At 40.4% G+C, this 72,089-nt stretch overlaps 2 protein-coding genes across 3 annotated transcripts; one reads left to right on the forward strand and one right to left on the reverse strand.

Moving 5' to 3' along the window:
* Window positions 1-7,078: 7,078 nt before the first annotated feature.
* Window positions 7,079-11,488, reverse strand: klhl31 (kelch-like family member 31). Of its 2 annotated transcripts, none has more exons than XM_084709782.1 (3): window positions 11,336-11,488; window positions 9,065-10,267; window positions 7,079-8,859 (listed from the first exon to the last, which is right to left on the reverse strand). In XM_084709782.1, exons 2-3 carry the CDS (start codon window positions 10,237-10,239, stop codon window positions 8,127-8,129), a joined length of 1,908 nt encoding a protein of 635 aa, XP_084565908.1. In that variant the 5' UTR covers window positions 10,240-10,267; window positions 11,336-11,488; the 3' UTR covers window positions 7,079-8,126. The 2 variants fall into 2 exon arrangements, with proteins under 2 accessions (XP_084565908.1, XP_084565907.1); XM_084709781.1 differs by having other exon boundaries at window positions 9,065-10,270; window positions 11,336-11,485.
* Window positions 11,489-11,658: 170 nt separating this feature from the next.
* Window positions 11,659-51,407, forward strand: eloal (elongin A, like). The gene is made up of 11 exons (XM_084709780.1): window positions 11,659-11,779; window positions 12,912-12,968; window positions 13,083-13,195; window positions 17,623-18,658; window positions 18,792-18,891; window positions 18,968-19,138; window positions 19,227-19,324; window positions 19,813-19,993; window positions 43,779-43,902; window positions 45,361-45,464; window positions 51,175-51,407. The coding sequence occupies exons 1-11, from the start codon at window positions 11,705-11,707 to the stop codon at window positions 51,231-51,233; spliced, it is 2,118 nt and encodes a 705-aa protein (XP_084565906.1). The 5' UTR covers window positions 11,659-11,704; the 3' UTR covers window positions 51,234-51,407.
* Window positions 51,408-72,089: the final 20,682 nt, after the last annotated feature.

The raw sequence follows: 72,089 nt of genomic DNA on the forward strand, positions 1-72,089 counted from the left end.
CACAGCCCCACTCAACCCCATCACCCTGTGTGACTCCCCAGTCAACACTGTGGAGTCTTTCCGCTTCCTGGGAACTATCCTCTCCAAGGACCTCAAGTGGAACTGAACATCAGCTTCCTCACCAAGAAAGCACAACAGAGGATGTACTTCCTGCAGCAGCTGAAGAGATTCAACCTGCCAAAGACAATGATGGTGCACTTCTACACAGCCATCATTGAGTCCATCCTCACCTCCTCCATCACCATCTGGCACGCTGCTGCCACTGCCCAGGACAAGAGCAGGTTGCAGCGTATCATCTGCACTGCGGGGGTGGTGATTGGCTGCAATCTGCCTTCCCTCGAGGACCTGCACACCTCGAGGACCCTGAGCCGATCGAAGAAGATTGTGGCCGACTCCTCCCACCCTGGACACTCCCTGTTTCAGTCACTCCCCTCCGGCAGAAGGCTGCGGTGCATCAGGACTAAAACCTCACGCCACAAAAACAATTTCTTCCCTTCCGCTGTTGGCCTCCTCAACAAGGCAAAGAGTTCACACTGACTTTAATGACTTAATGTCTTAAAACAATTTGCATTTTGCACTACATAACAATACTGTATCTGTACCTTTGTATCTCCTGTAATATTTGTATTTTATATTGTAAATTACAGCAATTTATATTTTATTTTATTGTATATTTAGGGTTCCTCCCTAAAGGAGGACCCTATTGTAATTGTTGGTATTCTTCTTCTTATTATTATTATTCTTGTAATTTATCTCATGAACACATTGGTAAAAAGTTTGGAAATTTGGCATATTGATAGAACATGCCACAACTACGGCCCAAACACAGACTGGCCCATATCAGACCATAGGGGGCACCACAGGTGACGCCCAAAAGTCCACTTTTCAGAGTGGTTGAATTTCCACCCCATTGCTCCAATTCTTCTGAAATTTGGTGTGCATGCCTAATTTGTCATGAGGAACAAAAAAGCTTCAAGGAGCCATAAGGTCCACCGTGATGGATTTTCCTGTACAGTGATAATTTGGGAAAACATTCAAAATTCCTCTTCTCTTGAACCAAAGGTGTAATTGACTTGATTGATTTGGTACATATATGTATCATTGACGTATTTAAAAATGTTACATAAGGCAATTGAATCAAGCACAAAATGGCTGAAAGGGGTGTATTTATGTAAATGTCCACATTTACTCAATATGTTTGTGTCACTAAATCAAATGTCATTTTTGAATGATGGTTTTTCAAACCTAATAGGCTTTAAGGTGACATCACTCTGACGTACCGTACACAATTTCACCTTGGTATGTCAAAATATGGTTGAATTAGAGCTGAACATTTGCTTACCACAGGAGAAACAGCTTACTTTATTTATACAGTAACTGAACATGAATATGTTCGACACTGAGATAAGGTCACTTGGCTGGGACGGCGACTTGCAAAGTATAAGGTTGTAGGTTTGATTCCAGCCACAGTCATTTAGCCCGTCTTAAATATGAATATGTGTTTAGTTAAACAGGATGACATTGTTCTGAAGTACCATGCGCAATTTCACCTTGATATGTCAAAAGATCATTGAATTACAGCTGTTTAAACTTTGGCCGAATCGAGCAATCCATGCGGCAGGAGAAACGGCTTTCTTTTTTTATACAAAAACTGACCAGAATTTCTAAGCCTTGAGGGTAGCTCAATGGGTTGAAACGTTGTCCTGCAAAGTGCAAAGTCACAGTTACGAAACCAGGCACAGTATTTTGGCCTGTCATAATTTTGATTACTCGTTTAGTTAAACAGGCAGACATCCTTCTGAAATACCATGCGCAATTTCATGCAATTTCACCTTGAAATGTCAACCTTTTCTTAACCTTTGTCCCAAAGCTGACCAAAAATGAATACTCATATCATGCAGTCGGAACACAGCAAGATAATCAGCGTCAGCACCCTTGAGTACCCAGCATGCAGTGCGGCATGTCAAAAAACGCAAAGACTTGTGGAAAATAGTTTGATTACAAAAGCTGTGCGAGGGATTTCAATTGTTGTGTTCGTTTAGTTAGATGTTTGTAATGTTATTGTTGGTTAGTTAATATAATCGTGTTGGTCACCCTTATTGTGTATGTTGTGTAGTTTAATGGCATGAGAGAATCGGCTACATGAGCCCTGGCTTGGCCCGGTTGTCCACATGACTTGTCAGTTGTGCATTGACTGAGAGTATGGAAGGAGATCAACTTAAGAATTTTGATATCCTATTAAAAGTTGATACTTAGCCCTTGGTAATTATATCATAGTCTCAGCAGTTAGTGTATAGTAGAAAGACTGACTTGTTACCTTATGCTCATGAGTTCAAATCCCCGTTCAGCCTATTGTTGTTGGCCAAACATGAAGTCGTTTTGCTCTCTTGTTGTCCAAATCTCGATCTTCTACAGTGTACATGTTTATAATATTTTGCCATTTTGCGGCGGAACCCGCATCGCTGCTTGCAGCTATATTTTATTTTAATTCTATTCCACTTAGTATTGCTAGTTTATGCACCTTTAGTGTAGTTAGACCACATTTAAATGTAAGATTCCTATATGTTTATTGTATGCACTTTCCTGCCAAAGCAAATTCCTTGTCTGTGCAAACTTTCATGGCAGATAAATCCCTTTCTGATTCTGATTAGGTTAGTATAGGTTTTTAAGGATAGTATAGGTTATTATGTGTATTATGTATATTTAGAGGTTTAGTATAGTGTATTGAATATTGCATATTGTTGTATATTAGGAGGTTTACTATATTTCATCTTATTATAGATCATTTTACGATTTAGATTACGTTTAGAAATACTACCTCGTTTAAACATTAAATTAATACATATTTTTGTTGTATCCCTTTTCGCTGTTGTAGTTTGTAGACGGTCTCTAAGCGCTCGTCTTACTGCCGGCTGCTCGTAGAGACCAATGTTATTTCTTCAGGTTTCCGAACGGCTCGTTTTGATGAAAATGATTTTGTAGCTCGTTGTTTACCTTACTACTGTACGAAATATGCGTTATTTGTGATTTAATAAAATTTTGCTATAGAGTAATTGATCCCGGAAGTTTGAACCTGTGAATGTCATGCCAACTTTAACGAACTAGTTTCCCACGATCAGCTCAAGAACAAGGCCCTCTGCAAAATTCATATTCTGCATGTGTCCTCTCTATAATCCACCAGAGTGGAGTGCCGCGATTGACTTTGTAAGGATAAGCATTTTGACACAAAATAATGAAACTAAAAAAAGTTCCTTCAAATTTGGCTTGCTTTCTTTGAGGTTCAGCCCCAATGTGATTGGTCCTCTGGTCTGCGGGTTCCTTCGAATATCTCGAGAACCGGGCACTCTGCAAATGTATATATTTTGCAGGTGTCCATTTTATAATCCAACGGAGTGCAGTACCGTGATTGAACTAATGCGATTAACACAGCCACTAAATATAGAAAGGAAAATAGGGAAGTTCTGTTTTGTTATTTAGAAGTGAATTCGCTTTTACAACCAATATTCAGCTGCTTTCAAATGGGTCAAAGCTGCTTTTGAATGCAGGCTACCACGGCATTGGAAATTTGACTATAGATGTGGATGTTGAACAAGTAGCCTTCTTCAGAGATGACAGACAATTTCAGAAATGTAGGTACCAAAGGACTGTGAAGAACTTTCATCGCCAGCTCGATCACGGGCACTGCACAATCTATATAATTCCATAAAGCTGCTGTGTGCAGGGCCGGCATTTGCTACAGGCGAACTAGGCAGCCTATAGGGCGCCATGAAGAGGGGGGCGCCAAATACAGAAGTCCCGCACCACCAGCAGAGGGCGCCGTCAACATTGGAGTTTTTTTTTTTGGGGGGGGGGGATTGTCGATGCTGCTTGCTGATAAGACAATAAATGCCTCCGTCCATGTAGCCTACTGGGACTTAAACGCTTAATGCGAGCGCGCGAGCGATTTTTTTGTGGCTGATTTGAGCGAAAAGGTTTTTGAGGCTTTATGTAAAACAAACAAACATAGCCGCCTTTTCAATTGGTAAAACATTGTCCAGTGAAGGTAATTACGTTTTTTTCTTGGCCTGGTTTTCCATCTTTATATGGTCTCTACTAGCTAGCTTTCTATATGTCAGTGTCACTGTTGTGTGCATAGACGCTCATTTGGAATAGACCAACTGTCCTGGGGGGAAAGGGGGCACCATGTTGTGTCGCTCAATCTTCTGCCGAAATTGTTATTAGTAGTAAAACAATTTATTATATGTCAACGACGGTACGAGCGTTCTGATTGGATAATGGGTAGTCATGCCAGCCGCGTATTGCCCTCGTCGCCGGTGTTGTATCACCCGATGCATGACTCTGTGGATTGGCACCCCCTCGCGGGAGCGCGCGCGATTCAAAGAGTGAAGGATTTCGTCTTGATATCGCATCCAAAAGAAGGGGAGACAGAAGTCACACATTATAGCGTCTTTGTTGTTGAATTCAAGAGAAGGATGTCTGTTATCTGTGTAAATATCAGATGCTATTTTCAACACAAAATCCTTAAAATTCGTCATTCAAACGGTATAGTAACGAACGCGAACCAACATTCTTGCTCCACGACATCGCATTTAGAGGAAATATACGTCAGTATGATCATGATTATTCAAAGTATTTCACATGGCATGGCTCTTCATACTAATGTATAGGTTCAAAGGCATGCGATTTTAATGCAGTTAGCCTGTGTGTAGTTTGTTACTCAGACAGGTCGAAAACAACAGTCTTCTGATCCAGAATAGGCTATCAGCTGTCCTGAAAAGGGATCAAAGGTTCACATGCCTAGCCTACAAAAGACAAGTACTAAAAACAATGTATCAACCATGTATCAACATCAAAAGAACCATCAAATCCTTTTTTAAGATTGGAAATATTATTCTTATTGTTTAAGTCAATAAAATAAATGAAAAAATGAAACATAATAATCCCTCAGCTACCATGGACTATTCTGTTTTCAGACCTGTCCACCCTAAACATGCACATGTATTGGTATTCAATTTATGCTATTAAATGTACATAATGCTGGCGTAGAAGGATAGAAACGTATGCGGGGGGTCGAGCATTTCATGGCAGGTTTTCCATTAGATGTAAGTGCAATGCACCCCCTGTTAACCCTGACTAGGACAGTGTGACATGCCTGAAACTTACTGTGGTTACTCATACTAGTGCCCTCAGTGTACAGTAAGAATCATTTGATGCTGGGATATACAGAACAGACAATAGAGGGGTGGTGCATCTCACGACAGGCTTGATGCACCCCCTGCTAACCCTGACTAGGAAAGTGTTACATGCCTGAAACTTACTGTGCTTACTCATACTAGTGCCCTCAGTGTACATTAAGAATCATTGGATGCTGGGATATACAGAACAGACAATAGAGGGAGGCTCCACAGATTTAGTTGCAGTACTGTCAGTAAAGGTGGGATGCAAATGTTCATATAGGAATTTTTGTGGGTTAGTAGTGTGCTGGTCCAGCTACACATGAGCACCCAGCCGTTTCTATTTCACCTGACGATAAAACTAAAACCCAGGACCGGTGATCTTTGAGGCTCTGACTAGGCTCTATGTCTGCTTTAAGGTAAATAAGGTTGTGTCCCACCTCCTTTATTAAAACGCGACCAACTTTATTGCTGTGGAGGTACCTAGCTACTGATGAGACTCAGAGCTTTTCAGGTTATTTATCGCTTCACCGTCCGAAGCAACAGAGTTAATAAAGTAGCTCAATTATATGCTATTGTACATTATTTGAGGCCAGGCCTTTTTCAGGCCTCCCATCCCTCGATAGTAGAAGGCAGAGGTATGATCAAACTGTCCAGATTCTGGTGTAACAGGCTGTGTTCCCACATGTTTAATTTCGCATCAGAATTAGCTTACCGCAATGACTGTTTATGAGCGTTACCATGACAATCGCCGGCTGCGGAAGTCGCGCCCATAATTCAGGAAATGGATCATGGGAGCTAGGAATAAGGTGGATAAGGCAAGCGAATTATAAGGCAACCAGAAGTGAATTCTCCAGGTGCTCCCAATGGCCAGTCCGCTACTGTGTAGCCTACTGTTAATTTGCAGTTATATATTTTTTTTGCCGCAACACCACCTGAGACTTTTGCCTTTCTACAAGTGATTCTGTATCAAAAATCAACCATGTCTTTTTCAAATTCTCCCGCCTACCTCCGGAGATATCAACAGCACAACTGGGTTGTAGGTTGCGGCAGAGAATGTAGTTAATATAGACGGACTCTGGTTGCGGTTACAAATGGGTTGAAAATTGTATGATAGCCTATGTAGTATGTGAGTAGGATGCGTTTCATACAAGATCTAGCAACTGGACAACATGGAAATAATATATTGATGTGAAAATTTATAAAATGAGGTTTGGCCATACAAATTACGGGAGTTTCACGGGAGAAATGACAAAACGGGAGGGGGGCGGGAGATGGGTGTGAAATACGGGAGACTCTCGGGGAAAACTGGAGTGTTGACAGGTATGGGGGGCGTCTCTCCGATTTCCGTTCCTGGGGGGAGGGGGGGGGGGTGCTGTTGAAACATCTTGCCTAGGGCGGCGAAGGTACTCTCGCCGGCCCTGTCTGTGTGTGTCACCGATATCATCACGGGCACTGTGCCCTGGAATTGCCTGTAGGGAACCTGTGTGTGCCACCAATTGTATCACAGGCACTATGCACTATCTATAGTTTCACTGACATCTAAATCACTGACTGCATCACAGGCACTGTACACTAGTTTGATTTGAGAGCCATGCTACCCACTATCTTTGCAACTATGCTAATATCAATACCACTTTAGGTACAGTAAGTTGCCTAAATTAATGCAAAATAAGACGAAATGTTGCAAAGCAAGCTTTGTTTACGCAAAGCATCTATTTATGCAACTATTTCACTGCAGGAGAACAAATATTCAACAAAATCTAAGTATTTTCTTTTATTATTAGTGTGTAAGAAACTATTATGACACTAACTGAATAATCTTCACTCATAAGTTAGTACATAATCGTGTTAATTAGAACCACCAACAAGTTTGATAAATAATTTCAGTTCCATCTCATAGACACACATCAAATTATTTAATTTAAAAACAAGTGCATTCAAATACATGAGCTGTCAAGGAATGCAAGAGGCTAAGTCCTCACTCCAATTAAAGCCCAGGCTATTAACGTATCCATGTGCTCTCTGTTTCATTATTTTTAACAAAACAAATGTTACCAAATTCACTCAATCCTCTTGACTACAACCTTCCCCCAGTTGTGTTTGTCTATTTAGTTTGTTGTTGAATGTTAATGAAAAATAACTTACAGCATCTACTCCTGGTAGGTGTTCTAGATATTGAGTGAGATCCTACAGATAAGGGTTAAGACTAAGGATTTAATAATTCCTTTGAATTCCAATTCATTGATCGCTGAAATTTGCAGGTTGTAATATTTGTATCCAAAAACAGATCGCTAAACAGCAGTTTCTTTTGAAATATTAAACAAATACATTTTCTTCACAATCACAGTTTATATTATTTTGACAATGTCCTGTAAAATGTAAGGCTTTGTGTCTCTGAAACACAAAGGTAAGCCTAACATTTCAACATTTGCATAATTAACTGAATCAGTGTAAAATAACATATTTTTACTGGCTATGGAGAGTAGGGCTGAAGAAAACTATTATGACAGAATTGGCCCCAAAAGTAAATGAATCAAGGCTAAATGTCCGTGTTTATTAAACATCTGGAGATTATTCACATTCATAAAAATGCCTAGAACCATTCTCTGTCAAATCCTAATCAAACACAACAAAGTCAGTTCTGAGCAAGTGCTCTTGACTATCAATGTTCTCTTTGTCAACTAAACTTGAATTTGTCTCTCTAACTTCCATAATGTATCTCTTTCTTATCCACTGAAATGTATTTTTCAAAATGGCAATAAATGAAATTATTAAATCAAATCTGTCCAGATTATGCATACCCTTTTATATGTCATCAGTTTTTCTATTTAATTGACAATGGATTTGGTCAATACAAGCACAGATTTGACTTTCAAAGATGGGATGACATTAAAGTCTTTGGGGGTTCTTTGGTATACCAACTGGCTTGAGGAACAACAACTTAAACTTCTATATGCTGACAGGTGCCGATGAGACTGAGCTTGCCCTAGACTCTCGCGTTTTGCGTGTAGGTATAGTAATAGCACAGCATGAGATGCCAACTGTAGCCTCTGGCAACTCGTCATCCTCAGTCCATTCATTGAGATCTGGGTTGTACACCTGGATGCACTTCTTGTACTTCTTCTCAATTTCGTTCCATCCTCCCATGAGGTAGATCTTGTTCTCCAGGATGATGGCACCAGCTGTGCTAACCCCCGTATGCAGGGGGGCAGAGTAGCTCCACTGCCCGCTCTGAGGGTTGTAACATTCGACTGCTAAGACATCCACCCTCTCACCACGCCCACCCAGCTGGCTGCCACCAATGACATAGGCTCTGTCTCCTATTGTAACTGAAGAGTGCCAGCCTCTCGGGGTGCTCAAGCTGTTCTTATCCTGCCAGCTGTCAGTGGAAGGGTCATAACAACACACAGCCCTTGAATAGGCATTGTTGATGTAACCACCAGTTACCAAGATTTTGCCATCGACGACAGAGCTGGCATGACAGCACCTAGGGATCTCCATGGGTGCTTTCATCTGCCATTGGTTGGATGATGGCACATAGCATTCCACAGAGGCCTGGCAGCCGTCGGAGTTGCGGCCTCCAACAGCAAACAGGAGGCCATTGAAAGTGTTGAGACTGAAGTGGGTGCGCTTTTGGATCATGTTGTTCAAATGGATCCAAGTGTTGAATCGTGGATCATACCTTTATGAGACAAGGATATGTTTCAAAGATCTATATTGCATTGCATGTATTTCAAAACATAATAATGGCTGTTGAGTTTTATGTTGTGTAAAGATGTAATGAGTGTGCATTTGTGTCCGTGTAAGAGGGAGTGAATGAAAGAGAGAACATCAAGTTAATTTGGTAGAGAAGGAGTGGGAGTGAATGGATGAGTGCAAACCCTCACCTGCAGAAGTTGCTGACAGCATGTTTAGCCTGGTTCCTTGCATCATTCTGGTCTTCTCCTCCAGCCACATAGAGGAAGCCATCCAAGACTGCCACACACTGATTAAAGCTCTTAGCTGGCATGTCTGTCAATTTATTCCACACATTGTCTTCATCTCTGTAGAGCACCTCTTTGCTAAGAGACTTCTCTGTCAAGGCAGGCCGTCCACCTACTGTCACCAGCACCCGGAGACCTCCACGCACCTTTGTCCTGCGAGACTGGAGGATATTCTGCTGGAATGGCAACAGGTGGTAATTCATGGCATCAACCAGCAGACGATGGCATTCAGGGTCTTGCATCATCCTGGGAACACTCTGGACGTGGTTAACCAGGTCCTGGGCCGAGATGGTACCAAAGCGGATGTGAGTCAAGAGATCTGCAGCATACTTCAGCCTCTTCTCATCAAAGTCTAGCCACTTCATGGCAATCTGGAAGGCAGTGATCTCAGAGGGCAGCTGCAAGGAGTCGTCTGTGAGGAAGTCACTAATCTGATCGTAGGTCAGCTTCAGGAACTGCTCCATCTCTGAAAACTCGATGAAGTTCTCGCGCATGTACTTCTGAGCGGCAATCTTAGTTTCTTTGAGGTTGTAGGTGTCAGCAATGTTGGCCACATACATGCAGTTCTCCACGCTCAGCTCCTGCATGAGGAAGTCGCTGCACATCTTCACCAGGGTGTTGATCTGTAACAACAGAGCTGCCGCAATTGTGCTGCCAATACCATACAAAGACAGGGTCATCTGACCCGAGTAGGCATATGTGATGACTGTGGCAAGGCCTACAGGTGAAAGATCGTTGAGATCTATCGTTGTGAGGGATGAATCCTTCTTCAACATGTTGTGAATGTACTCGCTGCAAGAGGCCATGACCACCTTGTGGACATCGAAGGACTTTGACTTAGTAGCTACGGTAAGATCACAAAGGAAGCTGTCCTGTCGCATATTGCTCAAACCCTGTAAGAGGTTAGGAGCATACACAGGATCGGTAACTTCCGTAGAGATGCAGCTGAAGCCATTTCCTCCCTCCAGAAGGGCATTCAGTCCATTCATCTTGTTGATCGGGCTGTCCTCCACCATAATTGTCATTTCAGTTAAATCTCCTTTATTTTTTTTTGTGGACTTGTTCTTTTTGGGTGCCATGGCTGCAGCAATGGGACACAGCCCAGACCTACTGAACATACAAATAAAAACAGGTCAGAGAGAAAGAGAGCACAATATAATACAATTATGCTACAGTATATTATGCCCAAACCTAACGTAACAAAAAGGTTATAGAATCTTACATGTATCTTACATTTAAATGTAATATTTAATCAAAAAAGTGTGGTTAAATTAGTTATAGGTATATTCTTGCTGAACCTATGTATTTTTTCTGTCCTAACCTTCCATGGAATAATTAAGTTAATTGTTATTTATTAATCATAATAATTAACACTATCAGAAAAGACGAACACAAAGGCAAGACCAAAGTAACAGTGAATTTCAGAATACATATATTGAGAGACAATCTTAAACTGAGTTCAACAAGCTGCAGCTTTAATGCCTTACACTTATAAACCGTATGCTCCATATTTTAATGGCACGTTAAAACATTGTATCACGACAATGTATCACGCCTTATTGTGAACGTTTACAGAGTAGATCCACACAGTTTATTCATAACAGGTTAATTCGATATGGAAATAGCGTTGCTGGGACCCATAAATGTGGTGATGCTGGAGCAAGTCAGCGCGTCAACATTCCTTTCTCTGCATCTGTCACAATTTATCAGTAGCAGGTCCAGGAATAGCAGCTCAGGATAGCTCACCAATTGCGTTCCTTTTATAGACGTTTGACAGCAGGACTCGGCCTTGTGTCCTCTGGCTAATATCGTTGAATGTGAATACTATTTTAATAAAGTATTCGCCTCAGAAAAATAATTGCAAAATTCACATTCTCACAGAAAATATTTTTGAATAGGTACAATAACGTTTTACAATCAACATTTAAGGATCGGAGGCCTCACGGAGACCTTCTACACCATTTGGCTGAAAATGCAAATAGAATGAATGACTATTTTGAAAAGCCGATGGTACTCCTTCTTCTGTACACCAATAAAGTAAAGCCCTTTTACACAGTATAGGCTTATTTGGCTCGAGGAACACGATTCGCCTTATTGATATTAGGTTTCTGAACGTACACATAAATTGTTGCATATGTAAACACATAAACATACACATTGAGTAAGTTTACTCACCAGACAGATGATGAAGTTGGGGAGTAAATGACGTGCACCTCAAGACAGTGTGCGGGGGAGAGAGAGCGATAGTAGTCAACAGTACCAAAAGGCAGAGCAATTAACTCCTCCTCTGGGGTGCGCAAGGGATCCTATTGCGCAACACAACACAACTTTCCGGGGTGTGAGTGAGTCTATGCATGTAACAATGGCCCATTTAACATGAGAGCATGTGGATTTGTAGCAGCTATATCGTCTAATACCGTTTCCAATCATCTGGGGCGATGGCCCTTTAAACAACTAATAGACACGCCCATTATAAATTGACCCATTGTTGTTAACTTGCGCGTTTGGATATGCCAGGTGGCTAGATACACGTGAACAGCTGTAATGGCCACCTCTGATGTGTCGAAGAAAGTGTTGCGGTTGAAACTTAAGCTCACAGAATCGAAAGAATCGAAGACGGTATTTTCATGCAGATACTTAAGTTGTTCCCACAGTAATTAGGCAATTGTACAAGTACAAGGCTTAGTTAATTGGTTAATAAGTGACAGTAGCTTGTAACGATCATAAAAGCAGAAATAGGAATAGGTGTCAGTGAATGATGGAACAAACTTGTTTTTTTGCAATTGCTAAAGTTAGCAGCTGCTAGTGCATTTACCCAACAGCTATCTCTTTGAGAGTTAGAGTAAGCTAAATGCTACTCTACAGTGGTGTTTATTCCTGTTGGGTGCTAAGTGTCCACCATACTGTTTCCTATACCTGTTTTGGTACATCTGTTCAGTCAAATTTGGTCGAAGATAATGTAGAAAGAAGCCAATAGATTGCCAGTACTAATTGTATTTGTCTACAGGACCGACACTTAACATTACTCATTTTAAAGTAGAATTGTGACCATATATACTCCCACTCCAGAGTTGCATTGCATGGCTGTAGTGCATGCAAAATGGCAGCATGAAAGGTGTCAGAATGAATACTTGCATCTAGAAATGTGCTCTGCTACTGCCTAGCTCCAGTCTAGAGGGGGGCAGAGTTAAGAGGTGGGTGCTTGTGCTAAAATTAAACACTCAGTTGTTAAACTTCTGGCTGCTGTCCATCAAGGCAACCATGAGAATTGTTGAGTTTTGACATGTAAAGGTTTCTGGTCAGGGTAAGTTTGTGTAGAGATTATTAGGCATTATTGCAAAATGGTTAAAGCTCTGTTGAGCTGTTTTCTGTTTTCATGGCAAGCATAGGAAAAACCTGCTTCACACTGACTTCTCTTCCATCTTCTGAGAGCAGCTTGTACCACTGTGAAACCAGAATTGGCGCTGCCCATTTATAGTTCATAGTAAATGGAGCTGTCTCGATGGGTGGGGGTACTCATATACATAGCTTCTACTCTGTGCACAATCAGCAATTCTGGCTTTCTAGTCACATAAGCATTGCCATATTTGGCATGTCAATTCATATGACCACAGGCCATTTTACATTCAATGTTATTTAAATGTAATGTGAATTCATCAATGTTTATGTCAAAATTTGAGAAAAAACCCAAGCTATGTAGATTTACAAATATATCGCCAATGGTCCTAATTCACTGTACCCTTGTTAACAGGTCCTGGAAACTTTAAACAAACTACAGGAACTAGATATCACCATAGATGTTCTTGCAGTAAGTTTACCCATGTGTTTTTGTTTTGTTTTTGATTTTTGTTAATAAGTTGTATCAGTGAGTTATCTGCAAGTTGTCAACTGATTTGTACGTGTTCATCTTCTTCCTGGTTAGGAAACTGGCATTGGCAAAGCTGTGAACTCTTTTCGTAAGCATGGAGATGCTGGCGAGGTTGCCAAGTCACTCGTTAGGCACTGGAAGAAACTAGTCCCCAAAGAATCCCAGAGGTATGTCTGACTAGATACTCCCTTTGAATTATTTTGATCTATTCATTTTGTGATTGAGTGGGTTGTTCTGGGGTTTTTTAGGGTTCCTCCGGTAGGAAACAATAGGTGGCGCTACAGGCCACGGCCCAATATGTCAATTTTCAAAGTGATGCCATTTTCAGGCCATAAATCCCCAAATTTGATACTCTGATTAACTACCAAGTTTATATGAGGACTCTTGACAATGTTTAGTACACAAATTTGAGAAATTGTTGAATGTAATAATGAAAAGTAGATTCATTGTGAATATTTGAAATATGTATTCTTGGCTAATTGCCAGGGTTCCTTCATATGACTGCCAAATTCTCACTGATACATGCATGCCCCTGTCACACACCCAAGCTTGGTGCGACATACACACATCCCAAGCCTTCTTGCTGCCCTGACCAAGCCCCACCCCCCACTCCAGAGACAGTTGGTGACAGAGAGGTGCAGACCATAAGTTAAACATAGTCATGCTTTAAGAGTAGAGTAAAAAATAGACTAAATGTGTAAATGGATGTTGAAACTCAGTGCTCTGAGTTGTTGCATGTAAGTTTAGGCCTTTTAAACCTTGAGATAAAAATAAAATAAAAAACCTGATTTGATTGGAACTCTCTCTTTTATACATTTATAGTTAGATTTGACATTTAACAGACATTTAAATCTTTTAGCAAGTTCTTAACTCAAACAACCATAACACAGTACATATGGTGTACAAAACTGCAGTCAGATTAGGCGAGATTGCTAGCTTGGATGTTATCTTACATTGTCAGCTAGATAATCATATTGTAGCGTCAGTGCCCTTGGGTACCCAGCATGCAGTGCGGCATGCCAAAAAAGGGAAAGTTCTGGAAAATGGTTCGGTTGGAAAAGCGGTGCAGGGAATTTTAGTTGTTATCTTCGTTCAAATGTGTTTAATGCTATTGTTTGATAGTTAAGTTAATCCTGTTGGTCACCCTGATTGTGCATGTTGCGTAGTTTACAGTTTTTCTCCATTGCTTTGGCTCAATTCTTGAAACAGAAATTAAATTTTCAATGCAACATGTGCATTTAGCAAAATGGCCTATATGGTTCAGCAAAACTACATAGGTCACCTTCAAAAGGTCATATCTCACCCAAAAAAGTTAACTCATGCTTCAAAACCAAATCATTTTCTAAATAAAGTCAGTGCCCCCAAAATGAAAAGTTCCTTCTCGATTGCTTTGGCTCATCTCTCGAGAAAAAGAGGACATTCTCAAACCTTTAAATACATTTGCCAAAATAACCTAGATGGTTCAGCAAAACACCATGGCACACCTGCAAAGGGTAATCTCTCTCCAAAAAAAGACAACTCATAAGTCAAAACTAAATCCTTTTCGCATACAAATAATCAGTGCCCCCAAAGTGAAAAGTCCCTTTGGCATTGTGTAAACACTGCAGGTCAAAATGTTTAGATGTTTTGTCAGTATGGCAGTGGACCTTAGAAATATCCCTCATGTGCACTGTGCTACAGGTACTGTAGTAGATGTTTACTTTCCAGAATACAATGTGTCTCAATCTACATTTACATGTATTCATTAAGCAGATGCTTTTATCCAAAGCAACTTCCAAAAGAGCTTTACAAGAGTGCATAGGTCACTGATCATAACAACGCAATAGCCATAAACATTGCGGGTAGCCAAAACATGAAGCATACATTGTGAAAAATCCAAATGAGTGCCAAAGGGAAGAACCATAAGAGCATGTAGCTAAACAAGTTACAACTAAACAACATGAACCTCAAAAGTGCAAGAGTGTACCTGTAGAAAAGCAAGCAACAATACTGTGATGTATGCTTCATGTTTTGGCTAACCACAATGTTTTTTGGGCTATCTCGTTGTTTAGGATCATTGACCTATGCACTTTTGTAAAGCTCTCTCTTGGAAGTCGCTTTGGATAAAAGCATCTGCTAAATGAATGTGTAAATGTGTATCAAACTGAAAAAAGTAAGTTATTCAAGAGTAGCCTACAAGGTTTCACATCACATATTGCACTTACACTGCCATGTAAATTGTTACTGTAATTGCCATACATCATGGTTACTGTAACAAGAAATGTGTACAGCACAATATACTGTCATACAATAAGCACATCAAAACTAACATTATGAAAAACCTACACTAGTTGTATGAGTAACCACATTAAGTTTCAGGCAAGTGACACTTTCCTAGTCAGAGTTAGCAGGGGGTGCATTACAGTAAGCCTGGCATGAAATGCACCCCCTCTTGTCTGTTCTATATATCCCAGCATTAAATGACTCTTACTGTATTGTACACTGAGGGGACTAGTATATGTGACCATGGTAATTATCAGGCATGTGACCCTTTCCTAGTCAAGAGTTGCAGAGGGTGCATTTCATGGCAAGAAGGAAACACTAATTGTCGTCCTCACTCTCCTGTTCATCCTCGCGCTCCTGTCTGTCCGGCCACAGATTTAATCAACATCATATCTGACGTTCTCCCTTGCGATTCGACAGGGAAATAATTGATGTGCATGCCGCAACCATCCCCTACACTGATCTGCTGTGACATCATCACAAGCAGCATCGATTGTCTGGAGCAGGGAGCTCTGGTTTTGAGCCCAATACTCATAAACCCTCCACCTCCATGCAGAAAAAGACTCTGTGATACGATTGAGGAATGGGGAGTCAGGTGATAAGAGTACCATCAGCTTTCTTGGATGGGCAGTGAACCCTGATGAGTGGGCCACAATGGAAGCTTACATTGTCCCACACAATGACAAATGTAGGAAAGTGAGGCCTTACCAAACCCTTCTCATGTAGAGGGATAAGATCGGAGTGCAGGCAGTCCAAGAACACCAGGAGCTTCTGGGTATTGTATGGGCCAAGACTGGAAACGTGGGTGACAAGCCTACACCATTCTCTGAAATGGCAGCACATATAGTGATGTTGCCCTCGAGCTGGCCTGGAACAAGCTCTATATATTTGATGTAAGCATTTATACTCCCGGATAGCTCCTGTCAGCAAACTAAACTTACTGTGTGATTGGTGATGGGAAGTGTCCCCTTGTTTAGTAAAGTTCTAGTTGCACCTGACAATGACTGTAAGCAGATGATCCAAGAGATCCATATTACAGTATATACCGTAATGTTTTTCATGGTATTATGTGCCTGAAAGATTTTGACAGTGAAGTGAACTATTGTGCAGGTGATGATGTACACAAGGAAATTATGCCAATATGTTTCGCAGAGAACAACCACTTGACTGAGAAGCAACAGTCAGTTTAGACCAGCAAGACATTTTCAATTGGTAATTGGCCTAATTGAAGGCAATTATACCTAACCATTTCAAAGATGTGCTAAATCATTTGAAATGTGTGCAAACTGTAGGCAATTGCTAGCCTGACGTTGTCATACTCATAATTCTAGTCAGAATATGAGTCTGAAAACTCTCCGTTGGGCTGTGACTATGGGGCGTGTTTCAACTGAACTTGTAAAACAAATGCCTCTATGCTCAATTGGATAGACCTACAACCAATCAGAGCAACGTAGTATGTTGTTTGTTGAAAACAAATTCAACCCAAGGGCTCTTGTGACGTTGTTGATTACGTTACTGTTGATCATCTGTCCGTCATTGTATAAAGCCCGCCCTGGCAATTTCATTGGTCCGCCCAGATCCTGGTTTTATGTAGTTGTTCCCAATACGAGACCCTCTAGACCCAACTTCCCGACCCAATTTTTTTTGTGGGCGGGGAGAAGTTGGGCTGGCAGCCAGGCTAGGCAATTGCACTTGTCATTTATAATACAATTGCAATTTGATTAAAGGAATGAAAAATTCCAGTCTGTTGTGAACAACTGCCCAGCGGTATGGAGGTTTGCACGTGTTGTTTTGAGAATGTAATTTCTGTTACGTGAAATGAGCCAAAGCAATGGAGAAAAACTGTAATCGGACCAGAGAGTCTAATGATAATTTCCTTTTTTTTTTTTTTGTCTGCTGTACTCTCACCAGTTACACTCGCAAACAGCTGAACATGCACTCTGTCCTAGCCCAGTTGATAACATGACTCTTGTCACTTGTGTATTGCCCGAGTTTCTGCAATGTGATCATCTCAGGCGGGGTTTTTGTGTCCGCCGTTTTCTAGCCAAATAGAGCTACTTTAGTCTTTCTAAAGTGTCGAGGGTGGCAGGTTTGGGCTACTTCTAAACCTCATGCACCCATAATGTCGGCAGCAAGGATTTTTCTCTACACTGACAATTTGTGAAGAATTTCAAAAAATAACTCAAAAAAATAACTGCTCCAATTGTCATGAAATGTTGTGTACATGACACTTGTCTGTATCATGTCAATTTTGAAATAGTTTACAATGTTGAGGAGGAACCCACCATTGCTGCCTGCAATTATATTTCATATTGTTTCTGTGTTTCTCCAGCCACACAGAGGATGGTGCAACTTCACAGACCAAACATTTCAAAACTGCAAAGAGCCAAAGCAATTCAGCGGAGGGATGTGTAAAAACTGAGGACCACAATGAACTAGATTTAAAGCAGAAATGTTCAGAAATGGATGACAAAGATTACGCAACTTCTACAGAGGACCAGTTAAAACCAGAGGAGAAAAAGAAAGACCTTTTGGCGAGAGATGAACCACAACAAATAGACAGAAAGGTAGAGGCAGACGAAGAATCAGAGGCAGAGAAAAATGGTAAAGAGATAGAGAGAAATAAGAAAAAGGAAGAGAGGGAAAAGGGGGAAGAGAGAAAGAGGGAGAGAGAGGAAATGAAGGCAGAGGTAGAGAAAATGGATGTTAGTCAAGAAAATGAAAGAAAGTCACCTGAATTAAAGAAGCATTTTAAATTTGAACGTGAAAGAAGGGAGAATCTGAATAAAAAAGTAGAGAGACGAGAGAAAAAGGGATACGTCCCTTTGAAGATGCATCATAACCATGGTATGGATTCTGAGAATGATGAAGACTTTCTACAATCTAAGTATAACCACAAGAAAAGCAGGGCTGTGTCCAATGAAGGTCCTAAAACAAATTCAGATATATGCAAAGGGAATGGGACAAAGAGAGTCTCTGGTAAGAAACTTCAGTCATGTCCAACATCCTCTTCTAGAGAAACTAAATCAGAATGTGATAGCAGCCGAACACTGTTCAATATTGATAGTCTCCAAGTTAACAAAAAAGCTGAGAATGAAACAGATTTGTTTGCAAGCGTTCATAAGAGGGGGCCATGTGAAGGGAAGCAAAAATGCATTAAAACCAAAGATCAGGCAGCACACAAGAAAAACTCTAAGAATCTAAAAAGTACGAAAGTGACCAATGAGGACCTTGAACTGCCATCTATGTCTTTCGAGTCCTGTCTGAGTTATGACTTCAGAGCACCCAAGAGGAAAAAAAGATCTGGGCACAGTGAGAAGCCAGCAAAAAAACTTAATACCTGTGAGAAAGAAGAGGGACCTGTTAAGGTACCGATCACTAAGTTATGTAATGTGTTTGAGTGAAAAAACTGTACACGTACTTAAAAAACACTAACAGATGTTCTGTTTCTGTTTTTTTCCACCTTGTTTCGACTGATTCATAATATTATATTTTTTTAAGGGTAAGAAGGGGTCTGTGATGGACTTACTCAATGTTCCTCTGCCAGCATTTCTACCAGAGTGTGATGAGCTCTCAAATTTCCAGTATATAACAGTGAAAGGTTAGTATGGATTAATACCATTTTCTTTGTCTTTTGTGTGGTCTTTCTTGGCATGACTGTGAAGATCTCATTCCAGAGGAGGAGAGAACATCCAGAGCCTCTGATGTCCCACATGAGGCTCCTATATTTACGGGCCAAAGGCTGAATAAGAAGATGCAGGTCTACTCTGGAGTCAAGACCACATTCCTCCCATCCATGATGACCCTGTACCAACAATGCATCCGTGCACTACAGAACAACATTGACTGTGAGTGGGCTATGGGAAAATACCTTCTCATTCAAGGTTGAGATTGCTAACAGAACTAAGTAGACCCTGTGTGGTGTTGTCTTCTCAGTGCTCTATGAGATAGGAGGGGTCCCATTTGAAATTCTTCAGCCAGTGTTGGAGCGATGCACACCCTACCAGCTGCAACGTATTGAGGAATGCAACCCAGTAAGAACCCAGCCCAGATACATATAACATTTTCTAGTGGATCACTATATTCTAGGTGATGGCTATAACTTAGGGGCAGAGAATAGGGACATATCCTTACCAATGTGAAGAGCCAATTGAAATGTAATAATAACCAATAATTGGCGGCAGAGCAGGTCAAGTGTTGGCATTTTGGGTGTTAAAACAACTTTGTCCCCACCTGGGACGTAGCCACAGGTAGGCACAGGCACCCAAATTTATTCAAAGGCCTACTGAAAATATCTCCAAAAATTATGCACCGGGTGCACATCACAAAGTAAATAAGTAAAACAACCTGAAAAGATGCCTATACATATTTTTCTAGGCCTACCCAAAAAGATTATTCTGGCTATGCCCCTGGTCCCCACCAATGTTCAAAACAAACCTATCATCTTGGTCATAGCTAATGTTTATTGATGGGTTTGGAAAGCCCCCAGGCTATAACTAATTGGTGGTTCTGCTGTTCCCAGGTCTATGTTGGACTGACTGAACTCCTATGGGAGAGGCACTGTCGGAGGGACTTCAGGAACGCCCAGCTAGAGGAGTACGAGTCCTGGAGAGAAATGCACCTTAGACTGTCTGAGGAGAGAGAGAGGAAACTGCAGCAACTAACCAAGACCATAGTCTCTGCCCATTCTGGGAAACCAAAAGGTGTGTTTCGTACTAGGGCTGAAACAATTTGTCGACGTTATCGACAAATCAACAATAAAAAAATGACTACAAATATTTCTGTTGTCGACAAGTCGTTTAATCTAATATGACCTATTTTAAGGGCCTGCAATAACGCGATTTGATCAGTGTGGCACTGTAGTGCTAGACTGTTACGCCTGGGACACACTGGCTGCGAAGCGCCCTGAAGCACCTCAAAGTGCCGCGAAGCACCACGATTGACAACGAATGGCGCGAGGCTGTTCACATTAGACGCGCATTTCTCCTCGCCGGTCACCAAGCCTTTTACTTCCTCTGAGTTTTCCTTTTTCACGTGTAAAGCTGACATGGTACATAAACATAGGCTATATTTAGGCAACTTGTTGCTGCAACAGCCGTCGCAACTACATCCCAACATAAAGTGGCAACATTTGGCTTTTTGTTGCCGTAGTCTTTGTAAAATATGTGCTGTGGGTCATACAACTCTATACAGGCCTTGGCTACTTCTCAACTTCAATGATTAACTTTGTGTCGTCAATCTTCCCAAAAATCTCAGTTGTTTTGTGATGTAGCCACTCCTCTGCTTGAGTGTATGCCAGCTTGTCTATCTTGATCTTAAACAACTGATTAACTGATTAATATGTTGGCTTGACAGGCAACGCATCATCAATAAGGGGTTTTTATTTTAAAATTACTTTAGTTAATTTAGTTATTGGGGTAAATGCATGGTTGGCCGCAGTACCGGTTCTAGCACATTTGGCGCCCTAGACAAGATTTATCACCAGCACCACCCCCCCCCCCCCTCCCAGATCACAAATCAGGGTGCCGCCTGACTCCCACGCCCCGGGAGCGCAAATTGGGGTGCCGCCCCCCAACCACAACGGACATATGACGTGGAGTGGTTGGCCCCTCTGCTGTTATTGCGGGAGGGTTAATTAATGGATGCACTTGGGAAAGTGCCGCCCCCCTCATCATCCCACCCTAGGTGGCTGCCTATGTCGCCTATAGGAGGACGACGGGAGGCCGTTTGACGCCCTGTTTCAATTTTTATTTTTGCTCGTGTTGAAAGCTCTGTAGCACATTAAGACTAGGGATGTCACGAGAACTGATTGTTACGATACCTTTCGATGCTAAAATAACAAAAAAACGACGATGCCCATTTTTTTGAAGCACCCTGAGCGCCGATGCCAGATGTTAGCATCGGTGCTGCGCCTCTTCTGGAACTGATGGGGGCAGTAGTCAGGAGTGTTCCAGGCGACGTTTACATTCATAAAACCAAGATGGCAACTGCAGCTGCAGCGATTGTCCTATCTCGACTTGTTTACAACATAGGCACAAAAAGTTGTGGTTGGAAATAGCCTACTTTGCGTTTGAGGCAGATGACCGTGGCATTATAATTAATCCGCAGAAGCCACTATGCAGAAGATGCTACCGTGTTCTTCAGATCAAGGGAGGTTATACTTCCAATTTAGCTAAGCAACTGAAAGATCGTCATCCCGATTTGTTTAAAGAATTCAAAGTGAGCCGTTCCAGAAGGGGCGCAGCACGGAAGAGGCGCACCACCGATTCTAACAACTGGCATTATACCAAATAAATCAATGTTCGTTGTGGTCGCGGCAAAGTTCTGAATACATTCAAAGAATGCACTCTCTGTTTTTTAACCTGTCATACACGTTACACGATGTTTGAGATGGTGGGCACTACAGTCACAATGGCTTATGTAATGTAGCCTACATAGTTTAGGTTAGCTATGCTGTAGTTTTAACTTGGCGTATAGCCTACCTTGGTTAGAAGGTAAACTCATGTTCCTCTTGTTAGCTGAATGGCTTAATTGCACTGTATTATGTTGTGCTATGCTCTGTTGCACATGCTTTGTATGTCTAATGACATTTTGCTATTTTTCCAAATATGTTTATAAATAAGTTCATGTTTCAAGTTCAAGTACATGGAATATCCTTTTTTTTTACCATGGTATCGAAGTTGGCATCGAGAATCGTGTTATTTTACTGGTATCGGCACCAACTACTGAATTATTGGTATTGTGACACCCCAAATTAAGACATAGCAATGTGGTTAGTGTACATGACGTAAAATAAGTGAATTTGACGGATTTAGTGCGGAGAGAGCGTCCGATGCTACGCGACGTGTACGCTTGCATAGGACACAGTGTTACGGTGCATTTACACTGCAGCGACGCAAATCGCTTGCCATCGTTCGCCTTCCCACAGTCCACCACGCTCGGGGGGTGTCAGACAGATTAATGCAGAGTTGTAGTTCTTTAAAGTCACTGTTGTTGTTCGCATAATGTCATAGGTGCAGATTTGGGTTTACATACCCGCAATATCGAGTTTGCTTGAATTAATATAAATCAATATTCATAACATTTTTTACATGGTTTTCCAATTGTTTTTTTTTTTATCCACTCAATCCTCTTAAACTTCTTCAACTTTCAAATCCTTCTTCCTCAATCTTTCAGCTACAGCCACTATTTAAACTTTAAAATATTGACAAAACCCTAAAAAAAAAATATCAGCTTTTTGGTATGTATTCAACTTTTTTTTATATCACTGATTATGTTTCATGAGTTTTTCAAACCGTTTCTGAGATTTACATGGGTGTGTATGTGAGAGCATAGAGTGCTGACTGAAATGCTAAAGTGGAGGGGAGCTTCGAAATCAGTTTCAAAAAGTATATTTAGTTTGCCAGCATTGCCACAATTTCACTCTTCATGCTTAATTTTTGGATCAATAGATAGCTAATTTTGTGCTGGTCGTAGACAGTTGTCTGTGGAATCCAACAGACTTACACATTTGTTCAGAGCCCCACAAAAGTGAGACAAAGTCCAACTCTCGCCCCATAGAGACCAATGCAAATCTGGTGACACATTTCTCAGAGAAAGCAGAAGTTACAAGTTTTTGAAACAGTTGTTAGTCGTATTTTTTACCGCACAGACAAATAAAAGATATCTCTGGTTTCCGCACAGTCTTAGGTCCCGGAAAATATCCGTATTTTTAGGATTGGACGTATAGTTTTGCATCTAGGTTAACTTGTTTGAGGTGTGGATTTTAGCTACATTTCTGTTCTGCCCTCAGCGCGTTAGCAATCATAGCTGCACCATCATCGTGGCAACCAAACAGGTGATTGGTATTAGCTTATTAGTGGAGACACAAGACAAGGCTATTCAGTCAACTCGTCTCATTAAAAGACTAAGAGCACCACAACACAAATACTACCACTACTGAAACTGCTATATCTTATGGCACTACTACAACTACTAATTCTGCAGATGCTGATAATATCTCTTTTACTAACTACTATGCTAATGCTACTGTTTTGTTCTACAACGCCACTGACTGCGTTCACTTGACCATGAGAAACCCGATAGCAATTGTTGGTTTATGCTAATAATAATTTTACTCAGTTTACATGTGTATTTAGTTATGCAATTACTCAATAAACGCGTCTACATGATTCTTTTTAATAATCGTTGTATGCTCCACGGACAAAACTTGCACCATCATCCTTCTGCAACAAAGTGTCGCCGTGTCTTCCTGTATCGGCCCTACTGCTGTATGTTTCATTCAATCAACACATTGAATCCTACTAAGACAGCCGAGTAAACGCACCCAATGATAGGCTACTATATCTGCTACTGCTATTACTATCCCAACTATAATTTCAGCTGTTAAAACTTTAATATTCTTGTTACGAATAGCTAGCCTACTTCTTTTGTTTAACAGTTCAGCTTTCAGATTCTCCCGCATTGTAGGCTATTTAAGCTCCTAGCTTTGTTAGATGAAGTTCAGTTTCAACACTGCCTCCTGAAATTCAACAATTTCTTCGATTGCTTCACAACGTTCAAACTTATTCTCCCGCATTGTATTTAATATGGTGTGAAATTAGTGCCAGGAGAGCAAGCTCTGTAAAAACGATTTGTAACTTGCAAAAAAGGTTTTGTGTCTCCGTAGAAGAAGGCAAGATTTGTGTAATTGCAAAAAGATTTGTAACTTGCAAAAAAGATTTGTGTACTTGTAAAAAAAGTTGTGTCTCCGTAGAAGAAAACGATTTGTGTACTTACAAAAAACAAAAAACTTACAAGTACACAAATCTTTTTTGCAATTTTACGCTGCCTCGGAACCTTATACCAGAGCCTGTTTAAAGGTCACATGAAATGCTGTTTTTGGATGTTTTTATATAGGCCTTAGTGGTCCCCTAATACTGTATCTGAAGTCTCTTTCCCAAAATTCAGCCTTGGTGCAGAATTATAGCCACTACGAGTAGTCCCACAATGAGCTTTCCTCAGAACGCGCTGTTTCTGTGTCTGTAGCTTTAAATGGTAACTGAGGAAGAGAGAGGCGGTGTTTACAGTGGATGTATCACAATGGCTCGTAGGCTGTTTGGCTGTAAGATGCCTCGGAATTGCCCATTCTCATCTGATAACCCTGGTTTGCAGAGCTGCACACTCAGTCATTTCAATGTGGGGAAAGGCGGATATCGCGCGCGCCATAACACCAACAGCAGAACGTTATCCACATAACAACGAAGCGTACAACTCTGCGTTACAGAATGTGTATTCACACACATACTTGATGCTATCTACTTTTTACATTAGCGACTGTACCTCAGCTGATAGCTGCAGAGCTAATGTTACAGCCAGATTCTAAGGGTAGCAAGCTAGGTAACCATATAGTAAGCAACAAAATGATATGGCGTTAGTTGAATGACTTGTCCGAGGTTTGTAGCTGGACCAAGGAGTACTGATCCAGAATTTAATGTCAGATGGTCAGCAAGGCCAACTTTGTATTGGCTCAACTTAAAGAAACAGTGCTGGTTGAAATGTTTGGCGCAGACATGCAAAACTTTGAGAGATTGTGTTGGCGCATTTCCAGCTAAAATAAAATTAATATAGGCAACTGGTTGTGCAAAGGCTCCTTGTGACGTCACAAGGAGCAGATTTTCAAACAGAACGTTTGAGCCTTCATTTTCTCAAAGGCGGAGAAGAACACCCAGGGCTTGGTTTACACCTATCGAAAATTCTAGCCACTGGGGGACCAAAGGCAGGCTAGGAGAACTCATATTAATGTTAAATAGCTTCCTAAAGTGAAGTTTTCATGTCATGTGACCTTTAAGGACAGCCTTGCCACTCCCTTTTAAGCTCCATTGTACCGAATTTAGCTGCAGTTCCACCAGAGTTCCACTGGGGGTGATCGCGAGCGAGTGCATGTTAAATGGGAGTCTATGGAGCTAAACGGCTAAATTTGTCTCTTTCGTCTGATTGTCGTTGAAATCTCCGATGATTGTAGTTTTTGCATGTTCAACATGGATTATAGGTCGAAAGTTGAATGAACGAGTACCTATGTCCTTTTGATTTCTTACAGGTTGAGTCATTGTTGCCAATAACACGCTAGCATTCTGCTAATGAATGTTGATTGGTTAGTGAAGGACTAATACGACCAGAGCTCCCGCTTGATGGCATCCAAGCGGAATCAGAATGTCAGAGCATTAGCAACATTAGCAACAACATAAGCAAGCCAAAACTCTTTCTAGCATGTGTATTGACAGGGAGAGCCTAACCTGTCAGCTGTGTTGTCGATGCCTTGAGAAAAAAAAGGAAGTGATCAGTAGTGTTGCTTTCGTCAACGAAAATAATGACTAAATATCGTCGTCAACGAATCTTTATCAAGTGACAAAAACTAGACGAGACGCAACGGTGATGTGACGATGACTATAATTAAGTTTATAATGCAATATCGTTGACAAATAAAAACAAGACAATGTAGTTTACAAAATAAAAACGAGACAATGTTATAACGTTATTTTGTCTTGTTTAGTCGCTTTGTTATTATCAGCTAACTCATGAGGCTGTGCTTCATGTGTCTCATTTTAACGTTAGCTTTAGACGTTAGCTTTAAACGTTTTAGCCACTGTAGCTGAAACCGACTGAGTCTAGGGGGTTGCCAACCGTCCCGATTTGTCTGGGACATCCCGATTTATGGGTGATTTTGATTTGTCCCGTTTTCCAATCACAGCCTAGCCAGCCGGTATTCATATTCAGTGAACTGCGAACAGGTGCGCGTGTCAGAAGGGAGCGCGAGTGCATGGAAATATTAACGCGAAGGGCCTTGCATCACCAGTGCAGACGACCATCAGAAGCTGCCTCTGCCTCTGCGATTTACCTGACTGAATTTGGTGAATGATGGTTTCAATCATTTGTATATTTTCTGGTATATCTAAGTTAAGTTACCCAGGAGCTCTGTTGACAGACTTAGCTAACGTTAGCTACAGCTTGATGAATTGAGTCATTGAACACAGGAGGAGAGAACGCAATGTTAGCCAGCTAGCTAAAGCTCCAGTGGAAAATTTCAAATGAACGTATAGAGGGTTTTCACGACGCGTCATCGGACCAGAAGTTGCCATCTTGGAGGCACTCCGCATCACAACAAAGCACTGGCACTGAAGTATATTCCGAACGTTGTCAAGGAAAATTTTGAATTATTGCCGTGTTTCAGGTTGTACCAATAGGACAGATCGAGAAAAACATTTGGTATAGCATCGACTTCCAAAAGTAATTAAAAACCAGGAAGAGGAATGCCAGAGATTATCTGAGTAAAGGAGTCGCTTGTGGTTGGCAAAGTTCAACCAAGATCTACTAGGGAAAAATCTGGACAACATCCGTATTTCTTCGGCACATTTCTTGTCAGGTATTGTGAAATGTTTTTCAGCGGCTCATAACAAATGTTATATTGTAATGATAATATTTTTTATAGTAAATAGTAAAAACAATTACAGATTTTATTGTTTGTACTGTGTTTATTTTACTGTAAAGCTGACATTGACATAATATAGTTCATATCAAACTACTGCATGTGTATTGGTTTGGCGAGGAAAGGTAGTTAACAATATCGGGATATCCAACTGAAGGCAGAATCACCGGGTCGTCACGAATCCAAGTGGAGCTAGGTTAACTGGTAGGGATCTGCACCGCCAATAAATCCAAATTTCTCAAAATATTGACCCTTTTCTTGTGGTCCAAGTCCTTCCCTATATGCCTTTGGATCTTGGACGCGTTTTGATGACCATTTCGGTCGTTTAGACATGGCTACAGTTGTACCAAAGAGTATAGAATATACGTTCTTTGGTTGTACTCCGTTCAGTTGTTTACACCAAGTGCCTCCAATATGGCCGCGCATCAGGGTTACCGCCCAGAACGTGACGTCGGTGAAAACCCTCTATGCAGCCCTTAGTGCCGCTTACACACAACAGTGACACTGACAGATCGAAAGCTAATTTGTGACAATATAAAGATGGAAAACCAGGATAGTAAACGTAATTACCTTCACTAGACAACGTTTAGACAAACCAATTGGACAAACGGCTATGTTTGTTTGTTTCAAGCTCCAAAAACAATTTTTTGCTGAAATCAGCCTAAAAAATGTGTTCGCAGTAACCATGGCAGTCCCTAACTAGCATCACATGAGGCACAGAATTTGCATACATTAGCAGGGGGGGGGGGGGTTAGTGCATGACATGTGCACCAACGGATACTATTTCAAAACAAATTCCTGCATTAAAATAATGCATCATGAGTTTGTATGATTTGGTCATGTATTATCACACTAGCATTTAATTATCACGTCAAACAATTACACTGCACTAAACTGCAAGTGTAAATGTAAAGTGAAAATAACAAAACCAGTCAGTATGACGAGTTGAGCGAATATCATTCACGTCTTACTAAAACAGCGGCCACGCGAAAGGGAATAAGGAAACTGTTTCCTCTACTAAAAAATACAATGCGGGTCATGTGAAAAAAGGATCCAAAGACTCGTAGAAAGACCGAGTCGGGAAATGAACGAATTGTTTGTTTCCTCTAGCTACAGAGCCTATGCAGGTCACGTGAAAAATGATCCAAAGACTCGTAAAAAGACCGAGTCGGGAAATGAACGAATCACTCGTCCACGAGGACACATCACATAGTAGTGATGTGTCGTTCGTGAACAATTCGTTCAAAATGAACGAATTGTTCACGAACGACACATCACTACTATGTGAGTCTGAGACGAAGGTGCGTGAGTAGCGTGTGTGTTTGTGACAGTGTAAAGTAGGTTACCATGTGTGACAAGTGTGTGTAACTACTGTGTGTGTGTGTGTGTGTGTGTGTGTGTGTGTGTGTGTGTGTGTGTGTGTATTTGTTTTTATGAGAGAGTCTAAAGTGGGTTCTTCCTACCTGACTGACTGCATGTGTACTAAGCATCCCTTGTTGGCCAAATACTGTAGCTAGTTTTGTCATTCACATAGCAATCACAGTGAACTGAATTTGGCATCAACGACATGACTTTGAATACCTTATTCTAGACCTAATAGGCCTACTGTAAACAAATGGTTTTGGCATTGACATGCTTCTCGAGACTACTGCTTAGACTACTTCTGTTTTGATTAAAAAGAGACTAAAATACAATTTTCATTGACTTAAACTAGACTAAATGTTAACAGTTTTCTTTCGACTAAAACTAGTCAAAAATTGTAATGGATAAGTGTGACTAAAATAAGACTAAAAAACTCAGACTTTTAGTCGACTGAAACTTGACTAGACTAAAAAGAGTATGAACGTGACTAAAACTAATAAAAACTAAAATGACAGCTTGACACAAAGACTAGACTAAAATTAAAACAAGCCGCCAAAAACAACACTAATGACCAGAGCTTGCCGTAAAGCAGTAGCTCAGGTCGTACAATGTGTATGACGTCAATGACATTTTCAGAGGCTTTTTAGAACAGAAAGGAGACTTTAAAAGTATATAACAGCCAGCAGTGTGTATTTGTTTTGCCTCCCCTGTCAAATTCAGAATTCAAATTACTAGACAAAAAACTATATCCTGAGGGGTATAGCTCCATCGACCTTCATTCATTCTGCACTCGCTCATTAGCGCCCCCACATGGAACTGCTACCAGTTCAGAACCCGGAAGTTTCCCGAGAGTGGCAGTTCTCCCTATATTACACATTCTCTGCTTACACTGAGGATGTCCTCCAAAGATTGTGTCATGTGACTAAAAGTGGGCGTGGCAGGAAGCATAAATGTGTTTTGGCTAATAACAGTTTAAGTTTTAACCTTAATAAAGTCATCTCTTTGTTTCTTTATGTATTGTGAGATCCCAAGCCTGACCATCGATAATATTTCATAACAACCGAAATTACACGGCCGCCATTTCATGTAAAAGTGTAAAAACCTTTTGCACGCCCCACATTTAGTCCAATGTTAACCAAATTTGGCACAGATGATATTCAGATCCAGCTTCACAATAGGTATCAGATGGATTTTCAAAAAAAAAATCAGTAGAGACGATCAAAGGCAGCGGCAAAGCCGCCAAACGAGACTCAAGAGCATATCTCGGCAACCATTTGTCCGAATGTCACCAAACATTTCTGTGCCTAGTCTTCTGCCCAATCAAAAAGGTAGTGTCAAATTTAGGTTACCTTATAGCCTAAGCATACAATGTTTATTTAAATTAAGTAAAGGCTGAATTGTGTATTGTATCATATATTCAGTGTTGCCTGTCCAATCCTTACATGTTCACCTTATAGATCCATAAGGGGCAGGAGCAGGGAGAACAAACTCCCATAAAACAACTACTTCTCAAATTACTTGTGCCTTGGTTTTTAACTCTTCTTGGTACTACACTTTCCATAGGCAAATATATATATATATATATATATATATATATATATATATATATATATATATATATATATATATATATATATATATATATAGTCCTATATTTACTATGTGATACCATATGCATGGTATCACACATGGCATGTCCCAGCTAGCAGCCTAAATAATTCAATGTACAAATACGAGCATCTCAATCCAACATATTTACTGTCTTATTTTCTAGTTCTGACTATAATCTTGCATAGGCCAACCGCTTTCCAAGAACATGTATGCAATCTCATAATTCTCACGTATTGACCACAAATGACAGTGACAAATGACAAACACATCAGTAATGAATACCCCATATCTTCAACATGGAATCATTGTTTCTTACGTTAATAATTATGGAGCTAGAAAGCTGACAAAAGTATCTGAATTTGAAAGATCTGAAATATTTGTGTGTCGAATTTCATAAAACTGAAATATTTTGCTGTTGAATATATAATATCTTAATTATTTGTATGCCAAATTTAATAAAACTGAATTATTGTGATCCAAAAATACACATTTCTAAAATTCAGATTGCAGTAATTCAAATTCAGATTGCTGAAATTCAAATTGTGGAAATTCAGATTGCGGAAATTCAGATTCAGATTTTGTCTGAACTAGGCCAAAGGTGAAACAGCTTGCTTTCACAGGAAAAAGTAGACGATTTCAGAACGACCGAACTTTACCTCAGAACAAACTGAGTTGCTAGTTGGAGGAATACCCAGATCACACAAGTATCTGGGATAGCACACATACATCCCGATGTGTAGAAGATACCTCGGCAAGATCTAGTATGGAGATCGTTGGCATTTGATCTAAACTGACTTCCAGACGACGTGTGGACAATGAATCCAATCACACCCGGCCGCACTACAGATATATCCTGTTAAGCATAGATAACTCCTTATATCTATGCTGTTAAATACTATGTCCGATCTCTCACACAGCAAATATTTCACTATCCATAACCGATCTGAAATGTCACTTAGGAAATGAACATAGCCTATAGGCTGAACATTGACTTTGATAGGCATAAGGAGACAATGAAAAATATGCTTGACCATCCAAAATTGGCTATTAGTAATACAGTAGCTAACGTGACTTGATTCAACCTGGATTTTCTGTGTGGGTATTATAATTAAGAGACACAATTGAAGTTCATGACTTTATATCAGGCTGGATGTTGATGCCATCAAGCTCTTAAAAGAACTGTTCCGCGTCTTCCATCGGTCTCCGCCGCCCTTTGACTATCTCAACTCACTTGGTAACAGTAACTGCCAATTTTGGCAGAGGAGAAGACACAAGTTTTTACAAGTTTCATAAGCACTTGCTCCATACTCTTCCTCCAACGAGCAACTCTTAGCTTTTGTTCTGGGGTAAAATTCGGTCAGAGAATGTCTATATTCGGTCGTTCTGAAATCGTCTCCTTTTCCCTGTGAAGGCAAGCTGTTTCGCCTTTGGCCTAGTTCAGACAAAATCTGAATCTGAATTTCCGCAATCTGAATTTCCGCAATCTGAATTTCAAGAATCTGAATTCCTGCAATATGAATTTTAGAAATTTGTATTTTTGGATCAAAATAATTCAGTTTTATTAAATTCGGCATACAAATAATTCAGATATTATATATTCAACAGCAAAATATTTCAGTTTTATGAAATTCGACACGCAAATATTTCAGATGTTTCATATTCAAATTTAGATACTTTTGTCAGCTTTCTAGCTCCATAAATAATCAACTACTTTAATTGATGGTTGATCAATTATACTCATGAGTGTAAGATATGTCAGATGATATCATGATGCTCCTGAACCACATAAAAGCAGACCTGCAGAGGCTAACAAGGAGGTCCTTTGCACTGACCCCTGCAACCCAACTACTGGAAGTGTTAAGGTTCTATGCCACTGGCAGTTTTCTGAAGGTTATTGGAGATGGACATGGGCTCTCAAGGCCTCAGTTTCAAGATCTGTACAGGCTGTTACAACTGCATTACTTTGCCACATCCCAGACCACATCCAATCCCCCACAACCAGAGGGGACAAGTCTGCGGTGCAGGACTTTGTAGCGTGGTTTGCTCGTTTAAGATTAGTAATACTTAATTTCTAATAAAGTATAGTAGTTCTTGGGGCACCACCTCTGATTCGTGAAAGGGACAGAGGAAACCTTGTTTAATAGTATCGAATAATAGCACTCGTAATAATCAGTCTAATCTTAAGTAGTAAATTCTATGAAAGTAGAGCAGATCACATAACGTGAGAGATAAGCGAGTATTATACACAATGATTTATTTAAGAGAATGTAATTATAGTGAACACATACCAGACAAGTTATGGGTTAGTTGGGCTAAAGCAGTACAGTAGGCCTAAATTCTAATGAGAGCGCGCTACACAATGGTTGCGTAGAGCGCGTGTGGAGGGGAGGGGAGAAGTTGAGGAAGAGGTAGAGATAGGAAGAGGCTTTTATAGTAACAATGGACGATCAATGGAAACTGACCTAACGATGATTAAGTCAAATCATTTGTAGAATACAATCAAACATCAACAATTCAATCACAACATGCCAATATGTCACAAGTAAGAAATATTGCAAATCGCAGTTACTTTTGTCGGTTTGAAGAACGGAGTCAAATGGTTCGTTATGTCCAACGAACAGAATCGGAATCTCTCGTCAAAGTTCCGGGCGCTCAGTGAAGGTGCAGGTTAAGAGGAATAGGTTAGAGAGTGACGCGTTCACCCACAAGTTTATCCTACGAATAAGCGGGGGTGATTGTACGTTTGGGGGTTAAATACCCCAAAGAACAGGGGGTCATCCCTGTGAAGGTGACCTCTCTCATTGGTCAGTTACTTCCACCTGGGCGTTGTCCTGGGACCTGCCCAGAGGTGTGAAGTGGCTGATAGTTTTGAGTTCCATTATCTCAAATGTCCATGGAATGCTCAAACTTCAGAATATAACAATACAACGTTCATAACTGGTTTTGTTAGTATGATACAATTATTTTGATACCAAGATTGACTGATTTAACTATACCTGAAGGGAAGTTATAATCAAACATCAATTAACAACGTTCTAGGTAAATGAGACAAACACATTCTAACACATCGACTACTGTCCTTGAATTAGTGTCCATGAGCCATGTAGTCCCTTAGAAAATGTTTGTAAGTCCACACAAGTAAGTTCCTTCAAGTAATTCCTTTTGTTCTGACAATGTGAGACCATGGTCTCTGTTCCTGACCCCATGCTGGGTCAGGAATTTGAAGCTCCTACTCTGGGAGATAAGGACAAAAGGGGAAGGACCCTTCCCTTGTCGGGGGTAGGGGAAGGTGTGGATGGTACCATGCTTTGTCTGTGGACTCTCTGCTACAACTTATACTACCTTCAATGGCTTTTATGATTTTTGTATTTGTAGTAGTTTTCACTCCCTCCTGGCCCCTTCACCCTGTGTGACTTCCCAGCCAACCCTGTGGAGTCTTTCCATTTCCTGGGCGCCACCATCTCCCAACATCAGGCTCGGCTCTGCCACCAGCCTCTTCATCCACTGGGCTTGGCGTGCTACCAGCCCTATAATTCTAATAAACATCTTCAATGTTCAATTGTTGTTGTGTTATTGTACTGGTAAAAGCGTTACGTTAATGCATTTCTAGTTACTATTCCACATTAAAACAGCCATATTTCAAATTTATAGTATTTTGAATAAGACTGACATCGTTTTTTAAATACCTTCCTTGCATGCAACCCAACAAATCAGATTATTTTGTGTAACCTAAATTTACTTGACAATAAACCGGATTCAGATATGTTTTCGGAACTTAAACTTGTATGGCTTAACAAATATCCCAGTTCCATCATAACTGTTGTAAAAAGAGAACCAAAATAATCTTATTTTCCATCGGAAGTAACTTTCAGCATGAGTTTAATGTAGTGGTTTTAATGGTCAGCTTACGCGTGTCTCCACTGAGTCTCTGTGCTACGATGCACTTAGCGATTTACGACTGGTCTGGAGCTCTCGTTAATCTACGACGATTTTCAAGTGCCTCTTTAGCTACGATGGTTTCGGGAAACGGCCCGTACAACTAAGATCCATCGTACGATGGACTTTACGAACAACTTAGGCTTACGATGCTTTCGGGAAACGCAGCCCAGTACTTTTGAACGCAAACAGATGTTTCAAACAAACTTGGTGTGTTGCATGAGTGCAACAGTTTGTTGTGACTTGATTGATGAACAATTGATATAGAGGCCATGTCCTGCTCTGGACTGCTTGGCCCCTCCATTGCTGCTTGCAGCTATATTTAGGATTCTTCCGTAAGGAGGAAACCTATTGTTATTGTTAGTTTTATTATAATTTTTATTAGGATTCCTCCGTAAGGAGGAAACCTATTATTATTATTAGGGTTCCTCCGGAAGGAGGGAACCTATTGTTGTTGTTGGTATTCTTATTAATATTATTATTATTTTTCTTCTCCTTGCGCCCCAATATCTCAAAGTCCCCGGTCATAAATTTTCTAATTTGGCACATTGATACTACATCCAAGCAGGGGCGGATCTACCGGCGTGCCATGGGGTGGCAACTGCCACCCTAAAAATAGCCTTGCCACCCCAGGTGCCGCCCCAGTTGGCAGCTTTGAAAACAAAAAAAAAAGTTGTGGCTCATCTGACATTTGCGAGAGCAAATTTCTAATATCCGACTGCAAGCGAATGCAGCATGAGACGATTCCACCCCCCCTCCCCACTCCGCCGAGTTGGACATTTGCCACAGTGAATTTCTAATATCCCACTGCAAGTGAATGCAGCACTACACAACTCAACCCCCCCTACCCACTCGTACATTTGGAGAGCGAATTTCTATACAAGCCCCCAAAAATATGCTGATTATATTACATGTTCTGCATGTTACATGTTATTCAGACTAAAAAACTGCGGAATTACGATAGCCTTCCTGTTCTTTTGTCGGAGAGACCGAAGATGTTCCACAAAAGTTTGACGAGGAATAGGATATGGTCGAGTGAATGTTGACAGACTTAACAGAAAAGTATTTATCCATCCGCATAAAGATCACCTGAACACTCACTGCCCCTGTCTATTCCTGTTATTTTGATTGATAAGTGTTTCCGTGTCAATTCTTCAGGGCTGAATCTGAGCATTTTTGACTAACGTTTTAATATTGGCTATAGTCTAACGTAAACGTTAGCTACTTTATCAGTTTTAGGGTTGACAGACTTCATTTTATTGCTATCACAGACCTAGGCTACTACCTACACTGGTGGAAATGGTCTCTGTTTACAGGTTAAACATTTAAAAAAGAATACAGACATAATGAGTTGACAAGCTTATGTAAATTTTGCCTCAGACCAAAGCATTCTATTTGAAATTCCACGGGTTTTCGTAAAATGTAATTCGCTCGCGAATTTTGGGCTTGCTAATATCCCACTGCAAGTGAATGCAGCACTAGACGACTCCAACCACCCTCCCCACTGCGCCGACTGAGACCGAGGTGAAATCAGTTTTATATTTGAGATTCAACAGAAATTCATATTTGTACCTCTGTTCAGGCCATAGAGCCAATATAACTAGAGTAAGCTACTTTTGTCTTCCAAGATTGCGTCCCCATTCATTTCTATGAAAAGTCCTCAGTGGCGCATTGAGGCAAGCGAGGGCGCGAGACTGGACGAGGCCATCTTCCCACTTCCGTGTCTTCCGGTCTAGCTTTAAACAGTGGCTCTTTTTTTCCCTAGCTCCGAGACCTCGTGCACCTTTGCAACTAGCTGTACACGTCATACTTTGCGACTACCAGTCGCGAGCATAGATTTATATGGTTACGAGCGTGTGGGCATTGCAGTTGCAGAATCTATGGGCAGGATGGGGTACAAGTCCGATAAGAATCAGATACATGATGCAAACTTAACGGAAATGTATTCTGTCATTGTATAGTATTCCTTTCACTAGTTTTTTAGGCTATAGGGCTAAATATAGGGCTATTCTTGATGGAACTCATCACATATGTTGCTTTTTTTCTTTGCGATATGAGTATGATTTCCAACGAAATCTTCCATAATGCAGACTTACCATAGCTTACTGTCAACTTTATATTCAAACGAAAGGCCACGAAATTCACACTGCTTTCAATTTCATATCAGTGTCGAAATGTGACCTGTGTTTTATATGTTCAACCTAGAAAACCAAACTTCTAATAATGGATATAACGTGATCTAACAAGACGTGTTAATAATGTAATAAACAAAAGCTCAAGAAGTGGGTCTAAAATATACGTTATTGAACATTTGCCTTTGAAAGGGGCATATTCATAGAACCATATAGGCTACAAGACGTTTCCATCAGATGTAAGTGGGGGTGAAACATAGTCACTGAGGATTTTCATTGTCCCACAAAAGCAGTCTGGCTTGATGACACGATCAACAAAAGAATAATGGGTGTGTTTAACAAAAGCTTCTGAAGGCAAGACTAATATTATTTAAATATATATAATTTCCTATTGTGGTTAACAGTTAAAGTATTAATCTTCGTCTTTGCTCCAGATAGAGATGTCAACAATATATGCTCGCGCTTAACATAATATATTTGCCATCATGTCATGAACGTTTTTACGAAAAATCAAATCTGTTTTAAAATAACGGGAATAAACTATATTAACAACATTTCATATGTGTGACAACGATTTGCTAAACTTGCTACAACAAAGCAGGCAACTCAAGCCATTTCTCCCTGTGCTCATTCAATATAAGTCTATGGCTCATCCAGCTCTATGAAAATCGGCTATCGGCCAATGTGAACTTTTGTGCTCGTGCACTGTTAGTATCCGCGAGCACATTTGCAGGCAACTTTTCTTGACGTAAGCAAATAAATGGGCTGCTCGTTAACCCATTTCTGATTGGTTTGGAAAAATTATTCTATGAAAAAGCTTGTAGTATGAGCCAGGTTTGAGAATTGAACAAAAATTATTGGGGGAGAAAGCATTCAGAATTCCTCTTCTCTTGAACCAAAGGTTTAATTGTCTCTTGGGATATCCCGTGTGTGACTCATAATCATTTGTGATAATAGCCGAATTGATGCGGCCGCCATTTTGAATTCTTTGAAAAACGTTTTTTCTCTACTTCTCCTATACATGTTGTCCAATATTCACCAAATTTGGCAGAGATTATCTTCAGACCAAGCCTCACGAAATTTATCACATGGTTCTTTGATTTTCAAAACAGTTTGCCCGCTACAGGCAATCAAATTGTGCCGATAAGCCAGAAAACGGGAAGTTGGGTCGTATCTCAGCAAATCTTGATGGATTCACACCAAACTTGCTGTGTGTACTCGTTACCCTCTTCTGAGGATGTCTAAAATGTTTTCTGGGTCATTTGACTGCTTGGCCACCTCATTGCTGCTTGCTGCCATATTTAGATATGTTATTTGGTATCCCAATGGTAGGTCTGCAGCATGGATTTTTCTGACAATTTCTGACAATTTGTGAAAAATATACATTTTTCAATGGTTTGCAATGTTAGGAGGAATCCGCCATTGCTGCTAGCAGCTATATTGTTAGTTTTATTATTATTCTAGTACCATGGGAGTCAATGGCAGCCCCTAGAACAGTATGGTAAAAAGTTGTGAAATTTGGCACACTCATTAAGGACAGACCCCTCTTTATTTACACCAAGTTTCATGTCTCCCATTGGACCACTCTACGTCTCAAGACGAGTTCAACACACCCTATGGCGTCAATTTCCGGTTTTATAGATTTTCCACAATTTTTTATTTTAAGAAAACACATTTTGTTGCTACTCCTCCTTCAATTTTTGTCCAATCTTCCCCATAATTGGCACACATCATCGTCAGAGCAGCAAAGCAACCAAACAGGAAGTTGGGTCAAATCTCAGCAAATCTTTGAGAAATTAACACCAAACTTGGTATGACACGTGGAAGACACTACAACATGTTCCCATGTGCAAAGGCAGCTTAATATCTCAAAAAATGATTGAGATAAAGGAAATATAATTTATCGCCAACGCTAAAATAATGCTTTACACATCCACCGGTCAAAAACGTATTCTTTCATTCATTCAATCACAAGTTCATATAAAGACTCTTGAGAATGTTTAGTACACAAATCTGAGAAAATTGACTGTAAGATGAAAAGTAGATTGTTTGTGAATATTTGAAATATGCATGCTTGGTTAATTGCTAGGGATATTTCCAATGAAATGTCTCCCCTTGCTCCTGAGCACACGCACTTCACATTCTCACACTCAGCCTTTCCCTTGACACACGCAAGCTTGTAGAGACGCACACAAGACATTTCAGGACATTGAGCCTCATTCACCAATATCTTCCCAAGTTATTTCTTACATTTGTTCTTAAGAAAGTTCCTAAGAAAAATCTACGTGTGATTCATGAAGCGTTCTTAAACGGCAGAATTGTTCGCAGGTGTGTTCTTAGAATGATGAATCCCAATATTTTGTAAGTTGAAAGCTCGTGCCCCGTTGCTCCGATTTAGCATAGGTAAACAGACCGTTAATTCCCATAAAAGGGCATGATATGGCAGGGCCGTGTGCACACTCAGAGAAATGTCAAAACGACGTGGTGAAGACGGTGGAGGCCTCGACAAAAGACAGAAAAACTTAATAATAATTCTGAATTGGAGGTACAGCTGCAAGAAGTTAGCGACAAACGACACATCATATTTACGTAATAGCGTCGGCTGTGGATACAAATCAGTAAATTAAACCGATGCATGGTATGCAATTACTCATGCAGTGAATGCTGTATCTGGAGAAGTGCGCAGAACTGACGAAGTAAAAAAATAAATGGTTTAACTTAAATCTGAATTCTTAAGCAAAAAAAATGACTTTTTGACTGTTACAAATATCCATGAGGACTGCTCTTGGTAGCCTGAAGCGTTCCAACAGGTAGCCTACTTGTCGCTCTCTGCAAATACATCAGTATGGTCAAGGAAGATGCGATCCCTCCTCAGGGAACGATCTGCAACATTTTGCAGCAGCAATAAATACGCCATTGTGTGGTGTAGTCCTAGTGTACGGAATACGCCTACTTTGGGTCTATAAATATAGTGATACGTCACTTATTATTTGATGGCAAAGTCCCCTGTCAACATAATTGATTTGAATTGAAGGCAAAGCAAGGCAAGTTTACAGTTTTTTGAATGTCCCATCTCAGAGTAGCTTTATAGAATGTATTGAAGAAAAAAAAGACGTAACATATTTGCTGCAGTAAAGGCTTCATTTGCAACAGGACAAGAAATATGGAATATAGCTTCCATTTACAGTATTACCCAAGCTCTGGCCCTTCTCCGAGAGCCACCACACATTCTAACTCCTCTCCCCCTCCCTTGTCCCTCTCCCTTGGCCTGGTACTTGTCTTCCTCTCCCTTGTCCTTGTCTTCCTCTCCCTTGTCCTGGTACTTGTCTTCCTCTCCCTTGTCCTGGTACTTGTCTTCCTCTCCCTTGTCCTGGTACTTGTCTTCCTCTCCCTTGTCCTGGTATTTGTCTCCCTCTCCCTTGTCCTACTCCTCTCCCTTGTCCTGGTACTTATCTTCCTCTCCCTTGTGCAGGCATTACTGTATTCTTACTTTCTTTTGTTGCTCTATATTGTTCTTTTCCCACACCAGATCAGCCCAAAGAGGTTCTCTTTACTGTCTATAACATATGGTCATGCAATTGAAAGAACCTCAACAATTCACAATATAAACAGCTGTTCACTTTGACTTTAGCCAATAATTTAGGTTTTGAACATGATGTTATCCGTTTTGCTGACAGTGTGAAAACATTGGTAAATTGGGCAGTAAAAATTGATTGTTTTGGTCTTGGTTAAGCTTGTGTGTAAAAGAAGTTCAAGCATTTAAAATTTGTGTTTACTCTATGCATTTTGTGTCAAAGCAACAAGAAATGTGTTAATTGTACAGCCTACACAGACGGATGTTGTGCTCACTGTGTTTAAGAGTTTAGGAAACTTGTTAAAGGTATTGAAAAAACTTTCATAGCGATTGTAAAATACTGTATTTATATAGGCCTAGCACAATTCATACACAATGGAAATTCCAAGTGCATTACAAATGAGCAGAAGTGTAAGTGGAGTGTGAAGTTATTAAAACAAACAAACAAAAAAAGTGTACAATTATGAAAATTATTAGTTGGAAAATTATAAAGGAGAGAAATATTCAATTTTAAATTAGAACGGACCAAAAAGGTAAAACTATTTATTTTGCGCAAACATGTCAGCTCTCAATTCTGCGTAAGAGTGCTCTTGGGTGTGCGTAAATTCTGTTCTTACCTAAGAACAAATCCCAAATAAGAAAACATTGGTGAATGCCAGAATCTGTGAAAACTGCGTAAGTGGGGTTTGAGAACAAATTTGTTTGTAAGAACATTTGGTGAATGAGGCCCATTGTGGGCTGACCAAGCCCCCACTCGCTCACCGTAGAGGACCTTGATGTCATGGCATTTCCGATTTTGTATGCAATGGTAAAAAGTTCTTCAAATCCTGAAACATTGATAGTATAGGCCAAGAGCAACCACCAAACCACAAATGGGCCACCTTTTCCCATAGGTGGCACTACAGGCCACACCCTGACGCACAAAGATACAAGGCTTTCTGGAATGGGTGGGCTGACCAAACCCCCACCATTCACTCCTTGGCTTGAAGCAAAAGCCCTTGTGGATCTTGATGGTATTGCATTTCAGATTTGGTATGCCTTTGGTAAGTCTGCTGCATGGATTTTTCTATGCAGTGACAATTTGTGAAGAATATACATTTTTCAATGGTTCGTAATGTTTTGGAGGAATCCGCCATTGCTGCTTGCAGCTATATTAAGGGTTCCTCCGGTGGGAGAACCCTATTATTATTATTGTTAGTATTATGGTTGTTCCATAGGAGTCAATGGCAGCTCTTAGACCAGAACGGTAAAAAGTTGTGAAATTTGGTATGTTGAAACTGCAGCGCCATTACTGAACTACAACCCAAACTAGCGCACAACCTCAAGTCATTGTTCTCAGCCTCTCCCTCTGTTTCTTTGATTGGACTGGTAAAAATGTGTTTGGAGAAAACCGACAAATATACCACAGACCCAGACTGAATACTGAAGGAAAATGAAAATTGAGTGAAAGTACGTAGGAGGGCAGAGCCAGGCTACTAAAGTGGTTCCATAAAGGCCAATTTCAGCTCATGCAATCCTACTAATTCAAGTCAGATTTAATTAGTCAAGCTAATTGAGTGCGCACCCTATTCTTAAAGTTCCCTAGAGGTAGAACATGGATTATACCAATCCACCACTGCAAAAAGCAATGCAGACAGCCACGTGACTTCTTACAGAAAGAACGTTCCCTTTAAGTAGCTCTCTCATCCACCACTTCATCAAAATAAAATGACACGCCATGATTGACGTGAACAATAGGCTACGTAGCTCGAGGTCCTTTTTTATAGACCTTTACTTCATTGATTACAAAAATAGACACCTTCTAAACCCATTAAATTAAATTGACTTTTTTGACATTGTTTTATAAAAAGCCTACTCTTAATCAATACATTATCCAGTAGCCTAACTTTTTAACATGGTTTTTGTGTCGGGAAAATGATGGATTTAGGTTTGTTTTGCAATTGTAGGCTCTAGATAAATCGGCGTTCGACTAATGTTCCCTTTTGTGCTCATACACCGTTCATACCCGCCAGCACAGTTCCAGGCAACTTTTCTTGACGTAAGCAAATAAATGGGGTGCTTGTGCCATTTAGGATTGGTTTCAAATTGCGCAAAATCTGTTCTTCTAGTGAAAAAGTGAAAAGTTCTTCTATTAAAAAGTTAATGTTAAGGTGAGATAGTTGTGGATATGTTGACTTGTGTTAATAGAATAAAATTGACCGGACGAGCCATGTGCCTAATTGGAATGCAATATCACCAACATCCACCGCGGCCTTTGCCTCAAGCTGAGGAGCGAGGAGTTGGGGCATTTAAAGTGGAAACATTCCGGCACAAGAGGACACGTAACTAGCCAGAATAGCCATTGATCGTGATACCAGTTGATTAAAATTGGTCTTGTTGTATGTGTCTTATTTCACACATAGGCCTACTAACAATGTAGCAACATGTCTAAAGACAGCGGTTAGACAGTACTATTTATACGACCATTTTAACAACCCTCTGAAATTCTGAGTACAACTGGAATGCACGTAATGTTAATTTTTTTTTATTTATTAGTGAATTAATTTTATTTAAAAAATGTAAACATTAATGCATTAAATTGATAGTTTGGTTTGCAGAGATGAAAGCAATCTAGCATAAGAGTTGAGACTTTTGATTATCTTAACACGTGTCATATAAGGTATGAGAGGACATTTTGTGAATACTTTTTTACATAGTTTATCCAAAAATAAAACGTCTTGTTGTCACTAACCTTAATTTTGTTCCATATTCATATAACATACAAAATGAGATATTGGGAAGAATGCTGCATCAGTCTGTCAATTACTTGATACATGACAAGATAAAGTTAATTAAATGGTGAATGACAATGTCTCGACGTTTAATCATTCTAATAATTGTTAGATTAGCCGACTATCAAATTAATTGTTTTTTTGCAGCCCTACTGTGTACCATTGATGTACTTCCATTGTGCTGTGCTTTATGCATTTTAACTGTAACTAATATAGTTCTGCTAAGAATGTTGTGCTTTGGCTATAACCCCACAAATATTAATTCCTTGTTGAATATCAGAAACAAAAGTTCAGTTTGTATTGTCTTTCAAACCAATATGCTTTTTGTCTTTACTTAACCCTGTTCCATACATGGTGAACGATCAAGAGTTTTACCAATTGGTTTTCTGTCCTCTGAGCTAGAAGGCCCATAAATCCTGTCAGGCCCTTGGTTAACATAGTCCTGACCATCTGTCCCCAGGCCGTTTTAGTCCTATGAATAGATTCAAAGTGAGACTGGTTACGGGGTTAAATGTGAAACCATATCAACCCATTACTAACGTCAGACCATCCAGAGTTAGACACTTGACTGATTTTGACTGCCAAACTCTGGCCTGAGGCACTGTTAAAAATCGACCACCTCGGTAAAATTACACTGGATTCCAAGTGTTAGGCCGAATCCCAACACTACCCCTTACCCCTAGCCCTTAGTTTACCCATAGGCTTCAAATCAGCTGACGTCGCTAAGCAACGGAGTACGCTGGGGTTGAAAAGTTACCGGACTACTTGCGGATTGCTACGAAAGACGTGAATCAGAAGCAAAAAGGCCACTTTCCTTGACAGCGGTCTGTTATTCATTGCAACGGTCTTATCAGACAATAACAGACTGCAGAACGTTGGGAAGCCCCATACAAGTGAATGGAGCTTTCTACAGCGTTAAGAACAGCCGTGTAATAATTTGTTAAAAGACACTGTGTTAAGTCATTTTGTTGGCAAGTAGCCGTGTAATAAGCGGGATAATGTATAGAACGCCGGTCATTATATAATGACCGGCGTTCTATACATTATCCCTTACATATCAAACGAAATTCACTGCTAATAGAGTTTACTTAAAACTGTAGACATGCTAGTCAGAGAAATGCGGGACTGTTGTGCAAGTCAGCACTGTAACATTAGCGTAGCAAATTTAGCGTAGCGATTTTTAGAAACGTTTCAATTAGGAAAATGGTTGCAAATATATGTACAGGACTGTTTATAGTACAAAACAAGACTGTCATAATTTTTTTATCAATTAATTAAGGCGAAAATATTACATTTATCGGACTCTCTGGATGATCTGGCTGCCATTGTTGTCTTTTGCACAGTATTCACATACCCCTAGGGTTTCAAGTAAGCTCCCGATCTTACTTCGTCTTAGCCCAACCCTTAGCTCAAAAAGAGTATTGGGACACCACTAGCTCTCACGTGAATGCGCAAAAGTAAGGGGTAAGGGTAAGGGGGAGTATTGGGATTCAGCCTAACATGGTGTTGATCTGCCAACCACTTTGCTGACACAGATATTCTCAGTTAAGATCCTACTTAGTTTGAAACACACTAGTGAAAACACTGAACGTATTCAGGAAAAATGTGAGTTTGCTGTTTGGTTTTATTTTCCTTCAGGACGTCAGGTGAAGCTGGCATTCATCAACTCTATTGCCAAGCCACCCAGAAATGTCCGTATTCAGCAGGAGATTTATGGAACCGCTCATCCCTTGCAGCAGCCTCATCCTCTGGACAGACCCAGGTTGGTTCTGACAACAGATATATTTATTTAAGGGTATTCATTTGGCTATATTGTTTGACAGAACATGTACTCCTGCAGGTTGTATAACATAGTGGGGCATTTTCATAACATTCCCTCATGAGATGAACCTTCAAAATATTATAGTAAAAAATTGTGAGAAGTTTGTACATTTGCATTACAAACACTTGTACCATGGGTAGAAATAAATGAAAGTAGATCATATAAAACGGTGAACATACAAACACTAAATCGGAAACTTGTAAGACACTACTGCAAAAACTTACATTCAACATTTACTCAAAAAATGTGTCCTGAGCCATTTTGAAATGATCTGCTGATTTCCAGAACCGGGAAAATAAGTCAAGATGGCTCAGGAATGCTGAAGTGCAATAGACAATCTATCAACACATCAACACACTAATTATCTTTAATTGGTTACTATAGTTTGTTGCTAGATCTGTTTATGTGATATCGGTGGTGTGAATGTTCGGATCTCTCTTCCAAACAAACAAAAAGTTATATGGCTGTAACTAGGAAGTGCCATAACCCGTCACTGACGGATGGGGTAATGTTGGGTAAAATGCCTTTTGCATGAGGTTAGGTTAGAGCAGGGATCAGGGCAAAGTGCAGGGTAAACTGGCTTAATTCTGGTTGGAGATGGAGCGCGTGTCCCAGAGTTCATGTTGTTAATAGTGTACACAAGCCTTCCCAGGCCTTATGTCCTTTCAGCCAAGTGGAACAAATTAATGTTACAACATAGTGATTTGGTTATTAACAGGATTGATCCCTTATTAGAAAGACAAGTGTTCAACATCAAAGCTTGTGTACTTAACTTGTGTACAATGTTTTTGTACTGGAACTTATTAATATATTAAGGTGTGAAACTAATAGAATCATGTACTGTGTGTGCGTGAGTGTATGTATGTTTGGTTCTGTTTATATCATAGACTGTATAAAGATGCACGATGCGGTGCTTCCTCTCACTGTACAAAAATGAGAGGTTGGACCATCAGACGGTTTTCAGAAGAAGACCGTAGGTGGCAGGTGGGGGTGTAAGGCTGTAGGAGAGACTGGATGTAGGCAGGGGCAGTCCCGTTCACCGCTCGGAAGGTCAGTACCAGGGTCTTGAATCGGATACAGGCTGTGATGGGTAGCCAGTGAAGGGAGATGAGGAGCGGGGTAACATTGGAGCGTCTGGGTAGGTTGAAGACCAAGCGGGATGCTGCATTTTGAATCCCCTGGAGAAGGCAGGTTGAGCATGCTGGGGGCGAGAAGCGAGTTGCAGTAGTCCAACTTGGAGAGGACAAGTGCTTGGACTAGCCTAACCTATACTGCACCCAGCCACCAGGGGGAGATCGAGAAATTTTGTCTTCACTTTTGGGGAGCTGTCATGCCGTCCATTCTTTATTCAGTCTATGGTTTATATACACTGTACGGCTTACTGTCTTTCTCTCACAGTCCCAAAGCTCAAGACAACAGACCCAGACCCAGCTATGCAGAACCAGCCAAACCTTCGACCACAGCTTCTGGGCCTAGTCAAGCACCAGACGCAAAAAGAGGAAGTAAGAAGAACCATTAAAAACAATAACCTTTGTTGCACAAAATAAAATAGTTAGTTAGGGATAGATTTATCCCTTGCTAGAAAATAGTTAGGGATACATTTCTCAAATACATATTTGTTAATGTACTGTACTTTCTATCAGCAAGGCTCATAAACACAATACACACTGCTGGCTGTTAGATTTTTTTAGTCGCTTTTCTGATCTAAAAAGCTTTTGAAAATGTCATTGACGTCATACACATCGTACGACCAGAGCTACTGCTTTACGGCAATCTCTGGTCACTTACTTTTTTCTCTCAGGTCATCGACAACACAGCGGCTCTCCCTGTCAATACACATGCTCGGAAGAGTTTTGGCTTGCTAATGTTGTTGCTAATGTTGCTAATGCTCTGACATTCTGATTCCGCTTCGGATGCATTAATCGGGAGCTCTGGTCGTATCAGTCCTTCACTAACCAATCAGCATTCATTAGCAGAATGCTAGTGTGTTATGGGCAACAACGACTCACCCTGTAAGAAATCAAAAGGACATAAGTACTTTCGACCTATAATCCATGTTGAACATGCAAAAACTACAATCAAATCGGAGATTTCTCAACGACAATCAGGTGAAAGAGACAAATTTATCTGTTTAGGTCCATAGACTCCCATTCAACATGCACTCGCTCGCGATCACCCCCAGTGGAACTCTGGTGGAACTGCAGCCAAATTCGGTACAATGGGGTTTGTTAGGGAGTGGCAAGGCTCTCCTTAAAAAGGCTAGCCTGGCTCTGCCCTCCTATGTACTTCCGCTCAATTTGGATTTTACTTCTGTACTAGGTCTGGGAGTTTGACTTTGAAGTCGGTTTTCAGAAACTCATTTTTTGTAGGTCCAATCAGTGAACAGAGGGAGTGGCTGAGAACGGTGACGTTAATGTCGTGCACTAGTTTGAGTAGGTCAGTAATGGCGGCGGAGAAAGATGCGAGCGAAGCTATTCTGCGGTTGTGGCAACTCTGCCGAATATCCATAAGTTAAAGCCGGAGCAAGAACATTCCTTGCTGAATTTTGATGGTGGCCATGATGTTGTGGCCCTGCTCCCCACGAGGTTCGGGAAAAGTTAGATTTTCCAGCTACGGCTGCTAGCTCCGTTACAGTAGTGGTGAAGGAGTTGGCTAAGGCGAACACTTGTGATTGGTTATGGGAGATAAGAGTGGCTCTGGGCAGATCCAGTAGTTTTAAACTTCAACAGAGGACCTGCCTTCAAGGAAGTTAACGCTTGTCAATGGAGCGATCTCAGACCCTCTGTACAAATGAAATGTTTTACCCACCGAACTGTCGTTATTCAACTATGACAAGGTAAAATCGGTTTTGAAATCAGTCGCCCCTTTAAAAAAAATCATTTGCACTAAGACTAAGCAATCCGATCCACTTTTCCATGTTTCATGTGAATGATTTGAACAGTGACGGATTTAGTGATTTGGGGGCCCCAGGCGAAGTCCGGCATGGGGCCCCCTTAACTCCTATTCGCACTCCTTTCAATGTATATGTAACCGGTGTGAATCGGTGAAACTCACTCCTCAGGTATGTAAAGGGCTACCCGCATCAATGAATAGCTAGCTTTTCTTTGGTGTAGTTGGTAGTGGTTGCGCTTTGAAGTCGAGAGGTGGCAGGTTCGACCACCCGATGGAAAAGCATAGCCTACATTTGTTGCTGCTCATTGACAATTAAAATTAATTCAGAATACAAAAGGTGAAGTGTAGAATGAAACAGTTGTCTTTTCATTTCCCCTGCAAGAGGGAATATTGATAAACTATAGCAGCCTCAGTTGAAAAATTTGATAAAACGAATTTATTGGGCAATCCGGTGTAAAACGGTCCTAACCTCTTTGACTCTGTCACCTTACGTTTTTCCCTTCTAGTGATATTTTCAAGCATTAAGAACCCCCTTTGAAACCGGCAGTATTTCAGATGGAATTGCAATTCAAACAGTACCATCTGTTAACTGAAAATATGCCCCCCAAAACGTAAATAATCTTGACATTTATTTAGGGGGAAATTGCTAATTTAAAAAAAGTTTGCTGGAAGTGATCATTGTCAGTCATGCCAAATTTGGTCTCAGTCTAAAGCCCCTGGGGTCTCATTTATAAAGTTTGCGTACGCACAAAACAGGGCTGAAAATGTGCGTGCGCCACTTTCCTTTCAAAGGTAGTGATTTATAAAAACAGTTGGAATTGGCGACGCAGACCGTACTGTAGTCAGACTGCAGAAATTGAATGTGGGAAGAACATTACTCGTAATATTTATATATTTTGTTTTCCTCATACACATTTTTTTCATTTAATTTCATGATTATCATGAAGATTACATCCAGCTGTGTTATTTGCGCTTGTACTGAGGGATAATTGTTCCATAAAAACCTTGTACAATCCAACTCAAATTGTAAATCAAAATTCAGCGCTTCCTCACCATCAGATTGTCCACCACTAGAGTGCAGGAGGGGTAGATTCCCCAACTGCATGGAATACAGGATTACATCACATATCCTACCTTTAGATAACCAAACACAGTGTATAACTAAATATATTTCTTTAATACTGTGCAAATATCCTCATATGTCAAAAACTGGAAATACATTCGTTAAGCTCCCGTGCAATCGCTACACTCTACGTCCTCGTTATCAGTCCAGACTTTAATAGACTACTGTTCATAATAAAAAGCTTTTGTTTTCAAATTGTATCTCGACTCCGGGTATTGCCTGGCACAGTTGACGCCACTCGCACAGTTTTTTTGGGCGGCCACCAAATAATGTGGTTTTTGGGCCTCCACCAATAGGCTAACAGTGTCTGAGAACTTTAGTTTTTTTTGGTCGCCATGATTCACCGTGAAGAACAATTGCATGCCAGGGTCATGAGTTACTAGATTAGCATTCATGAGGTGCTTTGCATTGACCATTTATGGTTAAAAATGATCACAAAGTAGGCATGTCCATGATAATGATGTTTGTTGTTATAATCCGTAACTTAAATATCCTGTAAAGTGGAATTGAAAATAAGTTTTAAGTGAATCACACAACAGAAGAAGTGTTGTTAACTACCCATCCAAATTCGAATGAAAAAAAAAACACAGACAAGTTTGTTAAATTAGGCTTTGAAATTGTGAGAAAATCAGAAGTCTTCTCTGCTTGAGAATGGGAGGGCGTGTCGCCTGAAGGAGCTGAATCTCCGCCGCCTGAAATGTATTGAATTTAGCAACAACAGCAACACTAATTAAATCAATTGCAGATATCAGAACTACGGTGGCCCGGAAGTTGCCCAGAACGGCAAATAGGAAAACAACGGCAAATAGAAAAACACAATGGCAAATAGGAAAACACAACGGCAAATAGGAAAACACAACGGCAAATAGGAAAACACAACGGCAAATAGGAAAACACAACGACATTAACTTCTGACGGAAAAGGTAGGGCCTCTAGCAGAAGACGGACCCTCCTGATTGGACAAACGAACTGTCTGTCTTTTAAGAAGAAGGAGCGGTGAAAAACACGAACAGCACCTGTTTAAATGTTTTTTGACGGGACAGACAGCAGCACCATCTCGATTTACTGACATTTTGGTATACTAACACATAATATCAATTGGTTACTGTCATGTATATGTCTCATACTTTATTATCATTCATGTATTACATGATTAACCTATAACAATAGGCAGCCATATTGTGAAGCCGAGCTAGAAATGGCTATGCTAGCTGCGTATTGTAGCCTAATGATTGAGGAATATTGTTCTACTGAACATTTAACTTTCGACTGTTGAAGTAAATGGGACTTGTTAAACACGTTTTTTTTATTCATCAGCCCACTTACAATTTACCATGTTAACAACATGTGTAATGTTCTGTGTACTTATATGTTATGCCAGGTTGCTTTGCTTCTTGTCCTAAGAATTTCCATGCCCAGTCAGACTCTCTGTTGTTCTGTGCACCTGACAATAAAAGGCTTGAACTTGAACATTGATAATTGTAGTAGCCTACTTGATGCAAGTTGAATCTAATCTAGATAGCAACACACCAGCAACTGCTCAATTTAAGACAAGAAAGGAGTTTGGTAAATAGAACAGAATATACAAGGCAACCAATTGCATTCATGAAAACATTTTATAATACAATATGTCTGGTGAGAGGGTCATTGTTTTTAGTGAGTGGACCTGAAATTTATGCAGAGCGTTGAGAGCTAGCTGGACGAAAGGAACCCTTAATCTGCAATTCATTGTTGCTAGCTCTAATCACTAACTACGCTAATAAGAGAAGACTAACTTTGTATGACAACGAACACCAATAACTAGAACTAATTTGACAAACGTGACTACAAGTGCTTATACTCATCCTGATGTTGTAATTGGTTGATTGGTTGAACATATCAACTATCACGTCGTATGTAGCCTACGCCTTGCATCAAAATCATTCTTAAAAATAGCGAAAGTATCTTCAAGGGATTCATGTTTTCAAAATAGGCTTCTCCTTCCCGTTAAAAGACAGACAGTTTGTTTGTCCAATCAGGAGGGTCCGTCTTCTGCTAGAAGCCTTACCTTTTCCGTCAGAAGTTTGTCGTTTTTGCTATTTGCAGTTGTGTTATCCTATTTGCCGTTGTGTTTTCCTATTTGCCGATGTGTTTTGCACTTCAGGGCCACCGTACTGAACAGACCTACCTGCAGTCTCTGAGTGTTTTTTGTATTAATTACTTAGTCTTTGCATTGTACCAGTTGTGTAACGTATAAAATGTACTGAGAAGTGAATCATGGAATTTACTTTCCACAATCTTTAAACTTATCATGTCATCCTAGACTGCTTTATCTAAAATGCGCACGCAATGTCTAGAATTGTCTTTGTCTCCAAGACTACAGCGAGATGAGTCTCGGAATGGGTGGTATTTCCCAGCAAACAGTTTCCTGCGATATCAACACCCAGTATTTTTAACACCCAGTATTTACCCGGCCTTACCTTTTAAACAATAATCCACAAACATATGTTGTAGTACTTTTTAATCTATGCAATCTTAATAATTAATATAGAAGTAGCAATTGTACTTTCTAGTTGATAATGCAACACACCGGCTGATTGATTGATTCTAGAACACTGATATTTGATGCTAGGCTAGATTACCCAAAGAGCTCTCCTCTTTACTTCTCTGCCATGTTGTGAATGCAGCTGTCATAACCTAGAATCTGTCAGTACAGTATTTTGTATGCGTCCTTAATATACTACAGATTTACCCATCAACTGTTCAAGGTTTCCAATCGTTCAAATTATCAGTGCTTGACCAAGTGAGTGTTGGGCTATTGTGGATATTCAGTTTACCATAGAGTATGTGGGATTCTCTTTTGTTGAAAGGATATAAAATCCATTTGACTATCTATGCTGATTGAGTGGGGTGGAGTGACATTTTAAACTGCATGATACTGGGTGTTCAACACAGGAATATTAGTCTTTAGTAGGTATTTTAGGAAATGGATATGAAGGAGTAGCAGTAGTAGAACACTCATCTTTTCTGAGAGGCGATAACAATATAATCTATAACATACATCATAGATATCAATAATACAAATTTGAGGTTGTATGATGTGGATATCAAGGAAAGATGGGGAGGCAAACTTTTAAAATCAGCCCTCCTAAATCCGTCTTGTATCTCAATCATGAACAGTGAAGTTACTAACATTGTTTTATTCTTTCCATTTTGAGGAGTTGCTCCTATGATGGCAAAATCCTTGAAAGCCTTTAAGAAGCTGGGACGAAGATGATTGCACTGAGGCAGGAAGGACCAGGAAATGGTTATGTCAAAGGGTACTTTCTTGATAGATTTCTTGTTATTTCTTGTGAAACAAACTCTTTAAGTACTAATGCTGATGTGTGTGCTTAAACGGGTGTGCTTATCAAACACCCAGTGAACTAAACTATTAAACATGATAAAATGATCAATTTTGGTCTTTACTTTTATTTAGGTGACACATAAGACTCATAATTTTGGCTACCGTTGTCTAGGTTTAAGCTCCTCCTGGTGGTCATGAAAACAATTGTGCCTTCAGCCACCCAGGCCCAAAGGTGTCAAAAATGTCTTAAGCATGTTTAATTGGGTGTGCTTTGCCTCCGGCAAGGGCACAACCATTGTTATCTCACATATATATTATTGTTTTCCTGTTTCTCTTTCTTTTCAACTTCTCAGTTCTTCCACCGTTTTTTGGCCTTTAACTAGTCCTGCATACTTTCACCGATTCCTACAATTTTTGTATAAAAACGTTCAGCTCCTTCAGGAGATGATGGCTATGACTTCTGGTATTTCTCACTTTTATACTTTTTAAAGAATTAAGGTTTCCATTACAATTCCATGCAAAGGTCATCCTTACCATTGAAAAAGAAAGTTGTGCCCACACAAATATAACTGTTGTTAAAATGTTCACTTAGGTCTATATTTTGTAACCACTCTGATCTAAATGTATAGACAATTGCACTCTTTTACACAATATACAAGTTGTGCACTCATGCAAAAACATTTTTTTTCAAATGGCCTTTTTGTACGGTTTCAAGAATGAGTTAAATGGACTATTTTCCTGACTGACAAGGGAATGATATAGCATCGTGTATGCTCAGCTTGGGTTAAAAGCACAACACCTTAAATGCATAAGCTTTTTGTTTATGAGTCAGTAAGTTCCATGGCCAAGTCACGTCCGTAACGTTTTGTAGAATAAGTTTATGCCATTCAAACAGTGCCGATGCTACAACATCCAAAGTTTCTGTGCAAAGCTTATTTATACTAGCCTGACGATGTCATACTCATAATTCTAGTCAGAATATGAGTCTGAAAACTCTCCGTTGGGCTGTGACTATGGGGCGTGTTTCAACTGAACTCGTAAAACAAATGCCTCTTCGCTCAATTGGATAGACCTACAACCAATCAGAGCAACGTAATATGTTGTTTGTTGAAAACAAATTCAACCCAAGGGCTCTTTCGTGACGTTGTTGATTACGTTACTGTTGATCATCTGTCCATCATCGTATAAAGCCCGCACTGGCAATTTAATTGGTCCGCCCAGATCCTGGTTTTATGTAGTTGTTCCCAATACAGACCCTCCAGACCCAACTTCCTGACCAAATTTTTTTGTGGGCGGGAAGAAGTTGGGCTGGCAGCCAGGCTATATTTATACCAATGGTTAGTTTAATTAACAAATCTTGCCCCTTTGTTACTTTAAAAAACTTTAATGATGTGTTATGGACGTGACGTTACGGACGCTACACAATGTTAACTTCACAATACACTGTTCACAACACAATGTAAATGTAAATCTCAAATGGAACGGTAAAGCTGACAATCGTGTTTTTCGGCATAATGGCTGTTATAACCCCTTTCACCGACGCGTTTCAGTGAAACGGACATTCCAGTGATGATTATAGTCGAAATTGTGGGTAAACCAAACATGATATAGGCTAAACATAACTTCAACGATCGACATCTTCTCGAGAGATACTGAAACTTAGAGTAGCTTAGTTATATTGCCGTAACTGTCTTTGACATAACCTCAATCCCCGCTCTATATTTATAATATTTACTTCCTACTTGAGAGGCAACTCGAAAGTGCGCGAGGGACTCGGCGTTTAAGGCGGCGCTCTCTAATTTGCTCGCGCTACCTGTCGATCAAGCTGAGGTAGAGTTGACAGCTTCGGTCGAAAGATGTCTTAAAGCTGAACGCCTACTATGAAGACAATGGGTAAAATGATAAGATATTATTAAAAACAGCACACAATCTGAAAACCATTTGTTAAGTGTAATTGAATATTGAACTGTTAATATGTAATATCAAGGACCCTGGCCGCACAGTAACAGCTATCCTGAAATTAGCATCTGAGACAATTCTATTCCTTTCCCAGATAACATGGGCCAACACAATTTTATATTGCATGACATTATGAGTTAAATGCCTACTTTTAGAACTTACTAATTGCCCTATGAATTGTGGCTATTTAATAGGATTTTCCCTATGAATTATGGCTATTCAATAGGATTAATTTTCAGTGGGCATTATCCATAGGGTTCTTACCAGACTACTGATACATACAATGCTAGGTTACTGCATTGTTTATATTGACTTCACTGTTTAATTTATAGGTAAAAGTTAAGTCCAATGCTGAGTGTCAAAGTTTTCCGGGAAAGGCAAAAAAATTACGAAAACTACAAAGGAAAAGAGAGAAAAAGAAAGAGAGGAAAGGGCCAGAAAAAAGATTATGCAAACCAATGAAAAGAAAGTAAGGCTGCGGTCTCTTGCAAAATACAGACAGAGAAAAAGGAGACTCAGTCTTAAAATGTTTAGTTTAGCTCTACCAGGGTCTCCCATCAGTGCATACAAGACAAAACAGTCACTTGGGCGAGCAGTCAAACGAGTCCTTGATGCTATTCCTAAAAGTCCAAACAAAAAAAGTGCAGTGGTACAATAGATTACTGATGTAATTGGATACAATGTGCACACTGAAAGGTAAAAAACAATAGAATTTCACACAGATGACATGAAACAAAAAGTCAAGCAGTTTTATGCACGTGATGACATCTCTCGACAAGCACCTGGGAAGAAAGATGCTGTCACTGTAAAAGAAGATGGAGTTAAGAAGACATACCAAAAGAGGCACTTAACTACCGTAAATCCTCAAATAGTGGCCGGGGCTTTTATTTACATAGGCTGCACAGCGCACCGGCCTGTATTTGGGGCAGGCTTATATTAGGGGCAGGCCTTTATTTCTTACTTACCGGTATCTTCTTTTATAGAATTGTATTATTTAAATAAAATAATGGGCATAATTACAGTAGGCTAATATCATTCATTGCATATGCGTTCAGCACTTCCTGCAACCATTTACCGATAGGCTACCGGTAGAATGAAACCGGTAGACCTATAGCTAATCAACTTTCTGGAGACTAACCATTTAGAAATGAATCAGTAATAAACCATAGTGTCAGTCTTAAGATACATCGTTAATTGCAGATATTTTCCAATGTTCTCAATTACAATCAAGCAAGTCAAAAATTTCACTCGGCCAAAAAAACAGTTTATCGCGTATAGCGCTTTATTTGCAGTGTCAACGTAACAATAAATATCTGGTCCTGTCAAAGGACAGCAATCACAGAACGAACAGGAGACCACCCAAATTAAACCAAATGGGCAGGACTTAGACTAGGTCTATCATATTACGCAACTACCAAATTCATCAGCAACATCTGAATGGGCATAGCCATTAAGCTACGGTCAAATGGAGCAAACAAACTCCGAACTAAATGGACCTTGCAAAATAGGCCTACATCTAAACATAATACTTAGGTCTACATCCAAAGCTCACCAGTAATGAGGCAACATTTGTACAGCTATTCGGCGTCCCCCTCAACACCCTCTTCCCCATCCTCATCATCGAGAACAACAAGTTCATTATTAAGCAGCTCCTCTTCGTCGTTCTCCTCATCCTGGGCTACTTGCGTGCGGTTCTCCTCCCCCCGCTGCCGGAGCTGCGCCAGCGCATCCCTACCAGCGGCGCATGGCTGTCCCGCTTTGAAGCAATGGATGAGATCATCTTCACTCCCGTCATCTTTCAGTGTCAGTCCACAAACTTTGAAGGACTTTCGGATCATGTCCTTGTCCAGCTTCTCCCAGGCAGCGACTACCCAGTTCACGAGCAGGTGGCGAGCAGGGGCTCTCAGGTTACCTCCAGCAGTATATTCTTTATCTGAGTCCCCGGCCATCCATAAATCATACGCCTCGTGTAGACTCTGCTTGAACGGCTGGTTCCACATAACATCTGGGGCTTGGATGTACTTAGTGCAGCCGCCAGGGATAACTGCAGTTGTGACATTATAGCCACATTTGAGTTCAGCCTTAGTGGCGGCGCTGATGTGGCATCGATATGCATCCCAGGCTAGGAGCCGTGGGGTGAAACTGAATTTCCCGACGACTGACTGTAGCCAGTCTGATGTCAGGCTGTCGTTCATCCAGCCATTCGCTGAAGTTGCAAACACAGCGCTTACTTTCTGTTGTTGCATTCGAGCCACTTCACGCACAGCCCCTTTGAAAACGATGTACGGCTTAAGTTTGGTACCATCGGCCTTGGCAGCCAGGATCACTGTGAGATGGCTCTTCTCATGCCCTGTAGTTTTTAAAGCCACGCTTTTGGCCCCTCGCTTATCCACCGTTGTGGACGACAGCATATCAAACCAGACTGCTGTTTCGTCCATGGCAATTATGTCTATCTCCATAATATTTTCGGAGGCGATTACTTTTCCCACGTAGTCAATGTAGGAAACCAGCTTTTCAACCACCTGGTCTGGGTCTTTCTGAGACACCGTTGTACGTCTCCTTACTGAAAACCCATTGCGCTCCAGAAATCTCTGGAGCCAGCCCCTGTTGCCACGAAGCTACAGTCTCCACTGTCACTCACGGAGGGAAATATTTCCAAAGCTTTATTTTGTATCATCTTTCTAGTTACCCTAGCATGCCTATCGCGGACTGAAAAAATCCATTCGACCAGGCTGGTCTCCATATCCAGGCTAACCTTTTTCCTACCTCCACCTGCTAGTCGGGCTCTGTTCTTTTTGGTCGCATTGAATTCATTCTTCTGCTTCTTCCAATATCGAATTTGTTTTGGGTCTATATTAAACTCCTTCGCTGCCTTTTCTCCCGAATGTTCTTCTGCGAACTTTAAAACCTTCTCTTTGAATTGTATGTCGAATTTTCGCCTTGGCGCCATAGTGCACTGCTTTATTATCTCTTTGAAAAAAGTAGCCTAGCCAACTAAAACGTGAAAGATAAACAACAGTAGGCTACGATACGTGCATTTAGGCTAAACAATAACAAATTCGCCTAGTAGGCCTACGTGGTAAAATGTCTTTTTTTATTGGCAACAGTCCATGAAATTGGCCAATAACATTAAACATAAGGAGAACATGTATTTATGAAATATTACTTTTACATATATATATAAAAAAATAAAAATACCCCCGGCCTGTATTTGGGGCCCGGCCTTTATTTGTACGTATAGACCACGCCCCCGGCTACTATCTGAAGCCCGGCCTCTAATTGAGTCCCGGTCTTTATTTGAGGATTTACGGTATGTCTATTTTAGAGGCATATAGAGTCTTTCAGGAAGAGCACCCAGAAATCAAAATTGGAAAATCTAAATTTGCAGCGCTGAGGCCAGGGGAGGTCTTCACAAAATCAGAAACACCACGGAATGTTTGCCTCTGTAAATATCATGAAAACACACAAATGCTCCTCGAGAGTATACATAAACACATTCCACGACATGCCTTCCAAAGCATCTTAACGAAATATCAGCGCTCTGGTCTGCAGTCCTGACTCTGCAGACTGCATGTTAAATAGATGCAAGACATGTTGTGATGCAGTTCTCCTTCAGAACATCATAAGCAACATCCCTGATGAAGACAAGAACATCCAAAAAAGGTGGTATTCATGGGAATCTGAAGGAGCGTTTCAGGTGAAGTTATTGAAGAGTGGAGTGTTGGGGGATGTGCTTGCATCACTGCTGGTATCAGCCACTACATTCCTGAAGCACTGCTTTATAAAAATAAAACAAAGTGCAACTTTCCAAGAGAAGAGGAAAGACACAAGTGAAGCTGTTGCAGTGTTACAGATTGATTTTGCAGAAAATTACACCACTGCATATCAAGATGAGATTCAGGCAGCCCATTGGACCAGCAGCCAAGTTACAGTTTACACTGCTGTTGGATGGAGCAGAGGAGAGGTGCAATCCTATGCCATTGTCAGTGATACAATGGAGCATGGAAAGAAGGCTGTGGCTACATTCCTGTCCAATGTGGTGGAGGACCTGATGGGAAAAAATCCAAACATGGCTACAACTGAAGCAAGCAAGCACACCCTACAATTTCCCCAGAAATTGTACCGTCTCTAGTTGTCTACATTATTTGAGTGCTAGCAACACTATTGGCCGATACGGCTGTGATTCCTCTTTCCTGTAAAATGTAAGAAGCTCCTCTGTCATTCTGTTAAGTGTACTGTAATGTTTTAGGGTAAATGCCATGTGTATTATGTGCTGGACTTATGTGTTGAATGTGTCTGTATTGGGGGCGTTGCTATGGCCTACAAAGGCTGCTGCAAAGCTAATTGCCAATTACGGGCAATTGGCTAATTGCCAATTACCGGGCAATTCGCTTGATGGGAAGGGAGTGGTGTAGTATGTGGGGATAGGTCCGTTCCCTGTATAAGAGAGGACATTGGATGAACATGGGGGAGAGATCGACACGACGGACAGGAGCGCTAGCAATTCGAAAGCTCTGGCAACAACGGAGTGAGAAGAGACCCTGGGGAGGCTCCGGACGCAGTGCCTGGTCTGAGGTCGAGGCTGACGGTCAATCTGCTCTACGTTTGCCTTGCGAAGGGAAGTCCATTACGCCACCTCATTGTGCTTCTGTTTCACTAGCTTGGTCTGGTTGAGGGGTGTGAGTTTGCCTAAGCAGTCCTGTCCTGCACTTTCGTTCTCTGCAGCTTGGGGGGAGTCCTCCAGGTGGAGCAGCGCGTCACCAGCGCCATTACGTAGGGCTTTCGGAACGGACAGTGGTGCGCAGATCAGGGTCAGCGCTGGAGCAGGCGAAGGCGTGTGTCGGCCGTACTGGACGGGGACTACATGCTTCACCGACAGTATTCAGCGCAAGGCTACTGCATAGACTGCCTGTTTAATTGTTTTTAATACTGGTCGGTAGGGACCGATCGACCAGTACCAATTTATATTTGTCAGTACTGCAGGCTGTTGGAGAGGACAAGGGACTGTTAAGCGTGGGAGCAGGGCCCACCATGGCCGGCTATTGCCCAGGCCAAGACTACTCCCCTCTTGGTAGTGACTTTGCGGTGATTGTGTGGTGACTTTGCTGTGCTCTGCTGTGGCTTTGTTGTGGGTCCTTAAGTACCTTGCTGTGGGGTGATATTGTTCGGGGGGGGGGCTCGTCGTCAAAGCATAGTTGGCCAGTAAGGGGGGTCTATGTCCAGCACCTAGTGGGGTCCCAGATACAACTGTTCTGTGCCACAGTCCTGCCTTTTTGTAAAAATAAACTTGTATAAACATACTCTGTTTCTGGGTATTGTCTGTAACCTGGGAGGATCTGTGCTTGAGCGTGCTGCTAGGTGCGACATTTCACACACACAAATTGATACAACACTATTGGGCAAGGGAGCCATGGTCCCTCTTATGTCAAATATATGGAACTCTACAGTGTCATCTCAAGCACTCAAATTGGACATTAAATGCAATGGCACAATGAAAAAAAAAAAAGGGTAACATGTATTTTTTGAGATTTGAAACATGGAAGAAACCTTTTAAATACTTTGAGGAAGTTATTGGAGCTAGCCTGGGTACATGTTTATCAACCAAAGTTTCTTTCAATTATGTCCACTAATGGGCAGAATTTGTATTTCCACTGCTTATTAAAACACCGTCTTGGAAAAATAATATGAAAAAATTGATAGCAGGGGAATGTTTTTAAAGATGTATCAAAGCCACAAGGAACTTGGTATTACATACCAATATGTCCTTTTAGACATGTAAACCTCTTCTCCCGCGAGACACAAGAGGTCACTAAGAGGTTGCATGAGAAGCCAAAATATTTTCTGCTCAAATTCAGACCATTGAATAAGAAAGGATTTAAATCTTTCACACACACCCACACTCAAACAAGCTCACTCACTTTGGCTCTCCTGGTGTCATTAATCTCCTTTTTTTACACAGAGCGATAATGACTGTTTTCTGTCTGTTTGCCCTTCCGTTTGTTATTGTGAAACAAGGCTTACACAGAGAAACCACCACTCATAGCATACAGGTTTCTGTTGCCAACTGTTCTATATAGTCATCACTTCAACCAGTAATTATATATTTAATGTTTAAAGGGATTATGTGAGAAAAGGCAATGCATCTCTCTTATACAGCAAGCAGGTGATTATCATACATTTATTGTGTAGTACAGGATGTAAAGAAAGAGAAAAATCTCTTAAAGTAGTTAATGTTTCATTTAAAGGTTGGATTGATTTAAAGATTTATTGTAGCTATGTAACCTTGCAGAGTCAACACATGGTTAAGTATACAGTCATAGTTGTGTTTTGGAGACAGCTGTGATCCAAACATTGCAGTTCAGATTAGGTTGTGCAGACAAGTCCAAGAGTAAGGAGCAAAAGGAACGGCAGGCAGGCAGATTTTTACGTTTAAAACACAATTTATACTTTTGCAAAAGTACTTGCCACATGCTTTGATAGCACTGTAGTCTTATCCAAATTCCTCCTGGCTTATTGTAGTTGACTCTTGATGTTCTTTGTGGTCAAGAGTGGAGTTCGTCTTGGGAGTCCGGCCATGAAGTCCTTATTCAGTGTATGTCTTTTATTTGCTACTGAAGCACTTTATCAGGTCATCCGGTAGGTGTCTTGCAGTCACCCAGGGGTTTCTCTTTTGTTCTAAGTTGCTAAGGGCCCTTGATGAAATTTTGGGATTTCTTCCATGGCCAGGCAAGTTTACAGCTGTTCTTCAAGTTTTAAACTTTCTTATAATGCTCCTAATGGTCTCTCTTGGCATATGAAATGTTTTGGACATCTTGTTATACCCAAGGCCCTTCAGGTGTGATTAAATAATCTCTCAGCTTTTGTGTAAACTCTTTCACATGATTACCACTCACCTTGAATACCTTCATGGGTAGGGTTTATATATGTATCACAGTAAGCATGCAAATGAAGGATCATTAAAGAGTTCCCAAAGGCTTAATTATATTTCAACTCCACTTTAGGCCATAAAAACAGTCAGACAGCTTTAAAAACAACAATATTATATAGGGGTTGAATAATTGACATGGCTATCATAACAAAATATATTGTCACACAAATACTGCATCATGCATTTTCTGTGTTGATTTTATGTATCACTCAACTCATGAAGAAGTCATCCGAAGCAGAATCTTGCTGTTTGAAAAAATATCAAACATTTATAAATAAGTATTTGGGGAGTTGAATAACGGTGTTTATGGTACACAATAACATGCATCATTGGAATAGCAAAGCTAATTTAAATTCCAGTAGGGGCAGATAGTCAAACATTGTTGGTGCTTTTTGTGTCTCTTTGAACTAACAGCATCAGCAGAGCAAATAGATCATAAACGGAGGATCATAAGTGTTTCTCATACTCTCTGTTATCTCTTTCTGCCCACTCCTTTGACACCTGTAGGAGACTGTGTGTCTTTGTGTGTGTTTGTGTGAACTTGAATTGTAAGGGAAATTATTTTTATTATAACAAAGTTCTCATTCAATACAACTTCAACACAAATACATGGAAAATAATGTTTGTGTTCTCTGGTCTCTACATGTATGGCAGTATCCTTTCACTGCAACTGAAGCATTTTCTGAGTAGCTTTGTTTCCCACACACACAACTAAAACTGTTGCTAATGTTGTGGGGGATGTTGTCTGAGTGTTGGTGGAGTGGTGCCCAGGCCTGTTGTAAGGTTAGAACAAGAACCAGCCATGTGTGGAGCTGCCGACAATACAAACCCACACCCAGGTCATTGTAAATGGCTGTAGCGGAAAGCAAATACCCCAATAACAGCTTGTGCATAAAGGAAAGGGAATTGCTATGTACAGAATGGGTCGGTGTGTTTGTGTCTGTATGTTGAGATCACAACACCTTATTTTTTAACATTTAGCATTGGGATGCCTGCCCCTCAACGGTAAATTGCTTAACAAATCAGGATTCTAATCAGAAAAGTACAATTTCTCCAATTCAAATGTATGTCTGCCCAGTGGATATTCTAAACCATTTCAACTGAGGGGGGGGGGGGGCAAGCTGGTGCCAGTTACATTCAACATTATTGTCATATAGTTGTCTTCCATCTTCACTACAGTGCAGGCATTAACTGGCAAAAGACGATGTTTTATAATTATCCCACAATTTGCATTTTCCTTACATTTTTGCATTTGTATTATATAAATATCAGTTAGATCAACTGTGTGTGGTTTCTTGCAAAAAGAACATGATTGCAAAAACATTTTATGTGATAGACAAATTATTTTAGACTACATTTTGGATGGGCCACAAGGGGTCCCATGCTTCTTGTCACAGGGGCACGAGTCCCCCCCATCCCATCCCCAGAACTGCCCCCATCTCCTGTATAAGAAAATAATATACAATCACCTTGTGTTTATGTGCAGACTGTTGCCCCAGACATGGAGGCCAACAGAGTTGTTTTGGAAAGTGTGCCACAACCATTTGTGTCTATGATGGGATTATAAAGTGATAAGAATTGTAATATTACTCAAAAACAGACCGGATTGATCCAGTGTGATGTGCATATGATGTCAGGCGACTCTTCCAGGAGGTATCAGACAGTAAGGTCCAGAGAGTAGGATGGAGACCACAGTAGACCCCCTCATTAGACAGAGAGGAAAGAAGAACCCATTTACCAGGGGGGAGGCACACTGTATAGTTGTGAGGAAGTGGGCAAACATACGGGGAATGTGAAGTCTAGCACCAATCAGTTGACCATCCTTTAAACTCCTTTCTCTGTCTCTCACATACCCACACAGCTGTTGTCTCTCCCCCCCCCCCTTATCTCTACTTATATTGGTTCCTGGACACTGAGCCTAGTGCTACTCACACACGAATGCCAAGTGTTTTAGTTTCCTTGCATGTCCTGGGGCCTTGTGTATAAAGGATTGCGCAGCTTTCATACCAGAAGATGGCATACGGCCAAAACTTGAAAAGTACCTACGCACAGAAATATTCACATGTATAAAGCCGGTCGTACGCTAGGTCCTGCGCTATGGAAGCATATCGTGACCAAAATTCAAATGAAAATGCATTTCCAGAAATGCATTTTCATTTTAAGAATGTGGCTGCATTATTCGACAAATAAATGAAATTAGTAATCAATCATCCTATTTGCATTTTAATTGAAATGAAAACGAAAAATACATTTGAAATTCAATTTTCAAAATATGCCCCAGCAAATAGATACCAAAATTCAACTTGAAATGTACAATTTGAAAATGAAAATGCATTTCCAGAAATGCATTTTCATTTTAAGAACATGGCTGCAAAATCGGGACCACAATTCAAATTCAAATGCATTTCCAGAAATGGTCCGTGTACGTGAGTTTGGTCTGTGTACGTGAGTTTAATTCCTTATATCGTTATAACGGAACACGCATGAATACGAAAAACGTTTGTGAGTCCTTTTTTTCGTTTTTTTGCAAAAACGAAAAAAAACGGATTTTGACGTTATTTTGTTTTCTCGTTTTAAAACAACTAAACATAAAACAACTTTATATTTTGATTTTTCTCACGTGGGTGGAGGTAAGCGTGAAATTCCTGTCATTGGCCGAATGTGTTGTCAGCACTACCTGTTCTTTCAAAGTAAAAGTTTCCCCCGTCTAACTCGATTAGCCTAATATGGGTTATCTATCAGTTACATTTGAAGGTATTCACGTTTATAAACTTTCCAATTAATCTTTATTGACTTGTGAGTTCGCCCTTCCAACTTCATTCAATGCATCTAATTTTTTAGGGCCTACTGATATCTACAGGCTAAATCAACTAATGTCAAAATGCTGTAGGCTTAGTTGTGTTTTTCCATTTATATTTGTATTAGTAATATTATAAGATCACATCAATCAATTGTATTGGCCCCTTAGTGTGGTGGTGTTGCTGTAAATTGTTAGCTAACTGATAGTGCTTATAGATTCAACATTCCATTGAACTTCTTTCACACAACTGTAAAAATATATAAATCATGGCAATTCTAAATGTGCAGAGGAAAATGGAATGTGCAACTGAAATGCAGGGATAGCAGCATGTGAGGTTCTCATGCACTGATGATCCTGTGCACCCTGCTCAGACACAGCTTGTCCATGCCGCTAGGCGCTTGACCTCCTCCCTGTAGTCTGTCACTGACACAGTTTCATGCATTCAAATTTCCCCCTAGTCATCATACTCCACTAATTGAATGGTTACTTTTAAGTGTCAAAAATAAGTTGCACTATTAATAATACAAAAGCTGTGTCAAGTTGCATGGGTAGTTTTGATGGAGAGCAATCTTCAAGACATGCCACACATCTTTCATTGGATATAGGTTGGGGCTCTCACTGGGTCACTCAAGGATATTGACCTTTTTATTCCTTAGACTAGTGTTCACCAGTCCTGTTGCAGGAGAGCTCCCTTTGTGTATAGGTTTCACTCCACACGGCCTTAGCTGCCGTTAGTGAGTGGTTGCACAACTAACTAGCACACAGATGGTGTACTTTTCTCTGTTCCTTTGGGATACAACATTCAAGTACCATACAAAGTCAAATACATTTCAACAAATGCACTGATGATCCTGTGCACCCTGCTCAGACACAGTTTATGCATGCCGCTAGGCGCTTGACCTAGAGGCGGCAGGAGGAGGAGCATGCACCCCTTCTCATCAATGGATCGGAAGCGGAGAAGGTCAGCTGCTTCAAGTTCCTCGGGTTGAACATCAGCAATGACCTCACCTGGTCTGTTCACACGGACAAGGTGGTCAAAGTGGCCCGTAAGCGCCTCTTCTTCCTGAGGAGACTGAAGAAGTTTGGTATGGACTCAGATATCCTCACTAACTTTTACAGATGCACTATCGAGAGCATTCTGACTGGTTGTATTACAGTGTGGTATGGGAGCTGCACAGACAGGGACCGCAAGGCCCTACGAAGTGTGGTCCGTTCTGCTGAGTTCATCATCGGCAGGAAGCTCCCAGCCCTACAGGACACCTACCACACACGTTGCCTAAGGAAAGCCGGCAGGATTCTAAGAGACTGTTCCCACCCATGCTTTCCGTCCCTTTACCCCGTTGCCTTCTGGCAGGCGTTACCGCAGCATCCGGTCGCGCACACGCAGACTGGACAACAGTTTCTACCCAAGGGCCATCAGGCTTCTGAATGGACACTGATATGGACATCGATTTACTGCACACTAGTCACTTATACTCTGTCACTTTCAGCAAACCTGCAAATTTGCACTATTGTACTGTACTCCACTTAGGTTTAAATAGGTTATAGGGTTGAAACAGGTTTTATGTGCATTTAGGGTTAGTATAGTGTACTATTTATTGTTATCTGTAATTTAGGAAGTTTTAGTATTAGGGTTAGTATAGTCGATTATTTATTGCTATCTGTATATTTAGGAAGTCTCACTTATTTAAGCTCAGCATAGATGTAAATTATGTTACGTGTACTTATATGTTATGTTATGCCAGGTGCTTGCGTTGTCTTATCTTAAGAATTTCAGTGCCCAGTCTAACCTTGTGTTGTTCTGTGTACCTGACAAATAAAAGACTTGAACTTGACCTCCCTGTAGTCTGTCACTGACACAGAGTTTCATGCATTCAAATTTCCCCCCAGTCATCTACACACCATACTCCACTAATTGAATGGTTACTTTTAAGTGTCAAAAATAAGTTGCACTATTAATAATACAAAAGCTGTGTCAAGTTGCATGGGTAGTTTTGATGGAGAGCAATCTTCAAGACATCTTCAAGACACACATCTTTCATTGGATATAGGTTGGGGCTCTCTGGGTCACTCAAGGATATTGACCTTTTTATTCCTTAGACTAGTGGTCACCAATCCTGTTGCAGGAGAGCTCCCTTTGTGTATAGGTTTCACTCCACACGACCTTAGCTGCCGTTAGTGAGTTTAAGAAATTAAACTCACGTACACGGACCGAAATGCCTGTCATTGGCCGAATGTGTCGTCAGCACTACCTGTTCCTTCAAAGTAAAAGTTTCCCCCGTCTAACTCGATTAGCCTAATATGGGTTATCTATCAGTTACATTTTAGGGTATTCACGTTTATGAACTTGCCAATTAATCTTTATTGACTTGGGAGTTCGCCCTTCCAACTTCATTCAATGCATCTACTTTTTTAGGGCCTACTGATATCTACAGGCTAAATAAACTAATGTCAAAATGCTGTAGGCTTAGTCATGTTTTTCCATTTATATTTGTATTAGTAATATTATAAGATCACATCAATCAATTGTATTGGCCCCTTAGTGTGGTGGTGTTGCTGTAAATTGTTAGCTAACTGATAGTGCTTATAGATTCAACATTCCATTGAACTTCTTTCACACAACTGTAAAAATATATACATCATGGAAATTCTAAATGTGCAGAGGAAAATGGAATGTGCAACTGAAATGCAGGGATAGCAGCATGTGAGGTTCTTGTGCACTGATGATCCTGTGCATCCTGCTCAGACACAGCTTGTGCATGTGAAGTTCTTATGCACTGATGATCCTGTGTACCCTGCTCAGACACAGTTTATGCATGCCGCTAGGCGCTACAGATACATGTGTTAGTTATATTCATTTAAAAACTCTGAAATCCAAACAAACATTCATGCACTTCAAGTTTATAAAAAAATTCTGAAGAAGGGTCATTTCAGGTTTCAAGTCAATTTTATTAAGACAAATGCAAAAGGGCAACATGGCGTTAAACTTGGAGCTTTTTTATATACAAACTGTATATGTCAACACTTAATAAGGCAACAAGAGATGTTAAGGGTGTTAAGGCATTTGTGTGTGTATGCGTGCAGTTAAACTTGGAGCTTTTTATATACAAACTGTATATGTCAACACTTAATAGGGCAACAAGAGATGTTAAGGGTGTTAAGGCGTTTGTGTGTGTGTGTATGCGTGCAGTTGTATATAAAAAAGCTCCAAGTTTAACGCCATGTTGGCCTTTTGCATTTGTCTGTAATAAAATTAATAAAATAATAAAATTACCCTTCTTCAGAAATGACATTTTTTATAAAGTTTAAGTGCATGAATGTTTGTTTGGATTTCAGAGTTTTTAAATAAATATAACTAACACATGTATCTGGATATATTTAAGATACAGTATTTCATGCAGAAAGAGAAGGTGCAGTTAGGTGTTGAAATGTATTTGACTTTGTATGGTATATGTTGCATCCCAAAGGAACAGAGAAAAGAAAAGTGTGTGTGCTAGTTAGTTGTGCAACCACTCACTAACGGCAGCTAAGGTCGTGTGGAGTGAAACCTATACACAAAGGGAGCTCTCCTGCAACAAGATTGGTGACCACTAGTCTAAGGAATAAAAAGGTCAATATCCTTGAGTGACCCAGTGAGAGCCCCAACCTATATCCAATGAAAGATGTGTGTCTTGAAGATGTCTTGAAGATTGCTCTCCATCAAAACTACCCATGCAACTTGACACAGCTTTTGTATTATTAATAGTGCAACTTATTTTTGACACTTAAAAGTAACCATTCAATTAGTGGAGTATGGTGTGTAGATGACTGGGGGGAAATTTGAATGCATGAAACTGCACTTGATGTGATCTTATAATATTACTAATACAAATATAAATGGAAAAACACGACTAAGCCTACAGCATTTTGACATTAGTTTATTTAGCCTGTAGATATCAGTAGGCCCTAAAAAAGTAGATGCATTGAATGAAGTTGGAAGGGCGAACTCCCAAGTCAATAAAGATTAATTGGCAAGTTCATAAACGTGAATACCCTAAAATGTAACTGATAGATAACCCATATTAGGGTAATCGAGTTAGATGGGGGAAACTTTTACTTTGAAGGAACAGGTAGTGCTGACGACACATTCGGCCAATGACAGGCATTTCACACTAACCTCCACCCACGTGAGAAAAATCCAAATCTAAAGTTGTTTTATGGTTTGTGTGTAAAAAAAGAGAAAACAAAATAACACGTCAAAATCCGTTTTTCCGTTTTTGCAAAAAAACTAAAAAACGGACTCACAAACGTTTTTCGTATTCATGCGTGTTCCTTTATAATGATTTAAGGAATTAAACTCACGTACACGGACCAAGACTGCACATGTTAGGCCATAATCAAAAAGAAAATAGAGCGGACATTGCATTTTCATTTTCGTGTTCTGCCCGCAAAGAACTGCCCATAATTCGAAAACGAAAATGCATTCTGAGCGGCGCAGCAGAGTGACGTCAGTAGCCGCTCTTCTTCAGCTCCCTGCTGACAGAGCTACCCATCTTGTTCGGTAAGGGGGCGGTGTGCACATACGCATTGCATTACATGGCAAATGTGCCGGGAAATTGATTGAATTGCCGGGTCTTTAGAGGACGCATCACAGATCATGGCGCTCCCTCAAATTGTGCAGACACTGACAGAATTAGCTGAGCTGGTAGAAACGAATAATATATCTGAGTATGATGCCCGTGACCGAGCAGAACAAGGCACAGAGAGCTTGGCTGCATACTCTGCCGTCACAGACGTACACATTAATGAGGTTGCCATAGTAAACCTCTCTTCAGTCCTGGAACGGCTGGATGCTGTGGAGCCTCAAATGGGACGGGGACGACCAACGATCGTCTACTTTTTCCTGTGAAAGCAAGCTGTTTCACCTTTGGCCTAGTTCAGACAAAATCTGAATTTCCGCAATCTGAATTTCAGCAATCTGAATTTCAAAAATCTGAATTCCTGCAATCTGAATTCCCGCAATCTGAATTTTAGAAATGTGTATTTTTGGATCAAAATAATTCAGTTTTATTAAATTTGGCATACAAATAATTCAGATATTATATATTCAACAGCAAAATATTTCAGTTTTATGAAATTCGACACAAATATTTCAGATCTTTCATATTCAAATTCAGATAATTTTGTCAGCTTTCTAGCTCCATAAATCTGTTGCTTTGCATCCTCCGACGGATGGTTTGGTGGCCTACGCCGAACAGCTATGTCCTTTATTTTTAAACCATTTAATAAATAGTTTTCGATGGACTCGAACGGAATGTGGATGGTTGGTCGTCCCCGTCCCATTTAAGGCTCCACAGCATCCAGCCGTTCCAGGACTGAAGAGAGGTTTACTATGGCAACCTCATTAATGTGTACGTCTGTGACGGCAGAGTATGCAGCCAAGCTCTCTGTGACTTGTTCTACTCGGTCACGGGCATCAGACTCAGATATATTATTAGTTTCTACCAGCTCAGCTAATTCTTTCAGTGTCTTCACAATTTGAGGGAGCGCCATGATCTGTGATGCGTCCTCTAAAGACCCGGCAATTCAATCAATTTCTCGGCACATTTGCCATGTAATGCAATGCGTATGTGCACACCGCCCCCCTACCGAACAAGATGGGTAGCTCTGTCAGCAGGGAGCTGAAGAAGAGCGGCTACTGACGTCACTCTGCTGCGCCGCTCAGAATGCATTTTCGTTTTCAAATTATGGGCAGTTCTTTGCGGGCAGAACACGAAAATGAAAATGCAATGTCCGCTCTGTTTTCTTTTTGATTATGGCCTAACATGTGCAGTCTTTAGGAAGAAAATGCAAATGTAAATGGCATGATTGATTACTAATTTTATTTATGAGTCAAATAATGCAGCCACATTCTTAAAATAAAAATGCATTTCTGGAAATGCATTTGAATTTGAATTGTGGTCATGATTTTGCAGCCAAGTTCTTAAAATGAAAATGCATTTCTGGAAATGCATTTGAATTGTGGTCACGATTTTGCAGCCACGTTCTTGAAAATGAAAATGCAATTCTGGAAATGCATTTGAATTTGAATTGTGGTCACGATTTTGCAGCCACGTTCTTAAGATGAAAATGTATTTCTAGAAATGCATTTTCATTTTCAAATTTTACATTTCAAATTGAATTTTGGTATCTATTTGCGGGGGCATATTTTGAAAATTGAATTTCAAATGTCTTTTTCGTTTTCATTTTAATTAAGGGAAAGAATGAGCAGTTTAAAGAAGAAAATTAAAATGCAAATAGGATGATTGATTATTAATTTCATTTATGAGTCAAATAATGCAGCCACATTCTTAAAATGAAAATGCATTTCTGGAAATGCATTTTCATTTGAATTTTGGTCACGATTTGCTTCCATACTGCGCACCCTTTCCTTTATAAATCACAATCAACGTGAGATTGACCCAAGCCCCAAGCCCTCACCCCTCGACTTGAAGCAACGGCCCCGGTGGATGTAGGTGATATTGCATTTTGTGTTTGACTTCCGACTCTTTTTTCTGTTACACATGCATGCTGTACATGTTTCATAACATAGGCCTAGATCTGTAGACCAAGTATTTCATAACTGAAGGTTTTTAGTTGAATGATAACTCAGTAAGTATTTAATTTACTGTATTTATATCAACTAACATAACAGATATTACGTCAAATAACTAGCTATGAGTTTCAGGAAGCCTGAGAAGGGCTAGCTTACGTGCATGCCTGGCTGTCTACAAGTAGCTACTAGTGTTGACTCACCTCTCAAATATTTTGCTGTTGTGGTGAAAACAATTGTTAAGAGCAATTACCCAGCATTGACTATCTTTTTCTTTATGCTTTCTTTCTTTTTTTTCTTGTACCCCAAATTTTTGTTGCAATGACATTTTCATGTCAACTAGTGTTGCTCAACTTCTAGGATGAATCTCTTGTCGTCCGTATTGTAAAATCCTTCAACTTCTGGTCTCCTTTCACAATGTAGTGAAGTGAATTACAATCGGGGGTCTGCACACTGTGTTTTAATAATGCACACTGTGTTTTTACTTTAAAGTGACTGGCATATTCTATAAAGCAAATTTATGCCATGCATGTCAGTTAGGCTACTTTACGCTTATTTCGTAACTTATACGTTACGTTTATTTGGTAAACTCACTATATGGAACAGGCTTCCGGGCTGCAGGCTTGACTTAATTTTTTTATTTTACCTTACGGCTTAACTTCATCAAAAATAGAAATCCTACCTATCTGTAGTGATGTCATTTGTGACAATTCGTTCATTTAGAAATTTAGTATGACGAGTAGCCTAGTCTCAGAGAGTAGGTGTTTTCGACATTGGTTTGCTGCTAAGGCTGCATGAAATGACCAGCGAGAGTTGCTGCTTCCAGTCGGGGAGGAGTTCAAAATGGCTCCGTAAAGTCCAAGAGGGTCCAACTGCAGCACTCCCTCCTCAGGCCCCTCTAAACCGGAACTCTCTCCTCAGGCCTCAGAAACCGGAACTCTTTCCTCAGGCCCTCTTTTCAGATGTAGCTTTGAGGTCCATAAAGCGAGTTTACAGAATAAACCAGACTTATGTCAGTTAGTCGAACTCGTTTCTAGTTCATTCGGTTCCGTAAAGCTAGCTCAACGTAGTTCGAACTCGGTTACTATGGCAACTTAGGTTGCAAAACTAGTCTGGTCCGGGGCAGGCTAACTTTCAGGCTTAGCATGACTTGGTGCTTAACCAGACCTTCCTGTAACACTGACCCAACGGGAAAACGATGATTTACCACAGATATTTTCATTTTCTTCATCTAGTCAGTTCAATATGTTCAACATCGATAGAAAATCTACTTAAATAGCCTACATAGGCTACAACATTTAGCCAAATGAATTAAAGGATGATGAAGAATTATTTGATACACGCCACGTAGCCTATGGCTTGCCTAGTTTGTGATTTCAAATGTTTAGGCATCAGGCATAGACCTATCTTAATCTAAATTATCTGAGTATAATTAGCATAGCTGTATAGTTGTTAACAGTAGTATAAAATTGCAAAACAAACCTGAATCCATAGGCTACATCTATATCCTCCATTTTCCCGACACAACCATGTTAAAAAGTTAGGCTACTGGGTAATGTATTGATCAATAGTAGCCTATTTATTTAAAACAATGTCAAAAAAGTAAATGTACATGTGTTTAGAAGGTGTCTGTTTATTAATCAACCAATTAACTAAAGATCTATAAAAGGACTTTGACCTACGTAGCCTATTGTTCACGTCAATCATGGCGTGTCATTTCATTTTGATGAAGCGGTGGATGAGGGAGCTGTCATAGTACAAGGCTTAAAGGGAACGTTCTTTCTGGAAGAAGTCACGTGGCCGTGTGCATTGCTTTTGCCGTAGTGGATTGTATGATCCATGTTTGACCTCTCGGGCTGCTTAAGAATAGGGTGCACGCGCAATCAACTCGACTACTTAAATCTGACTTGAATTAGTGGGAATACGTGGGCTGAAATGGGCCTTTATGGAACCGCTTTAGCCCCGCTTGACTTGTTAAGCTAATTCAAGTCTGGTTTGGGACCAGTCCTATATAGAAGTCCAACTTATTTGAGCGCCTTTTATTGGACACGCCCCAGGTGTTACCGCCACTGCTGGTCTGAGGATACTGTAGTCTATTTATATTAATGGGCTTATTTACGTTAAACTTCCGTTTTAGCAGAAGTCAACATAGTGTTTAACATAGCAAAAATTAGCATTGCGGTAGCATTACAGATGGCGAACATTATCACAAAATATTGTCTTAAAATTATTCAATTAGCTGGCTAGAACCACATGTATGCCATAAACGTACAAATAAAGGGAGATAATTTTTTCATTTCATTTGGCGGACTTTTTAGATAGAAAAGTTTTAAAGCAGATTTCAACTTCCAGTGTAGCTGCAGGCAGTGGCTGTTTATCAATTCACAATTTTTTCCATTCTTGTGAACTCGTTTAACATCATCTTTCATTGCCCAAGTATGGTTCTAATCCAAAGAACACAAGTCACCAAGAACGCCCAAAATACCCCGAAATGTACCACTCCTTAGGCGCTGTCCCACTTCCATGCGA

Source organism: Hypomesus nipponensis, chromosome 11 (assembly GCF_054491055.1).
Source record: "Hypomesus nipponensis isolate SF chromosome 11, ASM5449105v1, whole genome shotgun sequence".
NCBI classification, from domain to species: domain Eukaryota; kingdom Metazoa; phylum Chordata; class Actinopteri; order Osmeriformes; family Osmeridae; genus Hypomesus; species Hypomesus nipponensis.

What these genes read in the sequence shown, in the direction of transcription:
- klhl31 (XM_084709782.1), bottom strand. Translation starts at nt 10,239, where the DNA reads ATGGCACCCAAAAAGAACAAGTCCACAAAAAAAAATAAAGGAGATTTA. An exon ending in GCTGTCAGCAACTTCTGCAG is followed by an intron (nt 8,860 to 9,064) that starts GTGAGGGTTTGC and finishes TGTCTCATAAAG; the next exon opens with GTATGATCCACGATTCAACA.
- eloal (XM_084709780.1), top strand. Translation starts at nt 11,705, where the DNA reads ATGGCCACCTCTGATGTGTCGAAGAAAGTGTTGCGGTTGAAACTTAAG. An exon ending in AATCGAAAGAATCGAAGACG is followed by an intron (nt 11,780 to 12,911) that starts GTATTTTCATGC and finishes CCTTGTTAACAG; the next exon opens with GTCCTGGAAACTTTAAACAA. An exon ending in TCACCATAGATGTTCTTGCA is followed by an intron (nt 12,969 to 13,082) that starts GTAAGTTTACCC and finishes CTTCCTGGTTAG; the next exon opens with GAAACTGGCATTGGCAAAGC.